General features: G+C 41.0%; 2 non-coding genes across 2 annotated transcripts; one reads left to right on the top strand and one right to left on the bottom strand.

The window, feature by feature from the left end:
* Positions 1 to 22628: 22628 nt before the first annotated feature.
* Trnat-ugu lies at positions 22629 to 22705 on the bottom strand. The gene has a single exon. It is a non-coding gene; the product is annotated as a tRNA-Thr (tRNA).
* Positions 22706 to 34268: 11563 nt separating this feature from the next.
* On the top strand, positions 34269 to 34350 carry Trnas-gga. Its single transcript is given in 2 exon segments — positions 34269 to 34306; positions 34316 to 34350. It is a non-coding gene; the product is annotated as a tRNA-Ser (tRNA).
* The last annotated feature ends 37739 nt before the right edge of the window (positions 34351 to 72089 follow it).

Here is a 72089-nt window from a genome sequence, read left to right on the forward strand (position 1 = left end):
ACATAACCAACTTTTTGTATTTCCTATAAAGTGAACCAAGAACCTCCTCTAGCTTTAGCAAAAATGTTGTGAAATCGGAGTCTGGGGATCTATAAATAACAACAGTAAGAAGTTTAGCTCCACTAAATTTAACCACAGCTGCACAACATTCAAACACCTTTTCAGTGCAGTACTTTGAAACATCAATTGACTCAAATGGGATACCGTTTTTCACATACATGGCTACTCCCCCACACCGCAAAGAGCTCCTAGAAAAGCTGCCAACCAACCTGTATCCTGGTAAAGGAAGCCCCTGAATTATCTCCTTATTTAAGAAGTTTTCAGATATACCAATAATTTCAGAATCAACATCTATAAGCAGTTCACTAACTTTATCTCTAATACCCTGTATATTTTTATGAAATATACTAATTCCCTCATTAATCGGATACCTAAGCTTTGTCGAAAGTGGTTTCTTTGTTAGAGTGACTTCCCTTAAGCAGGAATACCTATCAGCTGACTTCAATCTAAAAAAGGTACAGCTCTAACACCCACAACTACCGGAATTTTCCCATGAGTGATCCCACCACCCCCACCTATGCTGTCACCTATAAGCTTTGCCAACCTCCCCTTTCCATACCTGTTGAGGTGCAGGCCATGTCTAGTGAAACCCGTCCTGCTGATAGACTCCACTGACACCACTGAAATGTGACTCATGCCTTCTGTCATCAGTGCACCCCCAAGTCTCATGTTATTACGCCTGACGGCTGTATTAAGATGAGGCCGATCGTGACGCTGAAGCAGTTCCACGAAATGCACATTCGTGTTGCCAGTTACTGTGAAATTGTAATCCTTCATTTGTCTGTACATGTGCATCACATCTACCGACTTCCGTCCCATTCGGCTAATCCCCTGCGTCATTTTTATGTCTTAGAGTGTACTTTATAAATTTACGAAGTAATTTTTTCCGTTTCAGTCGCTTTTTAAGCACAACTTGTTTCGGAAGGATGTTCCCACCATCAGGTGCATTATAGTAACACTTATTTTTGTAGCGGTATAGAAAGATCCTTTCCCCACTTAACATGTTAAACTTAATGCTTTACAGCCTTGCTCTCTACGGGAGTTCAGCTGCGCTGTAAAATATTTTTTTGCGGACTGCCTATTAATAGATTCTGAGGATGCAGAGAGGACGAGGGGCCAAAGGAGGGAATGGTAGTGTTTAGCGTCTCTTCGATATGAAGATCATTACGGCCATTACATGTGCTCAATTGGAGATGTGTGTGGGAAGTGAAGTAACTACATGTAATCACACAAAAGCAAGGTTTTATGGTAACCACAGAAGAGTTAAAGCACCGAGAAGCACCGAGATGTGAATCCAGTTCCTCCACAATAAGGGTCCAGTGCTTTAATCACCGAGGCACTTCGCTCTGTAACGCTTGGTAGCGTTGAAGTTTCGCTCCCGTCCACACACACACACACACACACACACACACACACACAGACGCATACGTAAATACATAGGTACGTAAATATGAGTTATCGCAGACGACGATGTAGCTCAGCTCACCAGGCACGGAATGGCATCCGTCCTGGCTCTGTAAAACGTATGACAAAAATTGCCCTAATTGACACAGGCAAAATATAAATCAAGATGTTTGGAAAACGGTTTCAAACCCTTTATTTCAGAACAAGAGCCCAGTGTGGCCACCGCAGTGCCAACTCTCTGGCCAAGGGGCGTGGGAAAAAGCTTTCGTGAGTGACACGCCTCTCAGCTGTCACTCAGAGAACAATATTGGTTTCCGTTTCCGTTGCGGCAACAGTGTAGCCAGTGAAGGTTGATCGTCTTATGCGACGGAAAATTCTATAGACCTGTGGTATGAGGAATAAGAACGACGGCCTTTGCTGCACCATTGGTACACAGCTGACACTTTACATCTAACAATGTTGATGGTTGTATGGAAGGACCACCAATCCTCCAAAAAATAAACTATAAAATATTATTAAAATTTAATTAATTGTTCACACTGTACTCGTATAATGTGTCTGTAGTTTTTAGAAGCTGGTAGAAAGTTAAAAAAAAAGAAAAAACAGGACACTCTTTCAGTAAGTCAAATTGCGTTACTTAAATAAATCCAGCAACCAGCCACTTTTTATATTCCTTTATTTCAGCCAAGACCTGTTTCAGGTATTCCCCTGTATAGTATTGGCGTAGTACATTTACTGTAAATTTTTATCAGCTCAGCGTTCGCAGGCCGGCCTCTGTGGCCGAGCGGTTCTAGGCGCTGCAGTCCGGAACCGCGCTGCTGCTACGGTCGCAGGTTCGAATCCTGCCTCGAGCATGGATGTGTGTCATGTCCTTAGGTTAGTTATGTTTAAGTAGTTCTAAGTCTAGGGGAGTGATGACCTCAGATGTTAAGTACCATAGTGTTTAGAGCCATTTGAACCATTTTTGAACAGCGTTCCCGTCGACTGCGTTTAGAATGTTGCAGTTGCCCTGTGCAAAGTAACAATTAGTTTCTTTACCAGGTTTCCCGAGTTGTATATTCTACATATAAATCTACACCTACATGAGGTCTCTGCAGTTCATACTTAATTGCTCCGGCAGAGCTTTCATTGAGCCAAATTCACACTATTTCTCTCCTGTTCCACACAGTAACAGCGAATGGAAAAAATGAACACTTAGATTTTCCATACAACATCTAATTTATCTCATTTTATTACGATGATCGTTTCTCCCTATGTACGTTAGGGACAATAAAATATTTTCTCAAATAAAGGAGAAAGTTGATGACTGAAATTTGATGGAAAGCTTTAATGAAGTGGGCGGCTTATGAATTTGTTTATATCGGAAGTTACACCTGCAGTCAAGCAAATGATTTTCGTATACTTTCTGAAATTACATCTGAAGTTAGTTCTGCTTGTCGACTTCTAACTGCCGAGCATGAAGCTTGATCCATGCCACCGTATGACTAAATTAATTGAGTGTGTCATATGACTTGCTTAATATATAATGTGTATGTTTTATTGAGTAGCGCTGCGTTATTTACAGTCAGTTTTTCATTTTTTTCAGATTAATGATATACAATGACTATATTAGCGTCTGATATCAATGATTATCTATCTAGTTTAGTAAAGACTGACTATCATTAACAGATTGACAAATAAATTAAACTAAATGCTGCAAAAGTGATAATGAAATTATTAAAAAAAATGGTTCAAATGGCTCTGAGCACTATGGTACTTAACATCTGTGGTCATCAGTCCCCTAGAACTTAGAACTACTTAAACCTAACTAACTTAAGGACATCACACACATCCATGCCCGAGACAGGATTCGAACCTGCGACCGTAGTAGTCGCGCGGTTCCGGACTGAGCGCCTGAACCGCTAGACCACCGCGGCCGGCTGAAATTATTCACATAACAGGTAATGTCACATACTTTGCGTGAAATTAATAGACTTACATACTGGAAACATCAGTCCAGGATGAGAAACGCAAGACGGGGAGATCGTGTAACCAATGAAGAGTACTGAATAGAATTGGGGAGAAAGGAAATTTGTGCCGTAACTTGAGGAAAGGAAAGGATCGGTTCGTAGGACACATTCTGAGCCGTCAAGGGATCAGCAGTTTAGTATTGGAGGGGTTGTGATGGGAAGGGCACAATTTAAAGAAGTGGTGACAAGCCGACTCCATGCCTTAAACCAGTTTTTACCAAGACTGATTCAGAAAGTTCCCTTCTGAACTTAATTTCCGAATTTATGTTTGTTAAGGTAAATTCTATCCGTTTAATTGATTTTGGGTGGAGTCCGAAATGTCTCAAAATCGTCAACAGTAAGGAACTATGGATAGAATCATATGCTTTCTTAAAATCTATAACTGTAATTGAGATAAGCTCGTTTCGTTTGCGATAATAAGCTATTATTAATTCCAGAGTAATTATTTGTTCGGTACAGCTTCTCCAACGTCTGAAGCCTTCTTGGTATTCCCCCAGTTCTTTACCCAGTTCTTCTTTGATCCTATTGTGTAAAATCTTAGAAAACATCTTGTAGGTATAGTCCAAGAGCGAGATTCCTCTATAGTTATCTGGATTACTTTTGTCTCCGTTCTTATGAAGTGCGTTAATTATAGCTGTGGTCTAGTATTCTAGGAATTTTTCTGTTGCCCAAATTTTTTGTAAAATAATATGTTTGAGTTGTTTTACCAGATTACTTTCACATTTCCACAAACACTTGATTTTCACCACATGCTTTGCAGTTTCTCATTTCCTTAAGGGCAGCTTCTATTTCTTGCTCTGTAGGTCGGTTTATATTTTGTGGTTTGGTTTTTAAAGGGATGCTTGTGGCTATTGTTAAAAACTTTTCAGGTTCATCACAATTCAAGAACTTGCTGAATGCTTCTGCCATGATTCCTGCACTTTCCTTCTTATTATGGGCTATTCTTCCATCTTTATTTCTCAGCTATAGTATGGGAGGGTTGTAACTTTAAATTAAATAAACGTTATTAACATTCTACAACTTAATATTTCATGTCTATATATTTGCAGTCCTTTTCATGCTAGAGGTCTCCGAATTGTAGCATGCAACATGGCGGTATGTAATGCAACGATGTCGGTGCGTTGCATTCGAGATTCTAATTTGAAGAGTTCATCCACACATGCAGCACCCCCTCCTTCAGCATGACAATGCGAGACCGTAAACAAGCTCTGCGACATCTGCAACAGTCCTATGCCTTGGGCTCAGTGATATCGATCATCCTCCTGACAGTCCCGATTTGTCCCCATCCGATTTTCATCTGTTTCTAAAACTTGAAAGAACACCTTCGAGGATATCACTTTGACTGTGATGAAGGGATGCAAGCAGAGGTGACATTGTAGCTCTGTCAAAAGTCAAACATTCTACAGTGATGATATAGACAAACTGTTCTCTCGTTGGGAGAAATGTGTTCGTCGCCTGGGTGACTGTGCTGAGGAATAAATATGCAGACTTGAAGGAAAAATACGTACAATGTTTATGAAGTTTTTTTATTTAAAAAGCTTTAAGATTTTTCGCATAAAAAATTCGGAGTCATTACTTTTTAGCACTTTTTACTGTTCACTGTATAATGTACACTCCTGGAAATGGAAAAAAGAACACATTGACACCGGTGTGTCAGACCCTCCATACTTGCTCCAGACACTGCGAGAGGGCTGTACAAGCAATGATCACACGCACGGCACAGCGGACACACCAGGAACCGCGGTGTTGGCCGTCGAATGGCGCTAGCTGCGCAGCATTTGTGCACCGCCGCCGTCAGTGTCAGCCAGTTTGCCGTGGCATACGGAGCTCCATCGCTGTCTTTAACACTGGTAGCATGCCGCGACAGCGTGGACGTGAACCGTATGTGCAGTTGACGGACTTTGAGCGAGGGCGTATAGTGGGCATGCGGGAGGCCGGGTGGACGTACCGCCGAATTGCTCAACACGTGGGGCGTGAGGTCTCCACAGTACATCGATGTTGTCGCCAGTGGTCGGCGGAAGGTGCACGTGCCCGTCGACCTGGGACCGGACCGCAGCGACGCACGGATGCACGCCAAGACCGTAGGATCCTACGCAGTGCCGTAGGGGACCGCACCGCCACTTCCCAGCAAATTAGGGACACTGTTGCTCCTGGGGTATCGGCGAGGACCATTCGCAACCGTCTCCATGAAGCTGGGCTACGGTCCCGCACACCGTTAGGCCGTCTTCCGCTCACGCCCCAACATCGTGCAGCCCGCCTCCAGTGGTGTCGCGACAGGCGTGAATGGAGGGACGAATGGAGACGTGTCGTCTTCAGCGATGAGAGTCGCTTCTGCCTTGGTGCCAATGATGGTCGTATGCGTGTTTGGCGCCGTGCAGGTGAGCGCCACAATCAGGACTGCATACGACCGAGGCACACAGGGCCAACACCCGGCATCATGGTGTGGGTAGCGATCTCCTCCACTGGCCGTACACCACTGGTGATCGTCGAGGGGACACTGAATAGTGCATGGTACATCCAAACCGTCATCGAACCCATCGTTCTACCATTCCTAGACCGGCAAGGGAACTTGCTGTTCCAACAGGACAATGCACGTCCGCATGTATCCCGTGCCACCCAACGTGCTCTAGAAGGTGTAAGTCAACTACCCTGGCCAGCAAGATCTCCGGATCTGTCCCCCATTGAGCATGTTTGGGACTGGATGAAGCGTCGTCTCACGCGGTCTGCACGTCCAGCACGAACGTTGGTCCAACTGAGGCGCCAGGTGGAAATGGCATGGCAAGCCGTTCCACAGGACTACATCCAGCATCTCTACGATCGTCTCCATGGGAGAATAGCAGCCTGCATTGCTGCGAAAGGTGGATATACACTGTACTAGTGCCGACATTGTGCATGCTCTGTTGCCTTTGTCTATGTGCCTGTGGTTCTGTCAGTGTGATCATGTGATGTATCTGACCCCAGGAATGTGTCAATAAAGTTTCCCCTTCCTGGGACAATGAATTCACGGTGTTCTTATTTCAATTTCCAGGAGTGTATTTCATTATTTGCTGCCAGTAGCACTGTACAAAGTATCGCAGAATGGCTTTTATTATTTCGAACACCAAAGTAACAACGCATCCTCGTAGGCTGTTCTAAATATCTTTGTGATACATAGCTATAATATGGCGATCAAAATCGGTAGTAAAAAGGTTATTAGGCCTATTTAGGAGCAGCTATTGGCAGTTCAAGTAAGACCTTTTTTTAAATACTTACGAGCTGTCGGCCTCTGCTCGAGCAAAATATCTTCATAAGGTCTGTTTATTTTAGTGAAATGAACAAACTGGCAATCCCGCTATTTATGATGAATTTACAACTGAAATAAAAGTCGTTATGTTATTAATTTGTGTATAATCATCCCCTTACTGCACTAATGTGAAACAAGACTGTAAGTTCGTAGTCTTATTTCTTTAATGTAATTTCATAAATTACGTATGATAAAATAATTTCCTGCGATCCTCCCCTGTGGTGGCCAGACATGATGCTGAGTGTACCTGCCCTCACTTTCCCGAGTAGTATAACATCGGACCTCTGTGACATTCGAATGTCCCACAAATCAGAATAATCCACGATTCGACCAGCTAGTCAATGGAGACCCACAATGTTTGACTTTAATCCAATACTCTGTCAGGTGCTGCTAACACTGTCTCAGTGACAAACATATACAAACCTTACAATAAAGTCCTAAACATTTAAGTGAAAGTAACATCAAAATAGAAAAAGTATAAACTAGGTTAGAGACTGAAACAGCTACTAACGAGATGAGATGAAAATAACGGGCTCCTTATTTTCACTCATCCCAAACTGCTTTCCTTACAACCATTAAAAATTATAAGCCAATCGTCTGTGAATTCAGAAATATACAGGGTGAGTTACCTAACGTTACTGCTGGATATATTTCGTAAACCACATCAAATACTGACGAATCGATTCCACACACCGAACGTGAGGAGAGGGGCTAGTGTAATTGGTTAATACAAACCATAAAAAAATGCACGGAAGTATGTTTTTTAACACAAACCTACGTTTTTTTAAATGCAACCCCGTTAGTTTTGTTAGCACATCTGAACATATAAACAAATACGTAATCAGTGCCGTTTGTTGCATTGTAAAATGTTAATTACATCCGGAGATATTGTAACCTAAAGTTGACGCTTGAGTACCACTCCTCCGCTGTTCGATCGTGTGTATCGGAGAGCACCGAATTACGTAGGGATCCAAAGGGAACGGTGATGTACCTTAGGTACAGAAGAGACTGGAACAGCACATTACGTCCACATGCTAACACCTTTTTATTGGTCTTTTTCACTGACGCACATGTACATTACCATGAGGGGTGAGGTACACGTACACACGTGGTTTCTGTTCTCAATTACGGAGTGGAATAGAGTGTGTCCCGACACGTCAGGCCAATAGATGTTGAATGTGGTGGCCATCATCTGCTGCACACAATTGCAGTCTCTGGCGTAATGAATATCGTACACGCCGCAGTACATCTGGTGTAATGTCGCCGCAGGCTGCCACAATACGTTGTTTCATATCCTCTGGGGTTGTAGGCACATCACGGTGCACATTCTCCTTTAACGTACCCCACAGAAAGAAGTCCAGAGGTATAAGATCAGGAGAACGGGCTGGTCAATTTATGCGTCCTCCACGTCCTATGAAACGCCCGTCGAACGTGTACCTCACCCCTCATGGTAATGTACATGTGCGTCAGTGAAAAAGACCAATAAAAAGGTGTTAGCATGTGGACGTAATGTGCTGTTCCAGTCTCTTCTGCACCTAAGGACCATCACCGTTCCCTTTGGATCCCTACGTAATTCGGTGCTCTCCGATACACACGATCGAACAGCGGAGGAGTGGTACTCAAGCGTCAACTTTAGGTTACAATATCTCCGGATGTAATTAACATTTTACAATGCAACAAACGGCACTGATTACGTATTTGTTTATATGTTCAGATGTGCTAACAAAACTAACGGGGTTGCATTTAATAAAACATACTTCCGCGCACTTTTATATGGTTTGTATTAACCAATTACACTAGCCCCTATCCTCACGTTCGGTGTGTGGAATCGATTCGTCAGTATTTGATGTGGTTTACGAAATATATCCAGCGGTAATGTTAGGTGACTCACCCTGTATACTCGAAAACAACACGCATACATATATACTATTGGAAACAAAAGAAACGATAGACTCACAACTGTAGCAGCAACTCTTTGACCACTTCCTCAAAACCGCTGGGTGCGGTTCTCAAACTTTTCAACAGTATTCATGAATTTGTCACACGTAAGTCTTGCAAAAACTTTCCTTCATACATTCCTGCATCTTCCGCGATTTATTGATTGTGAGTTATCTATTAACTGATTTTATGTCTTCAGCCTTTTGCTATCCGTGATATTCGTGTCTGATCGGCATACTGCGTCTAGATGCGATAGGAATAAGTAAAGTATTAATATTCTGCAATTAAATTAGAGAAACGGTCTGTGGAAGAAGAGGAACAAAACGTCCCGTCAGTTTATGTATGTATGTATCCATATTTTATGCTTGAAAGGAGTATTTGTAGAAGGAGAAGCTCATCTATGAGTCACAGGAAATCTGTGTAACACAGGTATATGTCAGCAATGAATAAAAACACTAGACTGCCAGCGAAAAGAACCTAAAAACCTTAAAGTAAAGTCTAAAACATTGAAGTGAAAGTAAAATCATACCAAAGTAATTATAAACCAGCTTAGTGACAGAAACAGTGTGCAAAAAGTTACAGCTCTTAACTATATGAGATGTGAATAACTGGCTCCATCGTTTCACTCATACCTAACCACTTCCCTTACAACCATGACGAACTACAAGTGAATCATCTGTGAATTCAGAAATATATACTCGAAAACAACACGTACACACACGTACGACTGGAAACAGAAGAAACGGTAGACTCACAAATGTAGCAGCAACTCTTTGACCACTTCTTCAAACTCGCTTGGTAGGGTTCTCAAACCTTTCAGCAATATTCAAGAATTTATCATACGTAAGTCTTGCAAAAACTTTTCTTCCAAAATTCCTACGTCTTCCGAGATTTATTCCTCCGTATAGTACTTCAATTGTGAGTTTTCTATGTAACTGATTTCGTGTGTTCAGTCATCACCACGCTTCTTCACATTGGTATCACCAATATTCGTGTCTGATCAACATCACTGCGTCCATATGAGGTAGGATCAATTAAGGCATTAATTTCCCACCATTAAATCAGACAAACAGTGTGTGGAAACAAAGGGACATATCTCTATTTCAGATGTATCAATATTTTATACTTAAAAGGAGGAGAAAAAGGACATGAAGTTAATCGTGATCAGGTCGTCGCAGTCAGCTCTTAGCGAAACACACAAACATGAAAAAATGAAAATAATATGGAACTCTAGATTCCTTCAGAGCGAGACAGGACAAGTGATTGATTAAAATTACCTAGTAACACCACGTTTGTGAGCTAAGCTCAATTAAGCGAATATGCACAGGGTTTAAAGGATTGTAAAGATATTCACTTTAGTCGTTGGCAAGTTATTGGTCTTCGCAAACGGTTTTTTGTTCTATTGTGAAACTGCAACAGTCTCAGACTTGAGAGAACGGAGGCTTTGCCAGCGAGAAAGCAAGATCAGCAACTAAACTTAGAAAGTCGTTAGAAATTGCTGCATAGCGTATGTTCAGGAACCATTCTGCAAAACGTTCTCTTTGCTATCCTGTCGATTAGAATGTGTGTGCTTTGAAAAATGATCGCGTACCTAATGACGTGGAACAATCTGAACGGTAAGCCGTTTCATTACATTACACAAAAATGTGGTTCTTATTTTCATTCTAGACGTAACAAGGCGAACGGAATGTGTTTCCTAATATTTAAAACAAATTTGTCAGACAGCTGATTGTAAAATACGCAGTAGAAGATTCCGCGAGATGATGAATGAAATTTTCGTACTATCTCCAGGGAGGAAAACGAAGATGTGAAGTGTGTTATTTACGTTTTTTGTAGACGATTTGCATAATCACTATACGAGACTAAAGTAACTCCATTTTACAATAGTGCAAAAAGATGCAAACCCCGTGGAACTTTCCAGATATTTTCACATAGAGATGAGCTTGAAAGATAGAAAATAGTTAATAAGAAAATACGTCTTCAACTGTGATTTCATTTTAAACGTTCCGGAATAGATCAGCCGTTAACTGAGAATAACAGTCAGTAGTTACCAGTCTCGAAAGCTACAGTAAAATGGAGCACCAATCGAAGCAGCCATTGTGTTATGCAGTAAAACGCGCATTTGTTCTGTCAGACGATGAGTCAGGACTGATCTACGTTTATTATAGCCAACAATGCCCTACGAATTTTCCATTCCTTCGACCCCCCCCCCCCTCCCCGCCCCCCTCTCGCCAATTATTGTGGCTGACCTAGAATTTCACCTATATCATGAGAAACGCGACTAACATTTGAACTACATAGTGTGAGAGCTAAAACCTGTCAAGTTATAATCCCGGCTGCAGATTTAATGGTTTTCTCAGTATTTCTATACGCCCTGAGATCCATAGTGAGATGTTAAATAAAGTGCATTAAGGAAAATGTGCGAAATGTTTTGCCCAATACGTTTATTTTCTAGTAAAGCTTGCGTCTCAATTGATTAACGCTATAATAATAATCCGTTAGTGTATTTATATTAAGGAACTATCCTGCTTCTTTTAAAACGCAACAAGTGACCGTCATATGAAACGGAAACTATACACAGGTGAGACAGAGCGCATGTGAATAATGATGCCATTATAGCGACGTCTCTTTCGTAGAAAACTCAAATGTTCGAGGCAGGTATGATGGATAAGGGCTTTTTAGCAAAGTGAGGAAAAATACAAGCTTATAGTTTATTGTAAGTCGGTAGCTTCCTCACCTTCAAGTTTCAGGACTGTTGTTGAGATCAACTGTATAACAGAATTCAGTATTTGCGTGAAGCATTATTATTGGACAGTGAATACAGTGATACAAAAGCCGTCATCTGGATTGGGTAGGGATCTCGCAGTAAACTTGGGAACACTGAGAACATATCAACCCTTTTTGGCATTGACTTATGTATGAAAATGGATACAGTCGAAAATGCAGTACAAAATTTACTGATGTGTTAAATATTAAAATCATTTTCCACATAAACAATAACAAAGAAAAACCAACACCCAGTAACACCATGTAACACTTAACAGAAAAATATGTGCGCATGCTCTGTTTGGGAGGTGTATGTAAAGTAGCAAAACTTCCACGAGGGAAGAAAATTATAGTAATATTTTTACACCAATAATGAAATAAAGGACAAAACCATCCATAGTATTCAAAACAATTTCAACCCATACAATCGATCATGGATACATAGGCTTAACTGCAATTCACGTCCCAAGATATACATAGGTCAGATAAAAAGAAATTTCAGTGTACGAGTTCGCCAACGTATGGATACTCTTCCTTTAAAAAGTCTAAACAAACCGACCTTTGCATTTCATGTTGCTAAAGACGGACATCAACTGACAGAAATAGCACAAAATCTATAAATCCTGCCCCTGTTCAACAAACGTATGAGAATGGTCCTGTTTCGATCAAAGAAATTTATTCCCATAAATACACGTCTGCAAACGACACTGTAAAGCACGAATATAAGATATCCAGAAATATGTTCGCAAGAAATTTTCATCAGTTACATGTAAAACCTCATCAAATACAGTCCCAGCAAGAATATACTAATAATAGATAAAAAAGCCTTAATTTTCTGTTCTCTTTCTCTAAGTGACTGTTAGGAGTTTGCTGCTGTAGAATTCTCAATTAGAAGACTGCTCTGATGCAGCTCTAAACGCTAGTGTATCGTGTGCAAGCCTCTTCATCTCCGAATACCTACTGTAACCTACATCCTTTTAAACCTGCTTACTGTATTCATTTATGGATCTCCCTCTAAAATTTTCCACCCCCCCCCCCCTTGCTCTATTGTAAAACAAAAGCAAACTGGTGCTTTTCATTTAAAGGATCTCTTTCCTAGGACATTTGATGAGGTCAACAGAAAATAGAATTAGCGGAAGAATAATTGAGGAGTTATGGAACAGTAAGAGCGGCATTAGATGGATCGCAGAGATCACGGAGGACATGATGAAATTACAGATTAAGATGGAGGATTTGAAAGACAAGACAGACGCGCTCAAGATACATGAGAACAGACATATCACACTGCTAATAAAAATTAACCAACAGAGAACGGGAACGGAGGTTTCTGATGATGAGGGAAGGGCACGATCTGTAGGCTGTCGTCAATAACTTTATAATACTTAAAAACAATCAGGAACTTGGAACCGGTAGTAAATAAGGAATTATTAATCAGCATCTTGGAGAATCACATTGTTTAAATAATAAAGAATGATAAAGATATATTATCTAACGTGGTAGGGCTCCATGCGGAAGGCCATATTTAGATGCTAGATTATGTACATTATGCATAGAACGACAAAGATCATGCTGAAGAAAGCTGGACTGGTACGAAGGCGCAAAGGCTAACCTGGTTTTTTGTGCTCTCTTTATAGAGGAGTTAAGTAGGCGCTATACTATGCGAAATCTCTCTATCTCTGTCTGTCTCTCTCATACACACACACACACACACACACACACACACACACACACACACACACCATGTTACATGTTTACGTGTAATATGGGACGAAATTGACGTCATTGTGGGCTGGGACCATTACTTTATTATTCCAACGTCTATTGCCGAACATCTAAGGCTGTGTAGGGTATTTATTTCTATTCGGAATTTAGGTTTAATGAAGAAATTCTGAATCACACCGGCCACAATGATATTAGTAGACGCTTCCTCTCGAATGTTCGTGCTGTGTTTTATCGCTGCGCTAGCTATCGTGCCACGCTTCTATAGCAGGGTAGAGTTGTTGTGTGTCCATAAAACACGATAATTCCAGCACATGGAGGAGACAGAGTATTGACCCAGCGGATATCTCGTTATGGGCTTACAGGTGGCCCTTCAAACCCATTCACATAAGATTCAAACCACAATATCGTGTTACACGTCGTCGATTTCAGCAAAGTTACCATATTTAACAACGGACGCAATTCGTACTTCATGTTGTACAATTTTTTTTTTCGCATACAGATGCGTCACTGTGTATGGTGCCTCACTCTCTGCGCAGAAAGTAAAAGAGGTGTAGCGAAAATAATTTGTTACTAACTTCTTCTTTCTGAGGCTCTTTTCTAACTCACTGGAAAGCCCACACGAAGACTGTCTCTTTTTTCTGATAGCATTATTATTAGCGATGAAGAGTGTACGCTTTTGAACATGAATGAGGAAGTTAATCTGCTGCTCCTTCAGCGATATGAGGGAAACAAGTAGAGTCTAAAGCAAGATGGCAGGAAAGGAATTGTATCCCGACTAATACCGAGTACGAGTCCACTGTCTTAAGCAATGAGCTGTCTTATACTATAACAATGATTCTGATAATTATTATTTCTAAATATTCAGCTGGATGCTCTTCCTGCTGCCACAGTTAACCTAAGGGTCGAACAATACTAAGAGATTGAAGAAATTCGCGAGGGCAGAAAGCTGTGTCTGAGTGACATGAACTCTGTTGAGTGTGTTGCCGAATTTAACTGTTTGTGTGCAGTGTTAAACAGGGTGGAGAGTGAGAATCATCTAGAAATTCGCCTTAGCGAGCTTACGAAACTGCTTGAAAACTACCCTGACGTTCTGCGTATCAGACAATGGTCGTTTTTCCGGTGCGTTTGATCCAAGTTTCGTAACTGTCCGCAGAACGCGTTAAGCTAGCCAGATGTTGTTACGTATCTTCCATGAAAAGAAGTGGTGCCAGGGACATGGCTGGAGTGACTGGGACAACGTCCCAGGGTCCCCAGCGCTAAAGTGCCCTCTGGAGCACGAAGCAAGGAAAGAAAGTATGGAAAATTTAAAATAACACGGAGAAGTGAAGAAATTGATAATACTACTTGTATGGATGTATGTTCACAAATATTCACAAGATTTTATTTTAAAATGCGTTGGTCAACATAATTATCTTGATTATAAATTGTACCTGGCTGATATACCTCGTTTTTTATAGAAAATCTCAGCTGCCGATTCTAAAGATATCCTTGGCTAACGTATTACGTTAATTTTCAGCAGAGTTCCTTCTCTTTTGAATTTTAATTCCGTTGTATTTGTGATAATAAAATGTATTGTTAAATTAATGTGGTAAATGGAATATGCTACATTCTACAAGCGTTTTCATTCTCTAAGGCAAGGAAAAATGTTTTTATTGTTTTTAATAATGTCTTGATGGAACCTTGGTTGTGTGTCTATTCTTTTCCTTAATCGGCCACTGCCAATAGGGTCTGGTTTCAGTATCGCTACTCAATAAAATGGAAAAATGAGGAATCAAACCGCTCAGCGTGTGGTCCAGTTTTGCAGAGAAAGATTTAATCTCTTGATAGAAATCTAGGTAACTACGAAAAATGTTATTAGTGATTTGCGGGAAAATTATATTACTAAATTTTGTCCAAGTTTTTTTAGCAAAACAAAGACTGGGAGTAGAGAAAGAAAACGCGTTCTGCGAGTTAAGGAGATAGAGTGGCTGGTAATTTCTCGTATATTGTATACTACTTTGATATTATCTTACTTTTACGTCTATTGAGCAAGAAAAGTAAATTAATGGAGAATCCCTTTTCAATGTATTAAGATCGTTAAATGGTTACATTAGAGAACTGCAGTACATTATGGGCAAAAAAATCAGCAAAATGAAAAAGTTATAAAAGTATTTATAGTTTTTCTATCAGAATAGATTTATTAGAAAAACAAAATAATGAATGATATACGGAAGTTCAGTTCTGTGAGCTACTAAGTGATCTTGCTGACTAAAGCGCAGAGTTACGTGAAGGATGACATTTACCGTTCTCATACTTACAGGTGATCACTCACCATTATTCTCACATTCATTCTTGGTGAACATAATCTGAAATGACTTGTGACACATTCTCACAGTACGCTGTAACTTCCTGGTCACATGAAACCTAAAGAATGATCAGGCGCTAGCTAGTCCGCTTCAGTTCATTCCTATTATGGTCTCCTGTATTGTCCACCTAGCCCGTATCTGCACTGTTATCTGCACTTTCCGTTTGGCTCTGGTTGGACTTCTTCTACACAAACAGAAGTGAGTTCCGGATTACTCACTGCATCCGAAGTCTCATGACTGCAGCCCTTTCACAGCTATCTCTTTCGCCCCACAGACATGATATTAAATTTTTTTCGACTTTTCACTTCAGACATAGTCTCCGTAGTCAACTTCGTCTGGCGCATGTTGCTCTAGTATTTGTACTTGATTATACGATTTGTGTTAAATACTTTTATTTATTTATGCTTGCGGCATTTACTAGATTCATTTTTACAACCTTTTTTGACAGCCATACGACTAGTGTTTTAGTGAGTTACGATTATCGTCTGTAGTAGATTGTGCACCACACTTGACTACATGGCTTACGTACATAGCCTGTAAAAGGGTTAAACAGTACAAAAACAATATACTCCTGCCATACGTCTAAATTTCCTAATATCTGCAGCAAATCAACTTTAAAAATAGTTCTGCATGAAAATTTAGTCGTATGACCGTATAGTGTGTATCATGTCTCACCACAATAATCCCCTGGCGCTTGACGTAGGGACTAGTCAGTCAGCAGATGCGACTGTTTATGGCGTTGCTGAGTAGCGAAAGGATTTATTGGTGTTTAGTAATGGACGTACCTGAAGGACTAAGACGACGGACGGCTGAGTGCCACAAAAGCCTCCATTTATGGGGGTGTTGCACTGAAAGTGTATGCAGAGGGTGCAAACACGACGAGCCTTCCGTGCATCTTTGCAAAGTATCAGATGTTTCTCATCATGTTTAGAGACCGAGACACACTAACTGGTGCTGCGCGGTGGAGTAGCTGACTATGTAAAACTACGGTACCAAACCAACAACAAATCACTGATGATCGTTCCTTATACAGGTTCACTGCAGCAAACGACTCACCTGGTGCGATTTATAACTTTTGCTTGCACAAGAAATTTTGGATGTAAAGTAACTACAACAACTTTCTTCAAAGTAATTAGAATCTACGAATCTAGAATCCTGAAACTTTTTTTGATCGACATAAATGTAATTGTAAGAACGAACTACTGTGTCGTGGTGCTTGAATACACTAAACAAATAAAAAAACCAAAGTGTCTGGCCCAGAAGTATTTCATTAAAGTGTACGTCCACTAATATCGATTATCATGGACTAAGTGAATAGCATTAATTTAGTTGGGCCTCTCTGTAGCTCTGTCAGAACGGTTCAATAATGTATTATAGAATATTAGTAAGTATGTCACACACAAAGTGCTATTTATCACCAAAACAATACGTCAGCGCTGTTCGGTACAATTAATTCTAGCCACACCACTGAAGACAAATATGACGGTGAAGGCCACATTATACAGAATCTGCTGGAAACTGAACGGAATAATGTCTGAATCATAATTTAAAAACGAAAGAAATTTCATAATTAATATTGCAGAACAGAGATCACAAAACTAAACATATTTTGTTTAGTTTTTTATTTTATTTTGACAGTTATTGGTCCGGATGGTCTGAACAAAGCCTAAGGAAAATGGCTGAAATGCGGTAGCATATTCGTGTGTTCAACTTTTCAGCGTTTTAGGACATTTTTCCGTGCAACTTCATGTTTTAAATAATGCTCTTTTCCCTTATAACACTAAATGAGCCTAAGTTTTGAACTGAAAAAATAATTAAATGTTACAGAGTAAAAGATTTGCTTATTTTGGTCACGGAATGGCAGGCTCATACCTTTTGATTACTGGATGTAATTCAAATAAGCTCTCTTATCGGTTTGTGCTTAAATATAGGGTTCGCTTTAAACACATGCAGACTATCAATAATGTCCTACAACGTAAGACAGAATAATAGACCGAATTCGCTAAGCATTTTTGTCGCTCTGAAGTGCTGCGAGAATTTGGCATGCACACAGCGTAGGAAAACGAGGCACAAAAGTATTTAGAACAATGGTGAATACTTTTGTAACATTTATTTTGTAAAAATGAAAAAAGTCAATGTCACTTTCTTATGAATTTCTAAACAACAAGAGCCTATACAGAATTAGTTAGTGCTGTTGCAGAAATGATGCCCAACGAAGAGGTTGGGCATCATTGTAGTTTTAATTACGATTTCAAAGAAATATTTGTGAAATACACTAGTTTTATATTTTTAATGTTCTTATCGTTTATGAGAAGGAATTCAGACATCCTTAGGGTGCAGTTTATTGATGTTGATTATTCTTGCAACGTGCATAATCGATTACATACTAGACATTCTGTCATCAGATGTACTCTATGTGATTAGAAGTATGCCGATACTCCTATGTAATGTGGAATTATAAAAGGAGGCTGAGAATATTGTGCTGCCAGTTGACAAGTAGTAACAGCAGAATGAGTCTGAGACGACAGTTCTAAGACTTCCGACGTGGATTAGTCACTGGATGTTACTTGAGTAACACAGCCATCAGGGGTATTTCAGTACTTCCAAGGCTGCTCAAGACAACTATTGGTGATGTGACTGTCAGACAGGGACCGTCGTAATTAACGCAAAGTGGTGGTAAAACATTGTATGAAATGAACAGACTGGGACCCAAATGGCTATCAGCAGTCCAGCTGTTAAAAAGAATGGAATGCAATCGTTAAACAGCTCCTAACAAGTCACACATTCCTGCAGTCAATGCGACGCTCGGTATGGAACGAGCGACGTCACTGGAAACGAGTTATATGGATTGATGAACGTCGTTATATCGCATGGCATTCCAACGAAAGGGTTTCGGTTTTACGATTGCTTGGAGAACGTTATCTGCGATCATGTGTAGTGCTAGCAGGGAAGGTGGTGTTACGATAATGTCTTTCGTTGGTAGGACGTAGTTCTCCTATTGCGCTTAAGAAAAGGCTGAATGCGGAAGGCATTGTGTGCTGCGTACTTTATGGGATCAGTTCGGAGGCAATGATTGTTTCAATAGGACAATGCTCCACACATAAAGTACAGCTGTGAAGCATTGGTTTGTGGACGACTACAATCCTGGAAAGGATTGGCCTGACCATAGTCCCGACCTGAACCCACTGAAACACCTTTGGTATTAGTAAGAAAGTCGATTTCTCTGTAGAGCCCTGCATCGAACATCACCAACCTTGGTTTCGGATCTTCGGGAAGAATGGTCTGCCATTCCTCCACAGACTTTCGGACACCTCATTGAAAATGCCCCCAACAGAGTTCAGGCCTCCATAAAGACGTAAGATGGACACACCCCATACTAATGTTCAGGTACTTTTGATCAGATAGTGTACATGGGAAACGTCTCGCATCTATTTTTCAACATTTAAATACTTTCATGCATGGATAGCCACTAACCATTCGTATCGTGTCAAACCACTTTACCACTAACATAAAAATTACGTAAATGGATATGAAAACGTTTTTATTTAGTTAAAAACACAAATGAAACCTAAACTGACTGTGGAACGTAACAACCAAAACTGAGCGTAATTGTAACTGGGAAACAAATTTTGTATGATACCATATTTGCGCATGAATCAGTATTTGGCTGTAAGGGCCAAATCAAATGCATTTCCTTAAGGGCGAGCCTCTCCAAACTTTAACCACACCCGAAACTGCCGTAACATATAGGAAATAAGACCCATCCGCTAGACCGAGTGACTTGCAGTAGTTAAGTCACTGGACCCACATTCGGGAAGTCAGAGGTTTTGATTCCTCTCCGTCTATTCACATTTAGGTTTTACCTAAATGGATTACCTGAAAGATTTCTGTAGAAAGTTCACGGTCGATTTACTCCCAATCCGTGCTTTTTCTCAGACTGTAATTACCTCGTCATTGACACCCGAATTTCCTTTGATTCTGCCTGGCCGCTAACACAGAAAAAACTGGTAACTATGGTAACGTTAATGATAATAATAATGAATGAGGTAGTGATGTAGTAGTTGTTTATGTGTTATATAAACATATTTGAGATTTTATAGTAGAACAGCAGCTTCTGCATTAATTAATGTACGACGAAGTGATGAAAAAGGTGCATTCAACTCATTTGGTTTTGCTTGACTTACCAATGTCGTTTGAATATATTGCTGTTTCATTATTGTTCTTTACCGTTATTCAGACTAGATTATTTGTAAGACAAGAATCTCTTAGAAACCTTATCGTTCAATAGATGAGCCTAACACAGACACAGGTTTCCCTGTTCGTTATCCATTTCTTTCCAGTTTATGTTGCACACTGAATCAGACTGCTTACCATTAAAAAAACTAACCGCTTCACTTTGGATGACTGAAACTACATATTTACTACGGTTTTCATTCTTTTCAGATTAAACATTGCTATAGGCGAAACAATATTTCCAGTATCTTGGGTGTGATACAATTTGCGAGGAAAACAAAGACACAATTAGCACAATTAACACCCACCAGTGAAAAAACGGCACTATTCAACTCTTCATAATGAGAATGTGAAAAATGGGTCAGAATGGGACTTTGTGAGGTGGTTGCTAGATTGCTATATCGGTTAGAGCACTCGGCTCTAATAAACAAAGAGCATAAGCAAACACAAAGATCTGGAATTAAGTTACTAGGATAGGAAACACATTACAACGGTGTAGATAAAACCTGAAGGAACTGCACAAGGAGAGAATTAGGTGTGGTGTCAATATTGGAAAAATAACTACACATTCCAAAATTCTATGGAAAGTAAATGGTATTTGAGTGCAGGGGACTAGGATTCCAAAGATAATCCAGGGTTACAAATGCTCAGGGGGATTATCTGTGAAAAGGCATATGTCAAATCACTGGACTATGCATTTCCAGCCCCTGGCAAGCCTAACGAAGCAGAAAAATGAATAGAAAGGAGAAAAATTCAAAACTATTTAAATGTAAGGTCGCGGGACAAATTATTACTCAGCCCTAAACAGAGCACACCGTGGCTTTTGAGAGTTGCAGGTGTTGTAGGAGTGGTACCAGATAGCCATGTGATTCTATACTGATGATGTTATCCGTGTCAATGATGTGGTGTGAATGTACCAGTCAGTTGTATGCAATCAGAGCCGTAGGATGGTCGACGTCGCAGAATGAAAGATCTGAACAGTCGTAAATCGATGAGATCATGGCCATAGCGTGAGTGAAGATAAATGGTGTGTTGTGTCAATGCATACAGCCTATCGAGTCTTCAAGGAACGATGTACCGGTCTAAGCCATGTAACACAAGAACAGTGGTCGCAAAAAGACACGTGTGACAAGCCTTGTGAACGGCAGTTTGTTACAAAACCGACGGTAACTGCTGCTGTCAGTGAATTCAGGTCAGTTTTAATCAGTTTCCAATCGAAAATTTTGAAAGGAACTGCAGTTAAAGGGCAATAGGAGGCGGCTACCTCGCAAAATGCCGCTGCCCACAGACGCTCATAAAGCACCACGTCTTCAAAGCACCAAACAACACAGAACTGGGCATTAGGTGGCTGGAGGCTTACAGCTTTGTTTGACAAGTGGCGATGTTACCTATTTTGAAGTGATGAAAGGCATCGAGTATACCGATGGCTTGACGAGACGTTTAATCCACAATATATGGATGGTATGTTTGAGGTGGGAGGTCGTTCTATGATGTTTTGGGATACTTCTCGTACTGTAACTTTGGTGCACTGATTCAGGAACATTATTCAAACATACTCAAAGACAAAGTGTTTCCTTTTTCTGTACGTTGTGGACACTCTCGTCTTTCAACGTGGCAACACTCGTGTTAAGAGAGCTGCGCGCATAAAGTTTGACTAACACTCAGGCATCCTATCCTTCCACGGCTGTTCTGCAAAATCAACAGGTCAGACGTAGCAATCAGTTCGTCTTATTTGCAGTGTTTAACGAGCTCCAGACATAAAGCCTGTTGCGTTTCAGATGAGGAAGATGCGCAGACGCGGGCTCGGCCACCGGGTAGCCTTTGTATTTATCGACCGCTCGGCAGCCCACGCGTATCGTGACTTCTGATTCGCTCACGTGCCGTTCGGCACAGCAAATACTTCATAAATTTAGGAAATAATTTTTACCTCTTCAGTTACGTTTGGCTAAAATCTGTTACCTTTTCAGCAGCATGCTGCCATCATCAGTTGCATTACAGATACACTTACTTTTGTCACTGTAAAGTAGTTCTTTTCCTCACTTCTCATGTTAAATTTAAATGCTTTATAATCCTCTGCACTATAAAGTATTTTTGCGTACTACCTAGTAACGGATTCTGACTTGTTTTTGTATCTATTTCTTCTAATGCTTGTTGTCTTTTGTAATTCTCTTTTAAAATATAGAAGTAATTGAAATGATAATGAAATCGAGACCCTTAGCTGTCGACAGGCGTTGATATACATCGACGGGGACAGCTAAAAATGTGTGTCTCGACCGGGACTCGAACCTGGGATCTCCTGCGTACATGGCAGACGCTCTATCCACCTTTTTTTTCTTTTTTTAATCTCATTTTTTACATTGTTCGCTGAATTTTGTTCGGGGCGGATGTCCGCTGACACCCATTTAGGTTCGTCGTCGATCCATTTACTCAGTTTTTTTGTTACAGAGGGTAGCTAATCCTCTGACCGAACACGCTGAGCTACCCTGCCGGCGATCCATCTGAGCCACCGAGGGCACAGAGGATAGTGCGACTGCAGGAATCTCTCCCCGGGAGACCCACATTCCCAACTTAATGACCACACACTACATTCGTAGTGCCTCTGCCAATTACACTCATTTCTCGCAGCAGACAATCTTACCGAGTCCCGTATGAGTTCGGGCAATGCTTTTACATCCAGCACAGAAGAAGAAGGTCAATGGCCAGTTAGCCTTAACTATATGAAGATGGTATCTGTTTTTTCGGACATGTCGGTATGAACAGTTACCATCGGTGACCATGCAGCTCTCTTAGAATGAAATGATAACGAAATCAAGAGTCTAGGCTGTCGACAGGCATTGATGTACATATACGGGGACAGTTGAAAATCTGTGCGCCGACCGGGACTCGAACCCGGGATCTCCTGCTTACATGGCAGACGCTCTATCCACCTGAGCCACCGAGAGCACAGAGGATAGTGCGACTGCAGGGATTTATCCCTTGCACGCTCCCTGTGAGACTCACATTCCCAACTTAATGTCCACACACTACATTCGTAGTGCCCCTACCCATTACACTCATTACTTGCGGCAGACAATCTTACGGAGTCCTGTAAGGGTTTGGGCAATTCGTGTGAATCCAGCAGAGAAGAAGAAGGTCAATGGCCAGTTAGCCTTAACTATGAGAAGATGGTATCTGTTCTTTCTTATAGTCTTTACAATAAAAAGAATCAATAAATTTAAGGATTTGTTAATACTTATATGTATCTGGAATTTATTTTTAAATTTTGGTTTTTAATAAAATTTACATTTTGTAATATTTGTTTAAACTCTAAATAGTTAACTTTAAATTCTTAGTAATTCACTTAAAATTATAATATAGCAGAATGGTAGCTGTTATATTCTATTTAAAATTATGTATTGTAACTATATTTTTAGTAATTCTGTTAAAATTATGAGGTTCTGAAATGTAGCTGAAATTTTTTGGTTTTAAAAATTATGTATTTTAACAAATTTTTGGGATTTCACAAAATTTTAAAATTTTTAAAGTATCTGGAAAGTATCACAGCACCCCTCCGTTCTTATCTATTTGGAAAGACCCAGTTATGTTGAAAAAATTTTGTCTAATATAAAATTTTTAAGAAAATAAATCAGAGAGAGAAATAACAAAGCTATAACTTGTTTTACTGAGTTTTTCGTTTTCTTGTCTGTACAGCCAATAAAAGGGAGGTGATTTGAAACATTTATATCTGATTTCATGTTTGAAATATTTTTGCTGCTTTCTTGTTTTCACTAATTATTTCAAATATATAGTATTTGTATAATCTGGTGCTGTTTCCAAGAAAATGAAAATATCACGGAATTTCAAGTAACTATCATTGAATTTGACTGAAAATTTGACGAAATTATAGGGAAATGATTGTTCATCAAAAATAGTTTCGAGAAAACTGGTGAATAAACTTGAAAAACAGTAGACATATTTAAAACTGATGCAAATAGTCGAGAAAAATGATGGAAAGGTGATGAAAATAGGTTAAATTTGGAATGTTATTAAATAACCTACAATGACTGTTTTTCTTGTGATTTTCTGACAGTCTGCGAAAAACGAATTTCTTGTCATAATTTCTATCAATTTCCGCGATATTTACATGAAATTCTATGATTTTTCGTTTTTTATAAAACTGCACCAGAACATGCAAACTATATTTACTCACACAAGCTTTTAGATTCACTCATGGAGTGCAGCATTCACCATGTCGGAGACTTATCAATTTGTTTATACCGCAAATTGCACCTAAAGTCAAGTTACAATTTTCTTACACATTCCAGAAATACTTCTACATCTACACCAACATCGATGCCCTACAGTCCATCTTATTAGGTGTGGCGGAGGGCATCCCCATACCACTACTCGTCATTTACTTTCCTGTTCCATTCGCAAATAGATCGAGCGATGTATAAGTGTCTATATGCCTCCGTATGGGCCCTAATTTCTCGCATATTATCTTCGTGGTCCTTATGCGCAATATACGTTTAAGGAAATAGAAATGTTCTGCACTCAGTTCCAAATGCCGACTTTCCAAATTTTCCAAATAGTATATCTCGAAAAGGAGATTGCCTTCCCTCCAGGGATTCCCATTTGAGATCTCGAAGCATCTTCGTAACACTTGAGTGTTTTTCGAACCTACCAGTAACAAATCTACCATCCCGCCTCTGAATTGCTTCGATGTCTTACTTTAATCTGACCTAGTACGGATTCCAAGCACTCGAGTAGTACTCAAGGTCGCACTAGCATCCTATATGCGGTCTCCTTTACAAGTAAACCACACTTTCCTACAAATCTTCCAAGAGACCGAAGTCGACCATTCGCTTTTCCTACTACAGTCCTCACACACTCGTTGCATTTCATATCGCTTTGCGACGTTACGCCTAGATAGTTAAACGACAAGATAGTGTCAAGCTGGACACTAATAAGGATTTATCTGATTTAGAGCTAGCTGCTACTCATCACAACAACTAGCAATTTTGTCTAAATCATCTCGTGTCCTCCTACAGTCACTCTACTTCGACACCCTACCGTACACCACAGCATCATCAGCAAACAACCGCAGGCTACCCTGTTCGCCAAATCATTTGTGTATGTAGAGAACAACAGCGGTCCTATCACATTTCACTGGGACACCCCTGACGATACCCTTGTCTCTGATTAACATTGGCCATCGAGGACAACGTACTGGGTTCTATTATTTAAGAAGTCTTCGAGCCACTCACATGTCTGTGAACCTGTTCCATACGTTCGTATCTTCTTTGACAGAATGCAATGGCGTACAGTGTAAAACGGAAATACGTAAATCTAGAAGTATGGAAGTTGCCTGTTGCCCTTCATCCATAGTTCACAGCGCATCATGCGAGAAAAGGGCTAGCTGAGTTACGCAAAAGCGATGCTTTCTAATACCATGTTGATTCGTGGACATAAGCTTCTCGGCCTCAAGAAAATTTATTATGTTCAAACTGGGAATGTGTTGAAGCATTCTGCAACAAACTGACGTTACTGATATTGTTATGTAAATTTGTGAGTTCATTTTTTTGCCCTTCTTATACACAGAAGTCATCCGCGCCTTCTTCCAGTCGCTTTGCACTTTGCTATGGGCGAGAGATTCGCGATAAATGCAAAGTAATGCCGTAGAGTACTCTGAAAAACCGAACTGTGATTCCATCCGAAACTGGTGACTTATTTGATGCCAACTCCTTCAGTTGTTTCTCTACGCCAGGAAAGTCTATTACTATGTCGATGGTCAAAGGAAGGTATGTTTGTACGGTTCACCTGCGTGAACGATTTCTTGAACATGAAATTTAAAACTTCGGCTTTCGTTTTGCTGTATTCAGTTGCTACACCTACTGGTCAGTAAGTGACTAAGTGACTGGAATGAAATCTTAGACCACTTAGAGATTTTAAATACCACCAGAATCTTCTCGGGTTCCCTGCCAGATCTTTTGCTAAGGTATGACGGTGGTAGTAGCCGTATGCTTCATGGTTAAATTAATCTATACTAAACTTCAGGTGTGAGTTGTGCTTATCGACTTAAAACTGCAGACCATGAAATTTCATACATGACTCCGAATGACAGGAAAGTCATAATGTCATAGTACTTGCTTTATATACAATGTACACTACTGGCCATTAAAATTGCTACACCACGAAGATGACGTGCTATAGACGCGAAATTTAACCGACAGGAAGAAGATGATGTAATATGCAAATGATTAGCTTTTCAGAGCATTCACACAAGGTTGGCGCCGGTGGCGACACCCACAACGTGCTGACATGAGGAAAGTTTCCAACCGGTTTCTCATACACTAACAGCAGTTGACTGGCGTTGCCTGGTGAAACGTTGTTGTAATGCCTCGTGTAAGGAGGATTGTGGCCTATCGCGATTGCGGTTTATCGTATCGCGACATTGCTGCTCGCATTGATCGAGGTCCAAAGAATGTTAGCAGAATATCGAATCGGTGCGTTCAGGAGGGTAATACGGAACGCCGTGCTGGATCCCAACGCCCTCGTATCACTAGCAGTCGAGATGACAGGCATCTTATCCGCATGGCTGTAACGGAACGTGCAGCCACGTCTCGATCCCTGAGTCGACAGATGGGGACGTTTGCAAGACAACAACCATCTGCACGAACACCTCGACGACGTTTGCAGTAGCATGCACTATCTGCTCGGAGACCATGGCTGCGGTTACCCTTGACGCTGCATCACAGATAGGAGCGCCAGCGATGGTGTACTCAACGACGAAGCTGGATGCACAAATGGCAAAACGTCATTTTTTCGGATGAATCCAGGTTCTGTTTACAGCATCATGATGGTCGCATCAGTGTCTGGCGACATGGCGGTGGACGCACATTGGAAGCGTGTATTCGTCATCGCCATACTGGAGTATCACCCGGCGTGATGGGATGGGGTGCCATTGGTTACACGTCTGGGTCACCTCTTGTTCGCATTGACGGCACTTTGAACAGTGGACGTTACATTTCAGATGTGTTACGACTCGTGGCTCTACCCTTCATTCGATCCCTGCGAAACCCTACATTTCAGCAGGATAATGCACGACCGCATGTTGCAGGTCCTGTACGGGCCTTTCTCGATACAGAAAACGTTCGACTGCTGCCCTGGCCAGCACATTCTCCAGATCTCTCACCAATTGAAAACGTCTGGTCAATGGTGGCCGAGCAACTGGCTCGTCACAATACGCCAGTCACTGCTCTTGATGATCTGTGGTATCGTGTTGAAGCTGCATGGGCAGCTGTACCTGTACACGCCGTCCAAACTCTGTTTGACTGAATGCCCAGACGTATCAAGGCCGTTATTACGGCCAGAGATGGTTGTTCTGGGTACTGATTTCTCAGGATCTATGCACCCAAACTGCGTGAAAATGTAATCACATGTCAGTTGTAGTATAATATATTTGTCCAATGAATACCCGTTTATCATCTGAATTTCTTCTTGGTGTAGCAATTTTAATGGCCAGTAGTGTATATACCGTATAGAGTAATGCTACGTTATTTGCAGTTAGTTTTCGTTTTTTAGATTAATGATATACAATGACTATGGTTATCTACCTAGTGTGGTACACACTTGCTATTATTAACAGAATGACAAATAAATTAAACGGATTTTGAAAAAGTGATACGGAAATTTTTCACAGAACAAGCAATTTCACATACTTTGTGTGTAATTAATAGACTGACAAATTGGAAAAATCACTTCAGAATTAAGAACGCAACATGGGTAGTTCACGTAACAAATGAGGAGTTACTGAATAGAACTGAGGAGAAAGGAAATTTGTGCCATAATCTGACTAAAAGAAAGGATGTTCTTCCTAGCACGCTATTGGACGAGTAGATTTTATGAGCAATTCATGAAAATGTTTATGGATGTCTCAGTTTGAGCCGAGAATATTTCGCCACAGTGGACAAATAAAAATCGAAAACTGACGATTATGTAAAAACTTGTCAGTTCGAAACCGATTACGGCGCTATTTACTTAAATAAACAACAGTATTAATAGCAGCTGGTTGCTGTCTTCTTCTTTGTAATTAATAACCTTAATTAATTGTACACAGCCACGGTCTAGCTATGTCAGTTTCAGACAAAATAGCATCAGTTTGATCCTTTAGGATGGCGTTTGGCGATTTGCATTTATGGGAATAAAATTCTGTCTTTGAAGGAAATTCATACTATTACCTTTCTTGGCGAGGTGAAGGATTTATAGATTTTGTGCTATTTCTGCCACTTGAGGCCCGCCTTTAGAAACATGAAAGTCAAAGGTCGGTATGTTTAGACTTTTTAAAGAATAGTTTCCCCTAGTTCGCCGTATACTAAAATTTCTTCCTGTTTGGCTTATGTATATATTCGGGCGTGAACTGCAGTTAAGCCTATATATCCCTCATCGATTACATGGCTTGCTGTTGTTTTGAATACTATGTATGGTTTTGTCCTTTATTTCATTGTTAGCGTAAAAATCTCACTACGCTGTCCCTTCCTTGTGAAATGTGTGCTACTTTGTATACTCTTCCTAAATATAGCATGCGCTTATATTTTTCTGTTAACGGTTTTGTGGTGTTATTTGGTACTGGTTTTTATTTGTTATTGCTTATGTGGGAAGTGATTTTAACATTTAACTCATCAGTTGATTTTGCACTGTATTTTGGACTATATCCATTATCACGTAAAACTCATAAATCAGTGCCAAACAGAGTCATAAGTACTCAGTGTTTCCATGTTCACTGCGAGATCCCTGATCAGTCTATATGACGGCCTCTTGAAACGCTACTTTTTCTACCTAACAGCGATGCTTCATGCAAATATTGATTTCTGTTATACAGTTGAACCCATCAGGAGCCCTGAAAATGTAAGGTGAGAAAGCTACTAAGTTATAGGGTTTTATTTTTCATCATGTAGCTAGTCAGTTATCCATCATTTCTCCAAACGTGGTTCGAGCATTTGAGTTTTCTGCCTTTGACGTTTCTACAAAAGAGACATTGCTATAATGGCATCATTATTCCTATGCACTCTGTCATACCTGGGTATCGCTTCGTTTTCACATGACTGAGTCTTGTTGCATTTTAAAAGAGGCAGGATAGTTCCTTAATCTAAATGCAATTTCTACTCTTAATGAAGACACAAGCCTTACTAGAAAATTAACTATGTGACACAAAAGTTTCGGATATTTCACTTAATGCTTATCTAATATACACTACTGGAAATGGAAAAAAGAACACATTGACACCGGTGTGTCAGACCCACCATACTAGCTCCGGACACTGCGAGAGGGCTGTACAAGCAATGATCACACGCACGGCACAGCGGACACACCAGGAACCGCGGTGTTGGCCGTCGAATGGCGCTAGCTGCGCAGCATTTGTGCACCGCCGCCGTCAGTGTCAGCCAGTTTGCCGTGGCATACGGAGCTCCATCGCAGTCTTTAACACTGGTAGCATGCCGCGACAGCGTGGACGTGAACCGTATGTGCAGTTGACGGACTTTGAGCGAGGGCGTATAGTGGGCATGCGGGAGGCCGGGTGGACGTACCGCCGAATTGTTCAACACGTGGGGCGTGAGGTCTCCACAATACATCGATGTTGTCGCCAGTGGTCGGCGGAAGGTGCACGTGCCCGTCGACCTGGGACCGGACCGCAGCGACGCACGGATGCACGCCAAGACCGTAGGATCCTACGCAGTGCCGTAGGGGACCGCACCGTCACTTCCCAGCAAATTAGGGACACTGTTGCTCCTGGGGTATCGGCGAGGACCATTCGCAACCGTCTCCATGAAGCTGGGCTACGGTCCCGCACACCGTTAGGCCGTCTTCCGCTCACGCCCCAACATCGTGCAGCCCGCCTCCAGTGGTGTCGCGACAGGCGTGAATTGAGGGACGAATGGAGACGTGTCGTCTTCAGCGATGAGAGTCGCTTCTGCCTTGGTGCCAATGATGGTCGTATGCGTGTTTGGCGCCGTGCAGGTGAGCGCCACAATCAGGACTGCATACGACCGAGGCACACAGGGCCAACACCTGGCATCATGGTGTGGGGAGCGATCTCCTACACTGGCCGTACACCACTGGTGATCGTCGAGGGGACACTGAATAGTGCACGGTACATCCAAACCGTCATCGAACCCATCGTTCTACCATTCCTAGACCGGCAAGGGAACTTGCTGTTCCAACAGGACAATGCACGTCCGCATGTATCCCGTGCCACCCAACGTGCTCTAGAAGATGTAAGTCAACTACCCTAGCCAGCAAGATCTCCGGATCTGTCCCCCATTGAGCATGTTTGGGACTGGATGAAGCGTCGTCTCACGCGGTCTGCACGTCCAGCACGAACGCTGGTCCAACTGAGGCGCCAGGTGGAAATGGCATGGCAAGCCGTTCCACAGGACTACATCCAGCACCTCTACGATCGTCTCCATGGGAGAATAGCAGCCTGCATTGCTGCGAAAGGTGGATATACACTGTACTAGTGCCGACATTGTGCATGCTCTGTTGCCTGTGTCTATGTGCCTGTGGTTCTGTCAGTGTGATCCTGTGATGTATCTGACCCCAGGAATGTGTCAATGAAGTTTCCCCTTCCTGGGACAATGAATTCACGGTGTTCTTATTTCAATTTCCAGGAGTGTATATTCATATTTGATAGACAGATATTTGGTTCATAAATAAGATATGGAAAGGCGCATAGAAATTTGGGTACAGCCATTACATTTCCAGCCGGGGTTTTAGCTTGAAACCGTGTATCTGTCACACCACGTAGTTTATATCTTGTTATAGTTTTCAAGGTCTGAATAAAATTCTGTGTCAACCGCCTAATTGGAATGGTTTTATTGTCCTTTGCGCACAACAGCATCTTGCAAACACTAAGAGCTGTGTGTATAAGTGCATGTGCTAAATGTTAGTGAGTACACAAATCAGTGAATATTGCGATTTTTTCAGCTCTGACTCATCGTCTGATAAGCGCCTGCACGTTTTACTGTATAAAACGATGATTGGCCGGATTTGGTGATTCATTTTACTGTAGCATTTCCGACTGATAACTACCTCTTGCTGTTCGCAGTTAATCTCAAATCTATTCTGGCGCCTTTAGAAAGAAATCTAAGTTCAAAGACCATATTTTCTTGTTAATTATTTATTATCCTTCAAGTCTATCTCTGTGTGAAAATTGCTGGAAAGTTCCATAGAGTTTGTATTTATTTCTACCATCCGTAACAGCGAGATACAGCAGTCGTGTAGCAAGCTTATGCAGACAGTCTATAGAAAACTGTAATAACGTACTTCTCATTTCCTTTTTCCTCCCTCCAGATGATACGAAAATTTCGTTCATCATTGCATGAAATCCTCCACTACGTGTTTTATCATCAGTTGCATGACAATATTTTAAAAATATATAATGCACCTTCTGTTTACCTTGCTATGTCTAGAATGAGATAAGAAACATTTATGTAATGCAATGATACTGCGTAACCGTTCACGTCGCTCTATTTTCTTTGGTAGATCAATAATTTTTTCAGAGTATACACATTCTATTCCACGTGAAAGCAAAGAGAACGTTTCGAGGAATGGTTCCTGAGTATACGTTATGCAGAAGTTTCTAATGTAAAAATGATGTTGCGTAAAACGACTTTCTAAGTTTAGTTGCTGTACGTGGTTTATTGCCCCCGAACCCTCCATTCTCTCGTGCCTGAGATTCCTTCACTTTCAGGATACGACAAAATTCGCTTACGAAGACCAATAATTTGGGAACTACTAAAGAAAATGGCTTTAAAAGCCTCTAAAATCTTTTGTTCGTTTACTTAATTAAGTTTAGTTCCCGAACGTTATGTTAGTTGGTAATTTTAATGATTTTCTTGTCCTATCTCGTTCTGAAAGACCGGTGAGTTCTATAATTGTTTCCATTTTTTCGTGCGTTGAACGTTTCGCTAATATTCGACTGCGACGAACTGATCACGATTAATTTAATGTCTTTTTCCCGTCCTTCCACAAACTGTTTCTCTAATTTAATGGTAGGACATTAATAGTTTACTTGTTCCTACCGCATCTAGACGCACTGATGCCGATCAGACACGAATCTCAGGGATAGCAAAGGACTGAACACATGAAATCAGTTACTTAGATAACACACAATCAAAAACTGTACAGAGGAATAAGTCTCGGAAGAGTGTCTCCAGTAATGTACTAACAGTATACGAAGGGCGATTAAATGTGTTAGTTCATTTCAATACAGCTTATAATGTATCATTTTATTGATGGTAGGTAGCTCTGAACAACGTGTCACAGCATCGCGGTTTTTTGTTTGACCCCAAGTAATAATGTACCTATGCAGACCGTAGTAAATGATTTTATAATACCTAAAGCTGCACTGAAAATTGAAACCGGAGGTAAATAAAGAATTATTCATTATTATCCCTTGGCGTTTGGAATATCACTTTTTTATGTGATAAGGAATTGTGGAGGTATGGTGTATCTATACTACTACACACATCAAAAAAAATTTTGCATCACCTCGATTCCGAGAGTTCCGGAACCTGTACAGAAAATTGGAATAGAGATCAACATAAACATCATTTCCGCCCTTTTTATTGCTCATGAAAACCAGACATTGCATGTTGTACCACCATACAGCGAGACCTTCAGAGGTCGTGGTTCAGATTGCTGTACACACCGGTACCTCTAATACCCAGTAGCACGACCTCTTGCACTGATGCACGCCTGTATTCGTTGTGCCATACTATCCACAAGTTCATCAGGACACTGTTGGTCCAGATTGCCCCACTCCTCAACGGCGATTCGGTGTAGATCCCTCAGAGTAGTTAGTGGGTCCACGTCGTCCATAAACAGCCCATTTCAATCTATCCCAGGCATGTTCGATAGGGTTCATGTCTGGAGAACATGCTGGTCACTCTAGTCGAGCGATGTCGTTATCCTGAAGGAAGTCATTCACAAGAAAAAATGGTTCAAATGGCTCTGAGCACTATGGGACTCAACTGCTGTGGTCATAAGTCCCCTAGAACTTAGAACTACTTAAACCTAACTAACCTAAGGACATCACACACATCCATGCCCGAGGCAGGATTCGAACCTGCGACCGTAGCGCTCGTGCGGTTCCAGACTGTAGGGCCTTTAACCGCTCGGCCACTTCGCCGGCCATTCACAAGATGTGCACGATGGGTACCCGAACTGTCGTCCATGAAGATGAATGTCTCGCCAATATGTTGTCGATATGGTTGCACTATCGGTCGAAGGATGGCATTCACGTATCGTACAGCCGTTACGGCGCCTTCCATGACCACCAGCGGCGTGCGTCGGCCCCACATAATGCCACCCCAAAACATCAGGGAACGTCCACCTTGCTGCACTCGCTGGATAGTGTGACTGAGGCGTTCAGCTTGACCGTGTTGCCTCCAAACACGTCTCCGACGATTGTCTGGTCGAAGGCATATGCGACAATCACCGGTGATGCCAATCCTAAGCGGTCCATTCGGCATGTTGTTGGGCCCATCTGTACCGCACTGCATGTTGTAGTGGTTGCAAGGATGGACCTCGCCATGGACGTCGGTAGTGAAGTTGTGTACCATGCAGCCTAATGCGCTCGGTTTGAGTCGTAACACGACGTCCTGTGGCTGCACGAAAAAGCATTATTCAACATGGTAGCGTTGCTGTCAGGGTTCCTCCGAACCATAATCCGTAGGTAGCGGTCATCCACTGTGCTAGTAGCTCTTGGGTGGCCTGAGCGAGGCATGTCATCGACAGTTCCTGTCTCTCTGTATCTCCTCCACGTCCGAACAGCATCGCTTTGGTTCACTCCGAGACGCCTGGACACTTCCCTACCTGAGAGTCTTTCCTTGCACAAAGTAACAATGCGGACGCGATCAAACCGCGGTATTGACCGCCTAGGCATGGTTGGACTACAGACAACACGAGCCGTGTACCTACTTGATGGTGGAATGACTCGAATTGATCGGCTGTCGGACCCACTCCGTCTAATAGGCTCTGCTCATGTATGGTTGTTTACATGTTTGGGCGGGTTTAGCGACATCTCTCAGCAGTCAAAGGGACTATGTCTGTGATACAATATCCACAGTCAACGTCTATCTTCAGGAGTTCTGTGACACGTTGTTCAGAGCTACCTACCATCAATAAAATGATACATTATAAGCTGTAATGAAATGAACTAACACATTTAATCGCCCTTCGTATACTGTTAGTACATTACTGGAGACACTCTTCCGAGACTTATTCCTCTGTACATGTCGTAGTTTAACGTTGTTACCAAATATCTCGAATTTCTGACCGATTTACTTCAAATTTTTACACGACATTCTGACGGACATAAGATACGTATTTTAGAACATATATGTTATATGCGTATGTATATACTGTGTATGTCTGAAAGACTGTTAGCAAAAATCTTTAAACACTTTTTATCGACTTACTTACAATTTTTACATGATACTCTAATAATGGTACAAACGGAGATAGCCGGCCGGAGTGGCCGAGCGGTTAAAGGCGCTAGTCTGGAACCGCACGACCGCTACGGTCGCAGGTTCGAATCCTGCCTCGGGCATGGATGTGTGTGATGTCCTTAGGTTAGTTAGGTTTAAGTAGTTCTAAGTTCTAGGGGACTTATGACCACAGCAGTTGAGTCCCATAGTGCTCAGAGCCATTTGAACCATCAAACGGAGATATGCTACATTATACAGACGGATATGGAATACATAAAACAAAAAGGTTGTTAGCAAAAGTCTCCAAAATAACTTGACCGATTTACCTCAAATTTTTACGCGATACTCCATTAAACGCTCTGACGGACATAAGCTACACATTTTTCAGAATGTATACAAATCAGACACACTGTTAACGGAAATTTTGAAAAGTCCTTGACTGATTTATCTCTTCTTTTTACGCGATATTCTTACAAATTTTCAGGTGGATATAGGTTACATATTTTTTAAATATATGTGGTGTATAAATATACAAGCAATATACGCAGAAGAAATGTTGTTAGCACAAATTTCGAAACAATCTTGAGGAATTTGCTTGAAACTTTTGGTCGATACTCTACTAAACATTCAAACGAACATAGGCTACACAATTTTTTAAACAAGAATTTACAGATTTTCTATTAAAATCAACTGCCAGGAAGAAAATATTGTGATTTTAAAATGTGCGGTTTCGTTTTCTTTCTCGCAGTCAATTTTAACTTATATATGGAATCTAAACCATGAGACAAATTGTGCATTTTCAACTTTTCGCGACGTAATGAATAGTCCACTAAATTTCAGGCACGCAGCGTCGCAAATAAAATTTCTTCCACTTGCAACTCACTCTAAAGATGACCGGACGATACGCGGCCGAAATATCAGTGGAAGAAATTTTATTTTTGTGGCTGCATGCCCGAAATTTAATGGATTATTAGACAGATTGTTTATTCCAGATATATTCATTATCTTTATACATAGCTTTAAACAGAAATTGTATACACAACAGTGTGCTGTTTTGTTCTCTTCTTCGTAGTCAGTTTTAAGAGGAAAGAGGCAAGTTGTTTTTATGGCTGATTACTATGGTACCTGAATCATCTGAAGCTTGGTAATCCTAACCATTCACAGATTAAAACTGTGAAAAACACTGTCACTGAAGCTACTGAACCCACAGGTACAGCAGCTGGAGACGACTCTCCAGTACCCCTTACATTAATGACCTTAACAGATTTATCCACTCATTTTAAGCAACTTCATCTCCCGATCAAAGTTTCGTTCACAATAACGACCTACAACGCTCAACATTAGAGAGAGGGCGGAAGAGGGATCGACAGAGAAGAGGAACGGGAGAACATGGGCATAGAGGGGCGGAAGTAAGAGACAGAGACAGGTGTGAGGAGGAGATTGAGAGAGATTATTGGTGGAATGGGGGGGGGGAGGGAGGGGGAGGAAAAAAATGCTTCAAATGGCTCTGAGCACTATGGGACTTAACTTCTGAGGTCATCAGTCCCCTAGAACTTAGAACTACTTAAACCTAACTAACCTAAGGACATCACACACATCCATGCCCGCGGCAGGATTCGAACCTGCGACCGTAGCGGCCGCGCGGCTCCAGACTGTAGCGCCTAGAACCGCTCGGCCACTCCGGCCGGCGGGGCGGAGGAGGAGGTGATAGACAGACAGAGGGGGAAACAGAAGGGCTGGACAGACAGATGAGGGAGAAAGAGAAAATGACGTATATACAATTCCCAGACATATTTTAGCAATTGCTAAGCATTGCCGCTTTCGCCACTATTGTATTAAAGTCGCAGTGTCCCACGCGAAAGGCAGTGATTAGATGCTGGAGAGCTTGTATTACATGTATATTATGCAAAGGTCCACGAAAGATCGTACTGAAGGGAGGTGGAAAGGAACAAAGGCGTACCTGTAATTTTATTTTTCACTCCCTTTTCGGCATTTATAAACGAGTTACGCTATACAATGTGAAATCTCTCTCTCTCTCTCTCTCTCTCTCTCTCTCTCTCTCTCTCTCTCACACACACACACACACACACACAAACAAACACACACACACGGTTGGACTACGACTTTATTATTCCAAATATATATACTTCTATTCCGAATTTAGATTTACCGAGGAAATTTTGTATCACGTGAGCCAGAGTGAGATTTGTAGAACTTCCTCTCGAATGTTCCTCTGTGTTATATCACTGCACCAGCTGTGCTCCTCCTTTTACAGCAGGGCGACGAGATTGTGTGTGAGGATTTCTTCACGTGGAGGAGAGAGAGTATCGACCCGCCGGCCGTCTGTTATGAGCTCACAGGTGACTCTTCAAGCCCATTCACATTAGCGTAACGCGGTCCGTAAGATTCGTATCACATCACAACATAAGGTTACGCGATGTTCATTTCCGGATAGTTAGCGTCACTAACAGTGGACAATATTCGTCTTCATGTTACAATTTTTTTTTCTGTCTCCTTTCTCTGATAGGGTTATCATTAGATATAAAGGATGTTCGTGTTTGAACAAGAAATGGGAAGTAAAACTGCCTCGACGTCGTTGAAGGAACCACCTCAGAATTCATTTTAACTGACATAGGAGAACCAAGCAAACTCTAAAGCAGGATGACTGCACAGGGATTCTGTCCCCACTAATCCCGAATACGGGTCCAGTGTCTTAAGCACTGAGTTGCCTTATTCTGTCACAGTGGGAAAGATGTTTGACACTGGAGAGAGAAGGCACTTGGGTTCTCTGACGTAGAGGTGATGCAACTGTGGAATGAGTGGAGATCACAGTTATAGTCGGTTCAAATCATTGTTTGGACTTGATAATTATCAGTTCAGGTATAGCTTTTTCATAAGCCACTACCGGGAATGAGGAATTTGCAAACAGTTCTTCTAACTGAACGTACTAAGTTTTACAGTCTAGTGAGTAAGGTGGCATAGTGGTTGAGACTCGCACTCTGTCGGAAAACAGTGTATACCTCCGTTCGCTTGTCTGGATATAGGTTCATCGTAATTTCCCTAAATAACTTAAGGGAAATGTCCGGATAATTCCTTTGACAGTTACATGACCGATCTTCTTTACCATATTTGTCCCATTTGAACTTTTGTTCAAGCTCTAATGACCTCGCTCGTCGATGGGGCATTACACTTACGTTACTTTCTTCTTTTAGTCTGCATTAATGAGTAGCTGTGTAGTAAACAGTAGCCGTCGTGTGTCATACTGACTGCTGCAGTATCACTTGGTTTCTCCTGTCTTACGCCCATACCTCCTGATATTAATTCCGTTAGCGGCTGATGTAAAGATAAATCAGACAAGTTAGAGTAATTTGTAACTGTTGTCCTAACTTGATTATTTTGGAATGTTTTCACGAGAAATTGAAGATGGTCTGTCTTCATTTAGAAAAACTGCATTTTGCGGGTAAACTATCGACAGTTTAAGACAACGAGCCGTGTTCTAATATTATCGATGGGCTGCTAACATCAATAATAACATCCAGACGGTTATTTAACTGTATCTCTTATTATTCTTGATAATTTCTCCGTGCTATGTCAACCAGCCCATCTTTCTATCGTCATCACATTAACATGTGGTTCGCTTTACTTTACTTTCACAATTTTGGCTGTTATTATTTCTAACTATGCAGCTGGATGTTGGTGCTATTGAACTATATTGACCTAAGGGTGGAAAGCTACTAAAAAAATTCGCAAAGGAGAAAAGTCGGGTCCGAGCCGTGTGAACTGCTTTCTCTGCTTTGCCATATTTAACTGTTTGTGTATAGTGTTTAATAGGACGGAGACTGAGAATCATCTGAGCATTTGCCTTAAAGAGCTCGGGAAACTGCTTAAAAAACTACACTGACCTTCTGCATACCAGACGAAAGGTCATTCTTCCTGTGCATTTGATCGAAGTTTCGTAACTCTGCGCGGTACACGTGAAGCTACACGAGTCGTTGCTATGTAGACCCCTATCTTAGTTGAAAAGAATTATTGCCAGTGAATTAACGTGGCTGTGGAGACAAGAGACAACGTCCCAGGGTCCCCAATGACAAAGTGCCCTCTGGCATCCGAAAGAAAGAAAGAAAATACGAAAAATTTAATATGGCAGGGAAAAATGAGAAGCTGAAAATAATACCGTATCTATGCTGGTTCATAAACATTCACAAGGATTAAACTTAAAAGGCGTTGTTCAGAAAAATATATTGATTGTAAATTTTACATGGCTGACATGCCTTGTTTTTTACAAAAAAACCTCAACTTCTGATTATAAATATATCCTCGATTACGTATTAGTTAAATTTCAGCAGAATTCCTTCTCTTTTAAAATTTAATTCTGATGAATTTGTGACTAAAAGAAGCGCTGTTAATGTAGTATGGTAAGTGGAATACGCTATATTCTACAAGAATTGTCGTATTCTAAGGGAATTTTTTAAAAATAAATTGTTGAACTTTGGTTTTTTATCTCTCGTTTTCCGTAATCAGGGCCGGGTCTCAGTATCGTCACATAAATAAACAGAAAAATCGGGCAGACAACTGATCAGAGTGGGGTCTAGTTTTGCAAAGGAAGATTTAATTGCTCGAAAGTAATCAGGGTAACTAAGAAAAACGTAGTTAGTGATTTAGAGGAAAATGATAAAATGGATCTTTGTTCGTATTTTCTTGCAGAGAAATAGTGAGAAAAGGACAAATGTGATATGAAATCAGCCAGCGTTATGGCTACTTCTGCAAAATAAGTAAGTAAATAAATAAATAATTAAATCAAATGAAATAAAAATGAAAAAAAGGATATATCTTGTAGATTTATGGCAAGAAAACTTAGAGGAAAAAGATTAGAAAAGAAGTTGCAGCTTTTTCTGTCAGTATAGATTTATTTCAAAAGCAGAATAATGAATGAATTACGAAAGTTCAGTTCTATGTGCCACTTAAGTGACCTCGTTGACTACAGCGCAATGATACGTGAAGAATGACACACACCGTTTTAATACTTACTAGTCAGTGAAGAAGTGTGAGCGTCCATAACGTTATTGGGCAACGAAAGGATTTATCGGTGGTTAATGAAGGACGGCTCTGAAAGACTAAGATTGGTGGCTGGATGCCATAAAAGCCTGCTTTTGAGGAGTGTTGTGTTAAAGTGTATATTGAGGGTGAAAACATGACAAACTCTTTGTCCAAGTTTGCAGAGCATCAGGCGTTTAGCACACTGGACTCGCATTCGGGAGGACGATGGTTTAATCCCGCGTCCGGCCATCCTGATTTAGGTTTTCCGTGATTTCCCCAAATCGCTCCAGGAAAATACCGGGATGGTTCCTTTGGAAGGGCACGCCGACTATCTTCCCCATCCTTCCCTAATCCGATGAGACCGATGACCTCGCAGGTTGGTCTCTTCCCCCAAACAACCCAACCCATCAGGCGTTTATAACGTCTAACACCATGTTTGGCGACCGAAACACACAAACTGGTTTTCACTGTAGAGTAGTAGACTACGTAAAACGACGGCAATCATACCAACAACAGATCACAGATGATTGCCCCTTACACAGGTTCAGTGCAGCGAACGACCCACCTGTGGCGATTTATGACTTTTGCTTGCACGAGAAGAGCAGCAAATTACAAAGAATTTTTAAAATACACTAACTATAACAACTTTCTTCAAAGTAAATAGAATCAAGAGCTCAGTAAGTATCACTATCCTACATAAATGTAATTGTCAGAACGCAGTATTATGTCACATTGCATGAGTATACTTAAGAAATAAAAGAACCAATGTATGTGGTCTAGAAGTATTTCGTTACACCGTACCTCCAATAATATCGATTATGATGGAATAAGTGGATAACACTAGTGGAATTTTTAGTTATTTGGGCCTCTGTGTAGTTCTATCACATCAGTTCAAGAATGATCCTGTTAAGTACATTACCGAATATGAGCAATCATCAAGTGTACCACACATACAATGGTATTCATCACTAAAGTAATACCTACTAGCTGTCCCGGTACAATTAACTCTAGGCAAACCGCTGAAAACAGACAGAACGGTGAAGCTCACATTATACAGAATCTGCTGGAAACCGAGCCTAACGAAATAATGTCTGGCTCATAATTTAGAACGGGAGGAAATTTCAAAATTGATATTGTGCAATAAAGTTCTCAAAACTAAACATTTTTCGCTTCTGTATTCACTGAAGAGCCAAAGAAACTGGTACTGGTCGTGTAGGGTCCCCGCGAGCATGCAGAATTGCTGCACCAAAACGTGGCATGCACTCAACTAATGTTTGAAGTAGTCCTGGAGGGTGGAATGGTTAATTTACTGGATACAAGTTCTGGAAGACAGGGACTGTGTTCCATTTCCGGCCATCCAGATTTAGGTTTTACCTATGTGCATTAAGGCAAATTCCTCAATGATGTCTGTAGAAAGGCCACGGTCGATTTGCTTCTGCATGATTGACCAATCCAATCCTTTTTTCCGTCTGTAATTACCTCGTCATCGATACATTGTCAAACCTGAAATTTCTTTCCTTCCTTCATCTGCTAATACAGAAAAGAGTGATAACTACGAGAACATTAATGTTAATAATAATGAACGAGGCAGCGATGTAGTAATCATTTATCTGTTATTCGAACTGATTTTACATTTGGTAGCCGAAAAAGATCTTCTAGGTCAATAAAAGCGCGACGATGTGTTAAGGAAGCTGCAATGAACTCATTTGCTTTTGGTTGACTTGCCGGTATCGTTCCTAAAGTTGCTTTCCCGTTGTTCAGACTAGATAATCTGTAAGACCAGAATCTCTTAAACATATTTTCATTAAATACGTTAGTTTCACATAAACACGGCTTCCACTGCTCATTCGTCAAATCTTTCCGTTTTATGCTGCCCAATGCACCATACGGCTTAGCGTAAAAAAACTAACCACTTAACCTTCAGTCGCCGAATCTACATGTTTCCTGTGGTTTTCGTTCTGTTCAGATCACTGGTTGCTATAATGGGACAATATTTCCGGATCTTGGGTATGTTACAATTTCCGAGGAAAATAAAAACATAATTAGCATGATTAACACCAATGGGAAAGCGGCACGATTTAATTGTTCATAATGAGAATGGGAGAAAATGGCCTAAAATGGATCTCTATAAGGTGATTCCTATATTGCTATATGAGTTCGAGTGCTGGTCTCCGAGAAAGAAAGACCTTAAGAAAACACAAAGATCTGAAATTAAGTTCCTATGATCGGTAAAACACTGCAGCAGTGTAGATATAATCCGAAAGAAATGTACAAGGAAAGAATTTTGTGTATTGTAAACATTAGAAAAAGCAACAATAGATAAAAAAGATACAATGTAAAGGAAGAGTTGTTTTAATGCACGGGAGAAATATTTCAAAGATAATCCAGGGGTGTAACCATTCAGGGAGAAGATCTGTGAAGAGGTAACTATCTAATCAGTGACAATAGGCGTTTCCAGACTAAACCTGCCAAGTCTCAGGCAGAAGAAGAATAAGAACAAGAAGAAGAATAAAAAAAAGAAGAATTAATAAAAAGGAGTTCAAATTTAAAACTGTTTAAATATAAGCTCACAGAGCAAATTATTACTCATCCCTTAAATGAGCGCACTGTGATTATGGAGGGCTGTGGATGGTGGAGAACTAGTACGAAGCAGTCACGTGACTCTACACAAGCGATGTCAGCCACGGCAGTGATGTGGTGTGAATGTACCAATCAGTTGTATGGAATCAGAGCAGTAGAATGCTCGACGCGGAGACGTCACAAAATGGCAGAAAGAGGATATTGTAATTGAACATGCCAATGGCCACACGTGAATGAAATTGCCCAATTTGTTGGTGTATCAATGCAGACAGACCGCCGTGTCTACAAGAAAGATGTCCCAGTCGCAGCCGAGTGACGCAACAACAGTGTTCCCAAAAAGAAACCTGTGTCAAGCCTTGTGAATGACTGTCGGTTTCAAAACCAACAATAATTCCAACTGCCACTCGATGCAGCTCCATCCCAATCAGTTTCCATGCGCACACTGCAAAGGGGACTACAAGTAATGGATAATAGGGTGCGGGTATCTGGTAAAAGGTTATTGCCCAAGGTGGTTCATAAATCTCCACGTCTTCAAAGCGCCGAACAACATAGAAACTGGGCAGTAGGTGGCTGGGGCGGATAGCGTGGTCCGACAAGTGGCCATGTTGCCTTTTTTTCACGTTATGCACAGCATCGAGTATACCGATGATCTGATGAGATATTTAACGATCAATATATGCTTGGTATAGTTTAGACGTGAGGTGGTATCATATTTCATGGGTACTTCTAATTCCGTAACCGGGGATCATTTATCCCGGACGTGTATTTCAAAATTGTCGAAGAAAAAGTGTTTCCCTTTCCTCTACGTCTTTATGATATATACACTGTAAACTGTCCCATTTTCCAAGATGAGAACAGCCGTGTCGACTAAACGGCGCGCATATACTCATGGTTTGACGAACACTCAGGCGCTACATCGTTTCTCGATTGGTCCGCTAAATCAACAGATGAAACGTGGCAGTCAGTATCTCCCGAGTCTGGTAGCCCTACGGCATCTAACCCTCACCGATCGGCTTAGCTGGATATGACCCGCATGAAAAAAGTTTGCGGATTGTCTTCCTAGCCGAATAGAGGCGATTATCAATGCTGCAGCTGGTGTTACACGGTATTAGCGTGATGTCTGCTGGGGTAACACATTTTTTTCCGGTGTGTTTCTACCTGTCATGGCCTTACCATTAAAATCATAAGCTTCTTATTTTCCATTTTTGAAGAGAAACCAGATATAAATCCTGTTGAATTTCAGATAGCCGGCCGCTGTGGAAGAGCGGTTCTAAGCGCTTCAGTCCGGAATCGCGTTACTACTACGGTCGCAGGTTCGAATCCTGCCTCGGGCATGGATGTGTGTGATGTCCTTAGGTCAGTTAAGTTTAAGACGTTCTAAGTCTAGGGTACTTATGACCTCAGATGTTAAGTCCCATGGTGCTTAGAGCCATTTGAACCATTTGAATTTCAGACAAGGAAGCAAAAGTCGAGAGTGAAGCAGAACGCGCAGTCGCAGACTCGGGAGGCGGGTACGGTTTGTATTGATCGCCTGCGCCGCATCCCACGTGTATCGCGACTTCTGATTCGCCCACCTGTCACTTGGAATGAAGAAGTTTATAAACGTATGAAATACTTTTTACCGCTTCAGTCAGTTTTTACAAAAATGTATTAGCACAGCCGGCTGGGGTGGCCGAGCAGTTCTAGGCGCTACGGTCTGGAATCGCGCGACCGCTACGGTCCCAGGTTCGAATCCTGCCTCGGGCATGGATGTGTGTGATGTCCTTAGGTTAGTTAGGTTTAAGTAGTTCTAAGTCTAGGGGACTGATGACCTCAGAAGTTAAGTCCCATAGTGCTCAGAGCCATTTGAACCAGTTTTTGTATTAGCACAACACGTTTCGGCAGCATGCTGCCATCGTCAGGTGTATTACAGTCACGTTTATTTTTGCAACCGTGTAGTATGTCCTTTCCTCACTTGGCATGTTAAACTTGAGTGTCTGTTGTGTTCGAGGGCTCATCTGCGCTATAAAATATTTTTTGAAGGCTACCTAGTAACACATTTCGATGATTCAGAGAGGACAAGGGGTCAAAGGAAGGAATGTTAGCATTTAGCGCCTCTTCGACAGTCGAGTCAATAGTGGGCCATTATCTGTGCTCAGTTGGATAGAAGTACGTGGGAAGTAATCGCACGTAGTCTCACCGAAGCAAGGATTCGTGTTAACCACAGAGAAGGTAAAGCACCGGGAAGGGCAGATATGTGAATCTAATTCCTCCACAATAAGGTTCCAGTGGTTCAATCAGCAAGGCATCTCGCTATGTATCGTTTGGATGCCGGCCGGTGTGGCCGTGCGGTTGTAGGCGCTTCAGTCTGGAACCGCGTGACCGCTAAGGTCGCAGGTTCGAATCCTGCCTTGGGCATGGATGTGTGTGATGTCCTTAGCTTAGTTATGTTTAAGTAGTTCTAAGTTCTAGGGGACTGATGGCCACAGATGTTAAGACCCATAGTGCTCAGAGCCACATCGTTTGGACGAGTTCAAGTTCCGCGTCTCTTCCACGCACACACACACGCACACACAAACACATTTATACACATACATAAAAGTTATCGCAGACGAAGACTTGACTGGACTCAGTGTTCGGAATCGAATCGGTTTTGTCTCTGTGATACATATGACGGAATTTTCGCTAATTGAGTTAGGAAAAATATAAATCAAGATGTCTGAGAAACGGCTTCAAACTCTTTCTTTCAAAACAAGATCGCAGAGTGCCCACTACAGCGCCAGATCTCTAATCAAGGGGAGTGAGAAAAAGCTTTTCCGAGTACCACGCTTCTCCATTGTCACTCTGGAAACAATACTGGTTTCATTTTCTGTTGCGGTCCCAGTATGGCCAGTGAAGGCTGATCGTCTTATGCGGCCCCCGATTCTGTGCCCCAGAGGTGTCCTGAACGAGGTCGACGGTCTCTTTCTTGCACCGCTGGCACACAGCTAACACTTTACGTCTAACAGTTTTGACAGTTTTTCGGAAGGACCGCCAATCCTCCGAGAGATCTGATTGTACACATTGTACTCATATGATACGTCTGCAGTTTTTTCTAAACCAGTACAGTAGATTAAAAAGAAATCATTGACTGCATTTTGAACGCTGCAATTTCCCTGCGCAAAGTAACAATTTGTTCAGCTAACAAGTTTCCCGAGTTGTATATTCTACATCACCGAGGATAATTCCAAAGTAAGGTCTCCTATTTTTTTATAAGTACATAGACCTGTTTATTTCTACAATGGTTTACATCAGTTTACAGCTTGAACATTTAGCTATTTTTTGTCATAATCACCATTTCTGTCGATGCATTTTTGTAGACGCTGTGGCAGTTTTTGTATGCTCATGTCATACCAGCCCGCCGCCATGTTGTTCAGAAAGTTATGAACCTCTTCTTCCACCTCGTCGTCGGAACTGAATCGCTGGGACCACAATTAACGCTGATAGGTTATGTGAGACTCTGATAAAACTCAAACGGGCAATTCAGAACCGGAGAAGAGGAATGTTGAGCAAGGGCGTACACATTCTCCATGACAACGCTCGCCCACACATCGCTCGGCAAACCGTTGCTCTCTTGCGACAGTTTCAGAGGAACATATCACCCACCCACCCTATAGACCTGACTTGGCGCCCAGTGACTATCACTTGTTCCCTAGGTTAAAAGAACATTTGGCCGGAAAGCGATTCAGTTCCGACGACAAGATGAAGGAAGACGTTTATAACTTTCTGAACAGCATGGCGGGGAGCTGGTATGACATGGGCATACAAAAACTGCCACAGCGTCTACAAAAATGCATCGACAGAAATGGTAATTATGTCGAAAAATAGGTAAATGTTCAAGCTGTAGACTGATGTAAACCATTGTAGAAATAAACAGGCCTATCTACTTATAAAAAGATAGGAGACCTTACTTTTGGGATTACCCTCGTACTTGAGTACTACGCAATTCACACTTAAGTAACTGGCAGTAGGTTCATCGCACCCCTTCAGGATATTTCTCTACAATTCCACTCTCAAACAGTGTGTGACTTTTATTTCTTTTATTTTATTACGATGATCATTTGCCCGTATGTAGGTTGGTGACAGCAAAATATTTTCATATTCAGAGGAGAAAGCTGAAGATTAAAATTTCGTGAAAAGATCTCATCGCTAAGAGAAACGCATTTGTTCTTAACGACTGCCAACTCAGCTCGATTATCATATCTGTGACACTCTCTTCTCTCTTTCGTGACAGTAAAAGATTAAGCTGCGCTTCTTAGGACTTTTTCGATGTCCATTGTCAGTACTTGTTGAAGGGTCCAGGATAAGAATGAGCTAAGACCAGTTTTACAAGTTTTACAGGTCAACACTTCTGTTTTAAATCTTTTCTTGATCTTATAGTTATTTAACAATATACACGTATTTTACAAAATTACAAACCTTGAATAATATTTTGTGAATATATAACAGCATTATAACGTATTTATTCAAACTTCCGTTGCTACATGTTAAGAAGTTGAGTAAGGGTAACTTAGTCAATGAAAGCAGGGGCTGACTGCATGAATTCAGGGTAGCATAAGCATTGCTGAGTCATTTAGTACTTGATCAAACTATATTTTGCCGGCCGGTGTGGCCGTGCGGTTCTGGCGCTTCAGTCTGGAACCGCGTGACCGCTACGGTCGCAGGTTCGAATCCTGCCTCGGGCATGAATGTGTGTTATCTCCTTAGGTTAGTTAGGTTTAAGTAGTTCTAAGTTCTAGGGGACTGATGACCACAGATCTTAAGTCCCATAGTGCTCAGAGCCATTTGAACCATTTAAACTATATTTAAAAAGCACTTCAAGACTGCCTTTTCTGATTGCGAGAACTTCCAGTAACAGCAAGACTGTCGTAATATTCTTGTGCTTCTGTCCCACAGAATTTTTTCAAAACCTGCAGGACCAGGTATTTCTCATGAGAGATGGGTGGTTGGGCTGAAAATATAGAGCAGAACATTTTATAATTTGAAACTATATCATAGTAAAAAAAATTCACAAATCAAACTCTAGTCCATTGGACACTTCAGCTGGTTGAGCCGATATCGGAGCAGCAGTGTCCATGCTCCTTTATAAGTCTTCCTGAATTTTACAAGCCTTGGCTGAGTTCTGCCTATGACGAGTTCTTTACCTTGACGTGTAGGAAAAGGACAATTCTGCTTCTACAAGGGCTTCAAAAATGCTGTCCATTGGCGGAACGTTCCAGATGTAGCTTCAACAACATTAAATGGCGAAGGCTTTGACCGAGCTGAAATGATCACCTCTGTCCAATCTTTGGGAACTCCTGTATGAGATTTCTTGTTTATAAGTCCCATATTTTTATCACATTCCAAAGAAGAATGTTCTCTTATTGGAAACGTTACTTTTACAGTGTCAAATCTTTTCTGTACTGTAACTAAATTGTACAAACATCGAATAAGTGTGTGTTCCAATTTTGGCCGTGAATCGCAAAATATGTCCAGCTATTTTACGGCCATGCCAAGGCAATCGTAACAAAATGTATGAATCATTGAGCAGACTTCATCACTACATTTTTTGGCAACACATTCAGTGTACAGGAAAAATGTACTCTCTGCATTTGATAAACAGTGAATCTTGAAAGCATACATAGATAATTGTCGTTTCTAGTACACAACGTTAGTTGTAATGTTAGGCAAGAAGCAGATTCTTTCCAAAATCCGTGCCTATAGCTTCCTTTTCCATGGTCTTGCGACTTTCCTTTTTAGCTTTTTTCTTCCTCTCATAAAATGTGTTTCCTTGCAATTTGCGATAAGCGTATAAAGTTTTCAAATTCTTCAATTGGGTTTCAATATCATTTACTTCTACTACTTCAGTGTACTTTTGTTTTTCCAGTTCCAGGCATTTCACTTTAGCTGTATATTTCTCACAGATAGTACATATATCTGTGCTGGAATATCCAAAGGAAATGTTGAATTTCGTATTAAATAAGTGTCTATATGCTTCATAAGATGCCTTAACTGTTGGGTAAGCCTCTTTGAATAAAATGAACATTTTACTTATACCTAGTTCCTCAGGGAGGTACACTTTACTTTTATATTTTAACCCATAATGACTATTTCTACTCGAAAAGGAGGCAATATGCTGCTTAATGGTATTAACTGTTTCATCATTCAGTTTTCAGGGCCTGTTTACGTGTGTCCCTCTTTTATCAATAGGGAAATTCCCTGTAGTTCGAAGACTAGACGCTAAATATTGAATCTTACTTTTCGATATGCCGTGCATTGCCATTAATGCCCTACGACACACTACAACTTCTTTCTCGCCATTCCCTATTTGTCCTCGAAATCAATACCTGTAGATTCAATTGTTAAATATTGCTTCACATTCGTCTTTCTTAGGCCTTCTACGCTGTATTGGAAGTGCAGTACTGAGACCACATAGATAAGCACTCTGCAAATCTACAGATTTCATCAAGTTGACTTCTTTTAAAATTAACCTTTTTGTTTACCGCAGATAAGCGGCTATGCTTTTTTCTTTTCTTCGTTAGTTGCTGACCTCGCTCCATACCTTTATTTAATGGCTCACATTCCATACCCGTATTTTCGCAAAATTTCAGACACTTTAGTGCACTATACAAAGAGCTGCATAGAAAAGCTTAATGTACCAACAGCGCACATAACTACAACAACTATTTATCAGGGTGCCACCTATATCATTATTTAAAGACCAGCACTTAATGGACTAAGCCTTTTATTTCCCTGTGTCACATGGACTGAGCTCTTTCTTTCCCTGTACCGCATTTTTTCAAACCTCATTTACAGTATGACGGAGCTTGTCTTTGCCTACTTAGTACAGTACGAAATAATGGATCTGTTACACAGTTTCATATCCTGGTGAAAACTCAAAAATGAAAAAATGGATTTTGCTCTTTTTTCCTGCACCCTTCCTATATGGTTAGGATCCCCTACCGCACACCATTTCTTTATCAGTTGACGAACCTTCTAATTGTTATCTAAGTTTTTCGTTATTGTAATTGCTAGGTAACTAGTTGAATATTTATGCTGAATTAATAATTAGATGCGCTTAATTTACTCCAGTAACCAGATGAGTACCCCCCGTTGCATGGGTATGTACGTATTCCAATCTTCTATTAGTCCATTTGCTACTTCCCTCTCTCTCTGCCCATCTCCTGTTCCTCCCTCCTCTCTCCACTTTATCACCCTCAATCCTATAGGGGTTTGCTGGTTCTTACCCTCACAGTATTTGTTTCCAGATAGTAAGTAACATGTGTACCAAGTTCGGTGGAAATCGATTCAGTGGTTTGGTAGGAGATAACTACCAGTGGCTTTTCATATGTACTCAAATCTCACACATATTTTACATACTTCACACATATCTGAACACATGTTTCAGCTATATACGGCTATAATTAAACGTTCTCTATTTAACACGTTATAACATGGAAACTAATTACCGTACGAGTACCAAGCTGGGTAGCATTAATGTAAAGGGCATGTGGAAGAGAAATAATGCAGAATAAATTCAAGAAAAGCATTTTTAATGTGCTCCTACGGTACATCATTCCGTTACATACCGGTATCATTACTGCTGCAAAAGGGGCTCAATATGGCGCCCATCAGTGTCCATAAGAGTCTAAAAGCGCAGGACTGCATTCTGCACAACAGAACGAAGCATATCCGTAGGTATGCCGGATACCTCTCTTGATATGCTGCGCTTCAGATCAGCACATGTGTCAATGTTCCCCTGGTAAACCCTGTCCTTCAGGTAGCTCCACAATCAGAAATCGCCGTGAGTGAAATCAGGCGACCGTGCCGGCCAAGCATTTGGAAACGATCGGCTAATAATTCGATCGTTTCAAATGTGTTTCGGAGAAGCAGGTAAACTTCACGACCGATATGCGGTGGGGCCTCATCTTGCATGAAAACTGTTAAGTTAAAAGCGTCTGTCTCCTGTAGGGCGGGTATGACATGCTGGCGAAGCATATCGCAGTATCACTGGCCAGTCACACTGCACGTCTTTGATGCTTGAGTGCCAACCTGTTTAAAATGGGCCAATGATGGACGTAGCCATGAAGCCACACCATATGGTGACAGTCCACCATACAGAGCAACATCATGCACAGTGAAAAAAAATGTGTGAAATCTTATGGGACTTAACTGCTAAGGTCATCAGTCCCTAAGCTTACACACTACTTAACCTAAATTATCCTAAGAAGAAACACACACACCCATGCCTCAGGGCCGGCCGCGGTGGTCTCGCCGTTCTAGGCGCTCAGTCCGGAACCGCGCGACTGCTACGGTCGCAGGTTCGAATCCTGCCTCGGGCATGGCTGTGTGTGATGTCCTTAGATTAATTAGGTTTAAGCAGTTCTAAGTTCTAGGGGACTGATGACCACAGATGTTAAGTCCCATAGTGCTCAGAGCCATTTGAACCATTCTAAACTATGCCCTAGGGAGGACTCGAACCTCCGCCAAGACCAGCCGCACAGTCCATGACTGCAGCGCCTCACACCGATCAGGCTAATCCCGCGCGGCTCATCCACAGTGGCTGGAGGTGAGGATCCCCACACTCGGCCCTTCTGTTTGTTCACCTCACCCATCAGAGAAAAATGAGCTTCATCTGTCCATAGGATGGTCCAGGGCCAGCTCTCGTCAACTTCAATCCTTGGGAGAAACTGGAGAGCGAAGTCAACACGCCATTGTGCGTCCTGTGGTGCAAGCCGCTGTACGATATGGATCTTGTACGGTTACCATTTGAGAATGGTTCGAAGCACCTTCTGTACGGTGGGCCACGCTATGTTCAATGTCTTGACGCAGTACTCGCACTCCCTAACGATCGGGAAATGCGCGCAGCGTTGTCTGCCGTAGCAACAGCGATTTCATCAACCACCTGTGGTGTAACCGGTCGTCCACCTCTCCCCGGAGCGATGCTCGGATTTCCAGTAGATTCGAACTTCTTCATCATGCTCCGCACAGCAGGTGGAGAAAGAGGGCCCTTCCGTAATCCTTTCAGACGGCGATATTCTCGAAGTGCAGCTGCAGCATTACTGTTGTTTTGTTAATAGAGCTGCTCGTTTTGTCCAAGCTCATGTTGATAAGTCAACAAGTGCACTGCGACAGGGCAGGTGTGTGAGACTATGAATCACGATGCCCGATCACAGCAGCTGGTGGCCGTATTTGGAACTGGACGTGGCGCTGTGACGTATGGAAATCATGCACCCCATACTCTGGACATTAATGCTACCAAGTTTGCTACTCGTACGGTAATTAGTTTCCGTGTTATAACGTGTTAAGTACGGAAAGTTTAATTATAATCACCCGGTATGTAGCGAATTTCGCTCTGCAGTTTCGTTTTTATGTAGTTCTACGTTTTTGGTGTTATATTTCCTGTAGTATGTACCGTACAGTGATATAATTTTGCGGGTACATCCAGTGCTATATGGGGATACCGTCTGCATAATATGGTGCGAATGGAGTTAGTTGTAAATAAGTTACAAACTAAAAGGTCATGCCTAAAGTGGTAGTTCTACTGCATGAACAACGACAATTTAGTAAGCGATAAACTTTTTTCCGTTTCATTATTTTGTGTAGGTTGTAAGCGAGAGAAAGTCTCGTAAAGTTTTGAAATTACATGTAAAGTTTCCTGCAATTCACTAACTCCTCTCATTCACAAATACTGGATGAACGTAATCTGGCTATTTGCACAATGTGATCTATACTGCCTTTTCAGAACCACACCCACCCCTTCGACAGGTGCGTTCTTCCTAAGCCGATAGTGGTTCTTTACACACAGTTCGTGATAAATTTACCAAGTTTGGTTGGAATTTATCCAGTGATTTAGGAGATGTGGAACATTCAATCATAGGTACATATGTACATCCACTTTTATAATACCGGGTGATCAAAAAGTCAGTATAAATTCGAAAACTTAATAAACCACGGAATAATGTAGATAGAGAGGCAAAAATTGACACACATGCTTGGAATGACATGGGGTTTTATTAGAACAAAAAGAAACAAAGTTCACAAAATGTCCGACAGATGGCGCTGGACAGCAAAAAGTCAATGAGTGCGTATGACAATCGTGTATAAAAGGAGATGTAATGAGAGAGAGAATCAGATGCGCCAGCAGTCGCAGCATGTCGACGTTACCTGAAAAGGCTCTTTTAGTGAAGCTGTATTATCAGAATGGGGAATGTGCTAGTTCAGCGTTACGATCCTATCGCCATAGGAAGGGGATTCGAACGGGTAAAGGTCCGTTGACAAATGCAGCTGTGGCGAGAATGATTTCGAAGTTCGAAGCCACGGGTTGTTTAGACGATAGACCCCGTAGTGGCCGACCGAGCACAAGGCGTAATGCTGCTGAGATCGTTCAGGAAGAAATGGAGACTGTAACGGGTTCGTCTATGCACGGGGAACTCGCACCGGCATTCCATACACTACTGTTTGGTTGGCACTTAGGCGTACTCTCCGATGCTATCAGTACAAAATCCAGCGGCATCATGAACTGTTACCTGGCGATTTAGTGAAGCGGAGGGCATTTGCGGCGTGGGCGTTTCAAAAGATGGCGGAAGATGACGATTGATTGAGTAACGTGTTGTGGACCGACGAAGCTCATTTCACGCTCCGAGGGTCTGTCAACGCCCACAACTGCAAAATTTGGGCTACCGAAAATCCTAGAATTGTCGTGGAAACTCCATTGCACGACGAGAAAGTCACGGTATGGGTTGGATTTACCACATCTACCGTTATCGGGCCTTTTTTCTTCGAGGAAATGCGTGATTATGGTTTTGTAACTGCTACCGTGACGGGTGAGAAGTACGCCGATATGTTACAGAATCGCATCATCCGCAGCCTGGCTGACAAACACCTGCTGGAACGTACGATGTTTATGCAGGATGGCGCTCCACCCCATATTGCTAGACGCGTGAAAGATCTCTTGCACGCGTCGTTTGGTGATGATCGTGTGCTCAGCCGCCACTTTAGTCATGCTTGGCCTCCCAGGTCCCCAGACCTCAGTCCGTGCGATTATTGGCTTTGGGGTTACCTGAAGTCGCAAGTGTATCGTGATCGACCGACGTCTCTAGGGATGCTGAAAGACAATATCCGACTCCAGTACCTCACCATAACTCCAGACATGCTTTACAGTGCTGTTCACAACATTACTCCTCTACTACAGGTATTGTTGAGGAATGATGGTGGACATATTGAGCATTTTCTGTAAAGAACGTCATCTTTGCCTTGTCTTACTTTGTTATGCTAATTATTGCTATTCTGATCAGATGAAGCGCCATCTGTCGAACATTTTTTGAACGTTTGTATTTTGTTGGTTCTAATAAAACCCCATGTCATTCCAAGCATGTGTGTCAATTTGTACCTCTCTATCTACATTATTCCGTGGTTTATTAAGTTTTAAAATTTATACTGACTTTTTGATCACCCGGTATATGTGGGTTGGGAGCCCCTTTCGTCGCATTTTATGAGTAACACACACACTTTTACATTTACTGGTGGAGTGCAGCATTCTCCGTGTGGATGACTTATGAGTTTATTTATATCGTAAAATACACATAAAGCCAAGTTACAGTTGTTGTATACATTTCGGAATTACATCTGAAGTGAGATGTGCTTATCGACTTAATTTTGCCAACCTTAAAGCTTGATACATGCCTCTGTATCACTAAAATGGTTCATAGTGTCATATTACTTGCTTAATACATAATGTTAATACTTTATTCAGTAGTACTGTGTTAACTACAGTTAGTTCTTCATTTTTTTCGAAGAAATGATGTTCAATATCTATACTAGCATTTGACATGTATGTTTATCTACCTAGTGTAGTAGAGACTGACCGTCGTTAAAAACTGACAAATAAATTTGACCGAATGTTGCATATGGGATATGGAAACTTTACATAGAACAAGGAATATCACATAGGCCTATCGTGTGTGCAATGTATAGACTGGCGTTTTGGGAAAACACTGCAGAAGAAAGAATTCAAGTTGGGTGGGTCATGCAACCAGTCAGGAGGTACCGAATAGAATCGGGAAGAAAGAAAATTAGCGCCGTAATTTGACTACAAGAAAGGATCAGTTCACATGATTCATTCTGAGTCGTCAAGGGAGCACCAATTTAGCACTGAGGGATGGAGGGAAGTATGTGTGTGTATGGAGGAGCGGAGGGGAGGGGGTGAATTGTAGAGCGAGACCAAGGAATCAGTACAGTAAGCACGTTCAAAAGTATGTAGGTTGTAGCAGTTGTTCACATAAGAGTACGCTTGCACAGAATAGAGGAGAATGGAGATCTGAATCAAATCAGTCTTCGGACTGAAGACTACAACAGCAACGACTAAGTAGTCACTTTGGGGAGGAGCACAGAAAAATTGTGGTACTTTTTGTTAACTGTTATTGTTATCTATGATAATGGCTAAAGCTGAAGAAATGAATTAAAATTTGTGCCACAGTGAGGACTTGAACCGTAGTATCCTTGCTTCCTAGGCATGTTTGCTAGCCATTACACGACCCTAGCAGTACAACTACCAGTCTACACTGAGTACCCTACTCCAGTGCTCTGCCTAACACACCTCCCTAGGAAGCCAGGACACCCAGGTTCAAGTAATGGCTATGGCAAAAATTTTAATTCATTTCTTCAGTTTCCATCATTAGAAATGTAAATAGAGACTCATATGTCTCCAGGAAAATTTAATTATATCATTGTTGTATTTTTACTCTGTATTTTATGAATGGGTTTGACGAATAATTTATGAAAATTTCATACTAACATGTATCTGGGTATCTCAGTCTCATCCTTTAGGACGCTTTGAAGCAGATCATTCTCCTGCCATTGTTGATCACGTGCAGGATTAATAGATTTTGTGCTGTTTCTGCCACTTAATCTCTGTCATTAGTAACATGAAGGGCAGAGGTCAGTTTGTTTAAACTTTTTAAAAAAGAATATCCACATTTTTGCAAAGCTGTGTACTCAATTTTTTTCCTACATATATATTTCATGCAAATGCTGTAATTCTGCTATACAGTTGATCACAACAGATCTGAATCTTAAAGGTGAGGCTGCTATACAGTAACAAGGAACTATAAGATTTTATTTTTCCTCATGTAGCTAAAATCGCTTATCTAACATTTGACTGTACTCTTAATTAATTATAGCGATAATCAATTAACACGCAAGCTTTACTAGTAGTCATGTAGGTCATGTAGGGAAAACGGTTCGGACATTACACTTAATGCGCTCTGTTTGATATCCAGCTATGTATCTGAGGCGTATAGAGATGTGGAAACAACCATTAAGTTCCCAACCGGCATCTTAACTCGGAAGCTTGTAATTCCCGCACTACCTGGTTAAAAAGTTAGTCGAGTGTCTCACGATATGAGTTAAATTTTGTCAGCCAGAATACAAGGTGTAAAAAAAAATTAAAGTCGTGTGACATCGTTGGCTAGGAGAGCGCGAAAAACTTGTGTGTTCAAATGTATCTGATAAACGTAGATGAGTACGCAAAACACTGAAAATTGTCAGTTTTCAGCTGTACGTCATCATCTGACGAGCGAATGCACGTTTTACTGGATAAAACAATGGTCGCTTGAATATGGTGCTTCATTCTGCTGTAGATTTCCGACTGGTAACTAATTCCTGTGGTTCGCAGCTAAACTGTAATATATTTTGGCACGTTTAAAATGAAATTTCAGTTGAAAATCGTATTTCCTTGTTAATAACTTACTATCCTTCCGTCCCTGTTTGAAAATAGAAACTTCTACTGAGTTTCTAATTGTTTGTACTGTTCGTAACACGGAGTTACAGTAGTCTCGTAAAACGATTATGCCGATCGTCTACATGGATTAATTAACTCACTTTTCATCACCTTTTTACTTCCTGCAGATAATGCAAAAATTAAATTCATCGTCACGTGGAACCACCTATTACTTTTTTTTACAATCAGTTGGCTGACAAATTTATTTTAAAATTTAGGAAGCATATTTCATTTGCCTTGTGTCTAGAATGAGAATAAGAAACACAGAATTATGTAATACAATGAAACAGCGTATCCATAGGATCGCTCCATGTTCTATGGCACATGAATAATATTTCAAAGCAGACACATTCTTTTCCACGTGATGGCATGGAGAGTGTAACGCAGAACCGTTCGTGAGTAAACGTAATGCAGCAATTTCTAATGTAAAAGTGGTGTTGCGTGAAACAACTTTCTAAGTTTAGTGCTGTCCTTGTTTTCTCAATCGACAAGCCTCCGTTCTCTCGTGTCTGAAATTGCTGCAATTTCACGATACGACAAGAATCCTTTTACGAAGACCAATAATTTGCCAACGAGTAAAGTCAACAGTTTCAAAATCCTCTAAAATCTTGTGTAGATTCACTTAACTGAGATTAGCCCACGAACGTGACGTTACTGGGTAATTCGAATCATTTAATTGTAGAATCTCGCTCTCATAGACTGATATATTCCATATTAATTGCATTTTTTCGTGTGCTGAACGTTTCTCGAGGAGTCGACTGCGACGACCTGATCACAATTACTTTCGTGTTCTCTTTTCTCGTCCTTTTATGTATAGAGTACGGATACATAAATACTCGAATGTGACGGCTCGTTCTGTCCCTCTGTTTCTACACACTGGTTGTCTGATTTAATGGCAGGAAAGTAACGACTTAACTGTTCCCCCTGCATCGGGACACAGCGATGTTGATCAGATGCGAACATCGGGGATAGCAAAGAGACGAAACGTTGGGAGGACTGAACATATGACATCAGTTACATAGAAAACTCACAATCAAACTAATGTACAGAGAAATAAATCTCGGTAAACGCAGGAATGTTTAAAGAAGGTTCTTTGCAAGCCTCACTTATGACAAATTCTTGAATGCTGTTGAAGAATTTGATAATCCTACCAATTGGTTTTGAAGAAGCACTCAAAGAGTTACTGCTACATTTGTGAGTCCACCGTTCTTTTGTTTCAAATTGTATATGTGTATGCGTGACTGTTTCGAGAACACATTTATGAATTCATAGGTGACTGGCTTGTAGTTGGTTATGGATGGAAGGAAAGCGGTTACGAATGAATGAAACGAAGGAACCAGTTACTGTCATCCTATCTCGTTAGTAGCTGTACCTTTATGCATATCGTTTCAGTCGCTAAGGCAGTGTATAATTTCTTTGATTTGGTGTTAGTTTCACTTCAATATTCAGGATTTTATTGTAAGATTATGGATGCCTCTCGCTGGCACTCTCGTGTCTTTATTCCCCGTTGAAATATATCTGTGTTTCACAAATTTCTTGTCAGGATCAAATGAATTCTCCCTTCTATAGACAATCAACTTTTCCTTGCTGTTAATACCAAACACTGTAATGGTTTATCACAAGACCATTGCAGAGCAAGCGCTGTGATGCTTTAAAACAACTGATTTCGGGTGTATGTACCTGAGCTGCTTGAATTTAGTCACTAAGTGTCCCTACCTTCTGAAAGAATTTACGATATTCCCTATGAGTTTACATCTAACTGACGTTGCACACTATTTTTTGTTGTCTTCAGTTTCATTTTTTGCCTGTATTTTTATTATCTTGTTGCTGCTATGTTTCCTGGTATATCTAGTCTGGTACATTTATTAATATGTGTGTCTACTTTTTCTTATACCTTTATTTGGCTTTTATTTGTTTGCATTTGTTTTGATTTCTAGCTATTGTTTTTGGTCATTTGCGTTATTGAGTTTTGATATACACTGCCTGACAAATGATGTGAAGCACACAGAAGACATGATCGGATGTCAATGTAACTTTGTACAAGCACACGGCATCCGCGGGTACATAGTCGCAATTGCAATTCTCTGAGACATGCAGAATGGCCACCAGGGTGCATTAGTGTTTAGCTTTGTTATCAGGCCTGGTATGGTATGTAAAGGAAGTGAACAGCGACAGATGTTGAGTGATCACTGTGAAGGACACGGATATGCTGCGTAGTCGTGTGAGTCAACTTTATCAGCACGTGACAGAGCTTCAAATGGGCCTCATTGTGGGTCTCCATTTGGCCGACTGGCAGAATCGTGCATTATCACATTTGTGGAGCATTCAGATATAACAGCGGTCCGATGTTGGATTGCATGGGAATTTCAGGGCAGGTACACCCATCATCACTGTTTCGGTCGACCTCTTCTGACCATCGCAAGGGAGGATCGGGGTATCGTGCACCAAGCACGTCATTATCCTTGCACATCTGAGCCTGCCATCCGAGAACAAGTAATAGACTCCATGCAATATTCTTCCGCAACACTGTTTGGAGAAAAGCAGCAGTACGACTAGAGTATTACCGTCCCACGCTGCCGTTAACACCACAACACAATCAGCTGCGTTATGAGCGGTGTCACGACCAAAAAACACGGACTGCTGAGAAATGACGTCGAACTGTGCTGAGCGATGAATTACGGTTCTGCATTACCCTATACGACCATCATCGGCAACTGTGGCAGCGACCTAAGCAGCAGATCCCAATGTTCCAAAATTTTGGTGAGGCATAGCGACGTTACTCCTGGATTCATGATTTGCGGAATCATTGGGTATTACTTCGCATGACGGATGTAGTGGTTGAGGGAACTCTGAAATCTTGCGTCCTCTTGTATTACCTGTAATACGACAGTATCGGGGTGCAATTTTTTAACAGAACAATGTTCATCCACTTATGACACGTATCTCTCTGATCTGCCTGTGTGACGTTGACGGAATCATGTGGTCAGAAAGACCCCAGATCTGTCCCCGACAGAACATGTCTGCTACGATCTCTTACGTCAACTCCGTCCCAGTGCCAGAATCCCGTATTTCGAGGACTAGTTGGAATAGTTGTGGGTCCGCTTGCCCCGGGAAGTGATACAACAGCTTTATGATATACTTTCCAACCGAATCAGTGTGTGCATACAGACCAGAGCGGATGCAACGTTGCTGCCTCTGGATCACGGGGTCCCGGGTTCGATTCCCGGCTGAGTCGGGGATTTTCCCCTCCTGGGGACTGGGTGTTTGTGTTGTCCCCATCATGTGATCATCATTCGGGAAAGTGGTGAGGCTGGACAGTGCTAAGATTGGGAATTTGTACGGGTGCTGATAACCGCGTAAATGAGCACCCCACAAACCAAATTTTATCATCGTCATCATTATCACACATCGGGATGCAACGTCATACTGATAAGTGGGCACTTACTATCAAGTTCTTCGTAAATTTGACTCGATTTTGCAATCACTGAAACAACACGGCTCACCCTCTCAGACCGTGATGTTTCATTTATTTTCCTCCTCCCCTTCTGAGTGCTTCACATTTTTTGTCAGGCAGTGTATCTGGTAGATGGTCGTGTTAAATTGTGTTACGTTTAGTTCTCAGATTATGTTCAGGAATGCTGTTTGTTTCCGGGAGTGCCTCGATGATTAATTCATTAATGCGAAAGTAGCTGTAGGCTTCTAATAATTATCGAATACTTGCGTATTGTATATTTTCCATATTGTTATATCTAGTTTATTCATTTAATTATTTTTCTCCTTTCATCAGCGAATTTAAGCTTTTCGTGTGCCATTTTTTATCAACTTCAAGCTGATCTATATATGTTCTTGTGCCCCGTATGTTAGGAACGCGATATCATCCATTAGACTAACCTACAATAAGAATATAATTTACTGAAAAATATTTTATCATCTGTGATTTATGAACCTATGTTGCAGAATTTCGTCTATGAACGTACTGTTCTGTCTCAGTGAATTAAACCGACGTTATGAAGACATTTTGCTGAGGTGATGCCCCACAACTTGTAAGTATTTAAAAAAAGGTCTAATTTCAATTGCCAAGACATGTTCAGAAAAAGGCGCAGATTTTTTTTTTTTTTTTTTTTTTTTTTTTTTTTTTTTTTTTTTTTACTACCGAATTTGATCTTCAGATTATATCTATGGACAATAACGTTATTTAGAACAGCCTATAAAGATACATTGTAATTGTGGCATTAAATAAAATAAATGCCGTCCTGAGTCATCTTGTAGATTGCTATATGAAATACATTATACAGTCTACGGTAAAATGTGCGAGGGCGTGCTGAAAAACAATGGATCCGAATCTTTTATTGGTAAATTCTTTAATTTAAAAAGCATTACGAGTTTTCACATAAAAGATTCGAAGTCATTGCTTTTCCAGCGCGCCCTCGTGCATTTTACCGTAGACTGTATAATGTATTCCATTATTGGCAGCAGGAAGCAATGTACAAAATGACACAGGATGGCATTTACGTTATTTAACGCCACTGTTACAATGTATCCACTTAGGCTTTTCTAGATAACGTTATAGTACATGAATATAATCTGAAGAACAAATTCGTTAAATTACATACCGCCAAGTTACACGCCGCAGTTCTGAGCCCTCTAGCGGCAAAGCGCTGCATGTATGTAGACATGAAGAATGCAGCTATAGAACGCTAGTAACGTTTGTTTTATGCGGAAAGCTTTCTATAGAAAATTTGGAGATATTACTTTTCAGCGCGCCCTCGTACTAACAAAATTAATCGTCCCTCCTATACTGCGAGTGCCTCCACGGAAAAGGTGGACATAATAACAGAAACATACGAAAAGTGGATTAGCTGTGGTGGTGGTAAGTTCCTATGGAACCAAACTGCTGAGGTCACCGATCCATAGGCTTACACACTACTTAATCTAACTTAAACTAACTTACGCTAAGAACAACACACACACTCATGTCCGAGGAAGTCGAACCTCTGACAGGGGGGGGGGGGGGGGGGGGGCGAAGAGTGGCAAGGCGCCTGAGACCACGCGGCTTCCCTGGGCGGATGGATTAGCTGTGTTAGTTCATTTCACTTGACTTTATATGATGTATTTTACTATTGACGGCAGGTAGCACTGTACACAGTGTTGCAGAATCGCTTTTATTTTATTTGACGCCAGTGGTAATAATGTATCCCTGTAGGCTGTTGTAAATACCTTTACAAAACCTCAAGGCAATCTGAAAATTGAAATTGATATTTAATAAAGCATTATTCATCAGAAACTCTTGCCGTTTTGAGTATTACTTTTTATAAGTAACAAAGAATGATGAAGATATAGTATGTGAAAGTCGTGGTGTTCCAGACCGAAGCTACGAAGGCGCAAAGGCAATCCTGTTAATATTTTTGTGCTCTCTTCGGATTTTATACGCGAGTTAATCGGACGCTATGTTATGAAACTCTCTCTCCCTCCCTCTCTCTCTCTTTCTCTCTCTCTCTCTTTTTCCTCTCTCTCCATCAAACACACACACACCATTTTATGTGCTGTATAATATCAGACAAAACTGAGGTCATTATAAGCTGGAACCATCACTTTATTATTCCAAAACTCATCGATGAACAACAGAGGCTGTGTGAAGAACTTGTTTCTATTCGAAATTTAGGTTTACCAAGGAAATTCCAAATTACGCCAGCCAGATTGAGATTTGTAGACGGTTCCTCTCGAATGTTCATTCTGTAGTATATCACTGCACCAACTGTGGAGCTGCTGCTTTTATAGCAAGTGGCAGCGTTGTGCGTCCATAAATCATTTGCTTTCAGCGTAGTGCGCTCCGTATATTTCACATCACAATATCATGTTACACGACGTCCACTTCCGTTCAAAAATGGTTCAAATGGTTCTGAGCACTATGGGACTTAACATCTGAGGTCATCAGTCCCCTAGAACTTAGAACTACTTAAACCTAACTAACCTAAGGACATCACACACATCCATGCCCGAGGCAGGATTTGAACCTGCGACCGTAGCGGTCGCGCGATTCCAGACTGAAGCGCCTAGAACCGCTCGGCCATACCGGCCGGCTCCACTTCAGTAAAGTTACCGTCATATTCAGTGGACACAATTCGTCCTTCGTGATACACAACTTCTGTATTCATCTATAGTTGTGTCCATTTTGTATAGTGTCTAACAGTCTTAGCAAAAGTGAAAAGACGAACAGCGAAAAGTATTTGTTACTAACTTTACTGAGGCACTCTCGCAACTTATCAGAAAACCCACAGGAAGCAATTATTTCTTTTTTTGGAAGCTTTGAGGCATGTACGAGTTTGAACAAGAATGGGGAAGTAAATCTGCGGGGCATCTCAGCATTCATCTTAATTGACTTTGGGAAACCAAGAGAAGGCTAAAGCAGAATGGCTGCAAAGGTATTCCGTCCCCCCTAACCCTGAGTACGAGTCCCGTTACTTAAACACTGCGCTGCCTTATTCTATCAATATGTAAGTAAGTTTCACAAAGGAGGAGGAACGCATTTTTGTTCGCCGTGTAACGTTACGAGTATGTGGGCGACTTATTCGTCCACCTAGGTCTGGTATTGAGGAGAGATGAATTTGTTACACAGATGAACGCTAGCGGGCCCAGGTCAACGGGCGAGCAGCGGCCAGTGTGGTTAGCTGACCTTTTCCACTTAAGGCGAGCTCAGTTGCAGAGACAATGAGCGCAATGCTGGAAACGGATAAATCACAGAGCTGAGAATTTGGACGTCTGATGCTCGCATTGCCTTAGTGCAGAATATGCTCCAGGAAATGGCGCAGTGTCAGACACTCTGTAGGGAAGCAGCCTACTCATGCTTTATAAAATTCACATCAGTCTTTCCATTGTGTGCCAACCAGTCCACTGTAACTAGCTCTGACGTCATAAATGCTTTAAAATGAAGTAAATAACCTGAAACGTTTCTAGCATGTCAGGAGTAATACAAAATCAATATGTGTTGAATATCAGTCCAATAACTTTAACCATTTTCGAAATTTGGACGTTTTTCTGTAAAAATCATTGGCGCAACAGAAAAGAGCTAGAAACTTAAAAAATTATATTTAGATTCCTTTTGCATAACAATTTAGTAGAAACAGTATTCTGGATCTCACAAATTAAAATTTTAGTTGAAATTCATGGTTTTCTGGTTTTTGTCTTAGAAATTAAGGAAGCAAGATAGATTAAGTAGGCGAATAAATAAAGCTAGGATGTTTAAATTTAAGTAGAAGGGAGATCCGCTATAATCATAAAAATGTGAGAAGTTTCAACAGAATAACTACAAAAGTATAGCTATAGCGTATCTCCAAAGAGCAAGTTCAGAGCTCGTCTACTGCGTGTAGTGTAATTAAATTAATTATCTCGCCCAAAATATTTGACTTAGCCAAATCAGACTTTTATAATGATTACTTACCTGTGTGCTGATTGCACATTTAAATTGAGAGCTTCATCGGCCATCAGCAAAGGAAGCAATGATTTATTCGGTAACTTAAAGTGGTGCATTACTAGCCCAGCGACTAGTCGGGAGAGCAGATTTGATCAGGCGTTCCCTTAGCCGTCCGCACCGCGGCTTTATATGTAAGAACGCTGCGCGAGAGAAGGAAGGTCCCAGTTCTCTCCAGATGCTGATTAGCGCACAACCTGTGCCGGGAGTCGCGTCGCGTCGGTATAGTTGATATAAACAGCCTCGGATGTAGTAATGAGTTACTCGGGATATGCCTAACCATGAGATCGTTTTCGAGTGAAGTGTTAATTTTGGGATGACGTTAATGAACCATCTTTAGTTTGCGTATGTCGTATTTTCACGTGCCGCCGCAGGACAGACATTCTACCATTATTTAGCGTGGCGTTTGATGAACATTATCATCAAATTATGGCGAGCATTCACTTAAACATTTAATTTGAACAGTAATAGTGGCATCAGTGCATTAGACTCTGAACTGCTCTGGTAGTTGGATTGTGTGGATTCTTTTTGGTCTGTGACTTTCAGAATATAGTGAACATTTCAGAGAGAATGGTTTTTGATTATGAATCCCAGACAATCTCCTAATTCCTCAGAGCTATAAGCTGTAGCTATAAATGTATTTCTCAGATGAAGTGGGCACTAGGAATTCTAATTACAGGCTTCACGTTTTGCTAATCGCTTTCTGGTTGCCAATATTGTAGTTAGAGAACCAGTGCTGAGAATGGCAAACAGCATAAATACAAAACATATATCCTGTTATTCCAACCGCCGCCCCACAACTCTTCCAGATGGCCGAGTTACAGCTATTTGAGAGCTATTACAGAGAGACTATGAGTTACTGTTCTTTGTATCATGTGTGTCAATTTATGAATTATTGTGTTGAACTCTGAACTGTTTTGAGGTAGTGAATATTTCATGTATTGTGATCACGAAATGGACTTAGTTTTCGAGTGTCTTTGACCATTATTTAGTGTGGGAATTTTGCTTCCATTCTAGTATTGTTCTCGACGTAACTTTACTGCATTTGATACGGGTATTTTCTGCCTGCGTTTTAAATGAGTATCGTAGGACCACTTCCCGTTTATCTGACACGTCCTTTCTTGAATAAACAAAATTAGTCAACATAATTCTCGGTCGTCTAAATCAATTGCAGATGTTAGAATAGAAAACTTGTAATTAAATTAATCATTTATCTTTCATTATATATTTTTGTGTAATATACTCGTATTAATTCGCAATTCGAGCCAATGCATAGGCTATTTGACTACAGAATTACAGCTACAAGTTATTATTTACAGCGAATTAACTGCTGGGCATGAAAGCAGATGCGCGTGGCTCGACCCTATGACTACACCGAGCCATTCTTTTTAAACAGAGTCGTGCCTAGCTCAGGTACCTCAAGTATGAATAACCATAGGTAAAGACCAACATGGTTTGCTCGTATAGACTGCTGTTTGAAAGAGCGAGTACACTCAATAGCAGTAACTGTTGGGTACCGTCGCAGTTGACATAGAAATGATGCGACTTTGGAGTGAATGGAGGCTGCAGCTACAGTCCGTTTAAATCATTATTTGGACTTACTGAATTTTCAGCTCAGATATAGTTTTCTCGTAAGTCACTACTGAGAATGCGTAATTTACAAACAGTTCTTCTAACTGAATACAATATGTTTCAGATTCTAGCGAGTGAGGTGGCACTGTGGTTGAGAAAAAGGACTCACATTCTGAAGAAAAAGAGAGTATATCTCCTTTCAGTCATCCGGATTTAGGTTTTACGTAATTACCCTAAATCACTTAAGGGAAACGTCCACATAATTTCTTTTCAAATACACGACTTATCTCCTTTACTATATTTGTTCAGATTGAGCGTGTCTTCAAACTCTAATGACCTACTCGTGTATGGAACATTAAAACCTTACTTTTCTTCGTTCTCATATTCTGCGTTAGTGAGTAACTGTATAGTAAGCAGTAGCTATGTTGTGTTATACTGCTGCAATATATACTGACTTTACTTCTTGCTCTTAGAACTTGATTTCCCCTGTCCTACCCTCATAGCTCCCGATATTGTTTCATTTGGCGGCCACCCACAAAGATAAATGAGGATAATTTCAAACTGTTGTCCTAACTTCATTACTTGGGAATATTTGAAAAAGAAGAATTGAAGATGGTCTGTGTTTATTTACAAAAAAACATTTTTCATGTGAACTAGAGGTTATTTATGGCAACGAGCCTTGTCCTGGTAGTGTAGAAGAGCTGCCAACATCAATAGTTAGATTCAGGACGGTTATGCCATTATACTCTGTATTATTCTTGATAATTCCCTCCTGAAACACAGCCGCTAATTCTTCGTATCGTTGTCCCATGGCCGCGTGGCGCAAATTACTTTTGTTTCACGGTTTTGGCTGTTATTATTTCAAACACTGCAGCTGGTTGCTCTTCCTGCTCCCACAGTTAACCTAAGGGACGAAATCTACTGAAAAGTGAAGAAAGTTCGCAAAGGCAGAAATTCGGGTCTCAGTCGTGTGAACTCTCTTGTGTACATCGTCGAATTTCACTGTTTGTGTATAGTGTTTTATAAGGTAGGGATAGAGAATCATCTCTCATTTGCCTCAACGAACTTGGAAAACTGCTTAAAGACTGCTCTGACGTTTTGCACACCAGAGCAGTGGCCGTTTTCCCGGTGCGTTTGATGTAAGTTTTGTAAGTGAGCGCAGTACGCGTTAAGCTAGAAGAGAAGTTGCTATGTAAACCACTGTCCTAACAAGTAGTGCCAGGAACTGAACATGGCTGGGTTGCCGAAGCAACTTCCCAGGATTACCGGTGACAAAGGGTCCTCTGGCGCCCGAAAGAAAGGAAGAAATTATGGAATATGTAAAATGGTGAGGGAAGGTGAAGAGATTGAAAATGCTACATGTAACTACGTAAATTCACAAATTTTCAAAAAACTTTTTATTTGAAAGGCATTTGTCAGCATAAATTTCTTGATTATAAATGCTATATGGCTGCCTTAACTTATTCTTCATAAAAATATCTCAACTGCTTATTATAAAGATATCATTGGTCAACGTATTAAACTGAGCCTCAGCAGATTCCTTGTGTGTAAAAATTTAATTCTGGCGAATTTCTGGCAGAAAGATATATTGTTAACGTAATATGGTAAGTGGAATATGCTAAAGTGTCCAAATGTTGTTATATTCCAAAAAAGAGTAAAATTTTTATTGTTTTTTAAATAAATTATTGAAACCACTGATATGTGTCTATCCCTTTCACTAATCCGCCACTGTCGATAGTGTATGTTCTCAGCATCGCCACAGAAGGAAATGGAAAGTTTTAATAACTTGAAAGTAATCAAGGAAACTAATAAAAACATAATTATGATTTAAGAGAAAATTACAAAATATGTATTTGTCCGAATTTTCTTAGCCAAACAAAGAGGTGGAAAAATAGACAAATGGAGTATCAAATTAACCAGCAGGAGGTATAGTTTAGCAAATAAATAAATATATAAACTAAGAAGAAAGTGGAATAAAAACAAATAAAAAAGTGAAAAACATGTTCCTCAGCTTTAAGATTAGCTATGATCTGCTTTCTTTGGAATTTGAATTATTATATTCATTTAGACATCTGAGGATATATCGCCTGTCTCTTACATATTGCACACCAGATGAAAGAGTTTTGTCATGGTTGGCTCTCCCAAGGCTATCAGTAGTTCTGACGGTATGTCGTCTACTTCCGGGGTCTTGTTTCAGCCTTTCTCTTTCAATGCTCTCTCAAATTGCTCTCACAGAATCATACCTCGAGTCTCATCTCCATCCTTCCATTCCTATAATATTGCTTTAAAGTTTATTTCTAGCTTATAGACTATCTATATTCGCCATCCACTTTTCAGCTTTTCCTTCTTTGCTTAGGACTGGTTTTCCACCTGAACTATTGATATTCATACAGCTGATTCTCTTTTCTCCAAAGGTCTCTTTAATTTTCCTATAGGCAGTATCTATCTTTCCCCTGTGATATGATTCCAAACCCTTACATTTGTCCTCTAGCCATTCCTGCTTAGCCATTTTGCACTCCTTATTTATTTCATTTTTTTAGACATTTGTATTCGCTTTCGCCTGCTTCAGTTGCTACATTTATATATTTTCTCCTTTCATCAGCTAAATTCAATAGGTTTTGGGCTCTCCAAGGATCCTACTGGGTCTTGTCTTTTCACCTACTTGACCCTCTGCCGTCTTCACAATTTAAGAAAAATGGTTCAAATGGCTCTGAGCACTATGGGACTAACATCTGAGGTCATCAGTCCCCTAGAACTTAGAACTACTTAAACCTAACTAACCTAAGAACATCACACACATCCATGCCCGAGGCACGATTCGAACCTGCAACCGTAGCGGTCGCGCAATCTGCACTATTTCATCTCTCAAAGCGACCAATTCGTCTTCTACTCTACTCCTTTCCCCTGTTCTAGTGAATCGTCGCCTAATGGTCCCTTTGAAACTCTTAATAATCTGTGGTTTTTTTTAAACTTATCCAGGTCCCATCTCCTTGATTTCCTATCTATTTGAAATTTCTTCACTTTTAGTCTACGGTTCATAACGAACAAATTGTGTCCAGAGTCCAAATCTGATCCTGGAAATGCCTTACAATTTAAAATATGGTTTCGAAATCTCTATCTAACCATTATATATAGCATGTGAAACCTCCGGTGTTCCCATGTCTCTTCCTCGTATACAACCTTCTTTAAAGATTCTTAAACCAACTGTTAGCGATGGTTAAATTATGGTCTGTGCAAAACTTCACCAGACAGCTACCTCTTTCATTCTTTTCCTCCACTCCATTTTCGCCTACTATTTTTCCGTCTTTTCTTTTCCCTTCTATCGAATTCTAGTCACGCATCACAATTAAATTTTTGTCTCTGTTAACTATCTGAATAATTTCTTTAACCTCATGATACATTTCTTCAATCTCTTCGTCATCTGTGAAGCTAGTTGGCATGTAAAGTTGTACTACAATCGGGGGTGGGGGTTCTGAGTCTATATTGGCTACGATAATACGTTCACTATTCTGTTCATAGTAGTTTACTGAATTCCTATTTTCTTTTTCATTATTAAACCTAGTCCTGCATTATCCGTATTTCATTTTATATTTATAACCTTGAATTCACCTGATCATAAGTCCTAGTCCCCCTGCCACCGAAATACGCTAATTATAAGTATATCTAACTTCATACTATCCATTTCCCTTCATAAATTTTCTAACCTACCTGCCCGATTAAAGGATCTTGAAACGAGTTCCGTAATTATTTTGAAAGACATGTACGGAAATGTACGTGTTGCGTTCTGTCTCTGACAGTAATGGAATTCTGACTGAAAACAAAAAGGAAACAGGAACTGGAACCCTAAAAATTAATTACTCCTCCCACGAATTATAGAGAAACCAATTCTCAGCCATCTGACTGCGAGTTTTAAAATATCCTCTAACATCTCCTAACAACTGTTCTGCAATGCTCCTGTACGCAAAAGACAACTCACCTCGTGTTGCCGCCACAACTGCGAGATCAACACCATGCTAAAAAACTTCAAAAAGCAATACTGCGAAAACTGCTCGCTCACTACTGCTCGCGATAACAATATCTCAGACTCAGAGTTTGTGTATGTACACATCAGAATCATAGACGTCCAACTTTCAATCTGACATTCCACGCTCAGATCCGTAGAACGGCAGTTTTGGTGCTCCTGATGACGGCGTCCTCGTGTGTAGTCCCCTCCCGGAGATCCGATTGTTGGACTATTTTACCTCCGGAATATTTTACCCAAGAGGATGCCATCATCATTTAACCGTACCATAGAGCTGCATGTCCCGGGAAAAATGACGGCTGTAATTTCCCCTTGCAGTTCGCAATACTAGCACAGAAATACCCCTTTGGTTGATGTCACTAGGCCAGACCAATGAATCATCCAAATTCATGCAGCTGTGACTACTGAAAAGCCTGCTGCCCTCTTCAACAACCACACGTTTGTCTGGTCTCGAAACAGATACCCTCTCCGTTGTGATTGTACTTATCTGCATCGCTGAGGCGCGCAATCCACCCCAATAAGGGCAAGGTCCATGGCTCATGGGGGAATTTAGGACGCTGGACATTACAATGTATTAATTTATTTACCCACCCCATGAGGCATGGACCTTGCCGTTGGTGGAGAGGCTTGCGTGCCTCAGCCATACAGATGGCCGTACCGTAGGTGCAACCACAACGGAGGGTTATCTGTTGAGAGGCCAGACAAACGTGTGGTTCCTGAAGAGGGGCAGCAGCCTTTCCATTAGTTGCAGGGGCAACAGTCTGGATGATTGACTGATCTGGCCTTGTAACACTAGCCAAAACGACCTTGCTGTGCTGGTACTGCGAACGGCTCAAAGCAACGGGACACTACAGCCATGATTTTTCCCGAGGGCATGCCGCTTTACTGCATGGTTAAATGATGATGGCATCCTCTTGGGTAAAATATTCTGGAGGTAAAATAGTCCCCCATTCAGATCTCCGGGCGGGGACTACTCAAGAGGACGTCGTTTTCAGGAGAAAGAAAACTGGCGTTCTACGAATCGGAGCGTGGAATGTCAGAGCCCTTAATCGGGCAGGTGGTTAGAAAATTTAGAAAGGGAAATGGACAGGTTAAAGTTAGATATAGTGGGAATTAGTGAAGTTCGGTGACAGGAGGAACAAGACTTTTAGTCAGGTGAATACAGGGTTATAAATACAAAATCAAATAGGGGTAATGCAGGAGTAGGTTTAATAATGAATAAAAAAATAAGAGTGCGGGTAAGCTACTACAAACAGCACTGTGAACGCATTATTGTGGTCAAGATAGACACGAAGCCCATGCCTACCACAGTAGTACAAGTTTATATGCCAGCTAGCTCTGCAGATGACAAAGAAATTGATGAAATGTATAATGCGATAAAATAAATTATTCAGATCGTGAAGGGAGACGAAAATTTAATAGTCATGGGTGACTGGAATTCGATAGTAGGAAAAGGGAGAGAAGGAAACGTAGTAGGTGAATATGGATTGGGAGTAAGAAATGAAAGAGGAAGCCGCCTGGTAGAATTTTGCACAGAGCATAACTTAATCATAGCTATCACTTGGTTCAAGAATCATGAAAGAAGGTTGTATACATGGAAGAAGCCTGGAGATACTAGAAGGTATCGGATAGATTATATAACTGTAAGACAGAGATTTAGGAACCAGGTTTTAAATTTTAAGACATTTCCAGGCGCAGATGTGGCCTCTGACCACAATCTATTGGTTATGAACTGTAGACTAAAACTGAAGAAACTGCAAAAAGGTGGGAATTTAAGGAGTTGGGACCTGGATAAACTGATTAAACCTGAGGTTGTATAGAGTTTCAGGGAGAGCATAAGGGAACCATTGACAGGAATGGGGGAAACAAATACAGTAGAAGAAGAATGGGTAGCTTTGAGGGACGAAGTAGTGAAGGCAGCAGAGGTCCAAGTAGGTAAAAAGACGAGGTCTAGTAGAAATCCTTGGGTAACAGAAGAAATATTGAATTTAATTGATGAAAGGAGAAAATACAAAAATGCAGTAAATGAAGTAGACAAAAAGGAATACAAACGTCTCAAAAATGAGATCAACAGGAAGTGCAAAATGGCTAAGCAGGGATGGCTAGAGGACAAATGTAAGGATGTAGAGACTTATCTCACTAGGGGTAAGATATATCAAGAGCTCAGATAGAAACCCAGTTCTAAGCAAAGAAGGGAAAGCAGAAAGGTTGAAGGAGTATGCAGAGGGTCTATACAAGGGCGATGTACTTGAGGACAATATTATGGAAATGGAAGAGGATGTAGATGAAGATGAAATGGGAGATATGATACTGCGTGAAGAGTTTGGCAGAGCACTGAAAGACCTAGGTCGAAACAAGGCCCCGGGAGTAGACAACATTCCATAAGAACTACTGACAGCCTTGGGAGAGCCAGTCCTGACAAAACTCTTCCATCTGGTGAGCAAGATGTATGAGACAGGCGAAATACCCTCAGACTTCAAGAACAATATAATAATTCCAATCCCAAAGAAAGCAGGTGTTCACAGATGTGAAAATTACCGAACTATCTGTTTAATAAGTCACAGCTGCAAAATACTAACGCGAATTATTTACAGACGAATGGAAAAACAGGTAGTCGACCACAGGGAAGATAAGTTTGGATTCCGTAGAAATATTGGAACACGTGAGGCAATACTGACCCTACGACTTACCTTAGAAGATAGATTAAGGAAAGGTAAACCTACATTTCTAGCATTTGTAGACTTATAGAAAGGTTTTGACAATTTTGACTGGAATTCTCTCTTTCAAATTCTGAAGGTGGCAGGGGTAAAATACAGGGAGCGAAAGGCTATTTACAATTTGTACAGGAGCCAGATGGCAGTTATAAGAGTCGAGGGGCATGAAAAGGAAGCAGTGGTTGGGAAGGGAGTGAGACAGTGTTGTAGCCTCTCCCCGATGTTATTCAATCTGTATATTGAGAAAGGAGTAAAGTAAACAAAAGAAAAATTCGGAGTAGGTATTAAAATCCATGGAGAAGAAATAAAAACTTTGAGGTTCGCCGATGACATTGTAATTCTGTCAGAGACATCAAAGGACTTAGAAGAGCAGTTGAACGGAATGGACAGTGTCTTGAAAGGAGGATATAAGATGAAAATCAACAAAAGCAAAACGAGGATAATGGAATGTAGTCGAATTAAGTCGGGTGATGCTGAGGGAATTAGATTAGGAAATGAGACGCTTAAAGTAGTAAAGGAGTTTTGCTATTTGTGGAGCAAAATAATTGATAATGGTCGAAGTAGAGAGGATATAAAATGTAGACTGGCAATGGCAAGGAAAGCGTTTCTTAATAAGATAAATTTGTTAACATCGAGTATAGATATGTCAGGAAGTCGTTTCTGAATGTATTTGTATGGAGTGTAGCCATGTA

This window comes from Schistocerca piceifrons, chromosome X (assembly GCF_021461385.2).
Source record: "Schistocerca piceifrons isolate TAMUIC-IGC-003096 chromosome X, iqSchPice1.1, whole genome shotgun sequence".
NCBI lineage: Eukaryota > Metazoa > Arthropoda > Insecta > Orthoptera > Acrididae > Schistocerca > Schistocerca piceifrons.